This window comes from Gossypium raimondii, chromosome 5 (assembly GCF_025698545.1).
Source record: "Gossypium raimondii isolate GPD5lz chromosome 5, ASM2569854v1, whole genome shotgun sequence".
Classification (NCBI taxonomy): domain Eukaryota; kingdom Viridiplantae; phylum Streptophyta; class Magnoliopsida; order Malvales; family Malvaceae; genus Gossypium; species Gossypium raimondii.
The window spans coordinates 34,842,164-34,913,865 of NC_068569.1; the positions used below are offsets into that span (position 1 = coordinate 34,842,164).

Genomic DNA, 71,702 nt, shown 5'->3' on the forward strand with positions numbered 1-71,702 from the left:
TTCCAAAATACGACTCATGTATTCAAAATGAATTTAACTAAAGGATTCCGCTACAAACAAATGCGTTTTGGAAATATAGGTCTAAACGATACAATTTACGAATTAATTATGAAGGATGTTTTCACTGAAAATAAATTAGAATTGTTTTAATAAAATTTGGCACTGTTCGCAAGTCTAACAAATTTTCTGGGTTTTTCGCAAAGTATCATGTAGCTTCTCCAGATTGGCCATAACGTCTAAGCCGGATTTGGGATGTTATATGGTAGTTCGCATAACAATCAACATGTACTTCATGTTATGTTTTTTGAAATTTTATGAACCTTTAATAATTTTAAAATTTTTTATAATTTTTAAATTATTTATTGGCATGACATATAAGATAAATAGTGTCATGTTAGCATAAAGTACACGTGTACCGCCACACCGACATCGTTAAAAAATAATGTTTTAGTCAGTATTTTCATTAAAAAAAGGCATAATTGCAAAAAAAAACCCTCAACGTTTGGAGGCTTTTGGTTTTGTGCCATTGACCTTTTTATTTTCTGATTGACACCCTCAACATTACAATTTTTTAAGAAATTAGCCCAGTTTTAATGGTCAACTCACGTTGACCGTTAATCAAACTGTAGATCAATATAATAGCCCATGTGGCATGCCACATAAGCGCACGGCATCATAGATGATGCCATTTATTTAACAAAATTTTTTCTCTCATTTTCTCTCTTGCCAAACACCATTTTTCTTCTTCAAAACATATGGTTAGCTCATTTCATCTACAAGAATCTCCATTACCATGATTATAATCATGTTTTTGTGCAATTTTTATAAACCCACACCACACTTTCAACTTAAAACATTGTTTTTTTCCCCACTGTCGACTGTCATTTTTTTCTCTCATTTTCTCTCTTGTCAAAGATTGTTTTTTGTGGGTATTCATGGGCTAACTGTTTCTTATTTTTTATTATTGGAACTACTGTAAAAACAAAAAGAAGTGATGCTTAAGTTTCAGACTAGCTAAGATGAAAAATAATTCTACCACCTAAACATGGTCAGTAGAAACTTCAGGATTACAGACGAAGCCTCGAATAACAATTTCTATTAGCCTTCCAAAATGACAGCAATTGTATTTATAAGCATATATACAGTATTAAAAGGGACATTGCCCTTTTTCCACTTGAAACAAAACTTAGCTTTGACTACAAAGTTGACAACCTAGACACCACAGCTGGCTATGCTGACCAACCGAAAATTATTAAGGGAATTATTAATGTTGATATTGGTTGGCTGTGAATCCAAGAGTATATGTAGGGAAGTGGAAGTTTCGTGGACAGTGTTCGTAGCTGGTTTCAACGTCGCCATTTGATTCCTTCTTCTTCGAATCAACAAAATAATAACATTATCATCGATCATCATGATACTTCTTCTTCATCCTCTACTACTGATAGAGGATTGCGCGCGGACCAAGATCGAGTTGCCAAGTCACGGAAAACTCCTCTGAAAACTTTAGACGCTTAAGGTCCGTTTGATTGCCAGTAAAATGTTTTCCGTAAAATGATTTCTGGAAAATGTTTTACTTTTCTGTAAAATGATTTACTGGAAAATATTTTCGGTGTTTGATTAAATCATGTAAAATATTTTCTCATTGTTTATGATTTCTTGAAAATATTTTCCGGAAAAGTTGTTTTACATATATTAAATATATATTAATAAATTTTATATTTTAAATTGTTTTTACATATATTGCAATGATTTATTTATAATAATACTCAATTATTAAGCTACAATATTAATCGTTATAAATTGAAAAAACTAATATCAAATAAATTATTTGTAATTGTGTTAAAAAACAAGTATTGAATAATTTTTGAGAAATTAAACTACTTTCTTTGTACCAATACTTTAACAAATATTAATATATTTATAATTGGAAGAAAAAGAATCACATTATAAGTTATAATTTGAAGAAAAAGAATAATCGGATATTAATGTTCTAAAAAACTAAAGGAATCACATTATAAGTTATAATTTTCAATATCAAAATTTATAGAGACCAATTTAAAATCTTGATTATAGAGACCAATTTAATATCTAGATTATAGTTTGAGGATGTACGAATCGAATTTTTCGTAAAAGATTTTGATATCGATTACTTGTAAATAAAGAAAACGAATAAATTCACAAAAAAAAGATAAAGAAAATGAATAATCCATATTTCATTATGTTAAGTATCTTAATTAAATTATTATCCACTTCGAGTAGAAATAATTAACATTTATGAGATAGCAATTATTATCAAAGAAGATTGACTGTTAAATCATAAGAGTTGAATTCATTATGATTTGCCATAAAAGTATAATGTTCCATACATATTTGATGCATTTTGTATCACATGAGTTGCTAATAGAATTTTCATTTCTTAAGATTTGACATAATAATCAATGCCATTAACATTGAAATCGGAATCTGGATTTTGAAACTTCTAAAATTAACCCTAAATGAAAATGTATCCTATAAGAAACAACACAAGCTAATTATATATATATATATATATATGAAAAAACTCAAAGAAGAGACCAAAGTAATAAACAAAGCTAAGAAGAGGCTCAAACTGTTGAGGAAGAAGCTTGAGTCCTTCAAGTTAGTGCCTAGTTAGGAAGATTCAGGGCACTCTGCAGCAGTTTCTTGTATTTCATCCACAAGTAGTTCAGGTACCAAAAACCCAGAAAGAACAGCTTCCAAGTCTCAAAATGCAGTTCCAGGAATTTCAAAAAATATGGAGGAAAATGCATCAGGCACCACTACATCTATACCAAGCTTTAAAATTTCTTTCAGCAGAGAAAATTGTTTTTCTTCACGTGCAAACTCCAGTTCTAAATCGAGTCCATAAAGATCCAAAAGTTGATGACACAAGGACAAGGTAATAGAACACAAAGTGACAGAATTTCTCTCGCGCATTGAAACATAAATGGGGGAATGCAGGTAATAGAACTATGATGCAGCTATGATGTAGTAAAATCCTTATTAAAAATTCAAAGTCTAATAATTCCATGGGAACCTTTACCAAATATAGATTTCAGATTTCAGCATATACAGATTTCAGAAGCTCACTCTTCAGCAAATAAATCATATAGGACTTTAATTAAGGACTTCATATAGGACTTCAGCAAATAAAAAATTTATGAAAAAATTAAGTAATTATAAATGTAATTAATTACTATTAATATGTTTTTCCACTCGTCTTCTTTTGTAACAACTATTTCTTCATTTTCTAATAGTTCCGGTGTATCTCCTGTGTCAACTTCTTTACCTGAACTTTCTAGTTCCTTACCTACAGTTTCTATGTTTGTTCCAATTGTGTCATCACTTAACAATTCTACTCCTAGTTCGTCTCAACCTCATTTACCTCCCTTACCCAAGTTCATATTCCATGATCATTTAAAGTAAAGCTGGTATCTTTAAACCCAAGGTTAACCTCACCAAGGTAGTTTGTTTGTCAGATTCTACTCATACTGATATTTATGAGGCTATGACTCATTTTCATTTGCAGGCTCTTATTGCAGCACATGGTCTATAGGACTACCAGTATCAAAGGAAGCCATTTTCTCTAGCATCAAATACTAACAAATTTATTAACTTCTAACTAGATAAGTAATAAACTGCGACCAACGACAAAACCATGGATTAAACTACATTTGACTACATTTGATGCTGTTAGAACATCAAAAGCATGGATTAAAATCTAAGCTGCGACCAACGATACAGTGGTAACCAGAGAAGACTGTAGGCACAAATCAGTGAGGGCAGAGGTGACATTTAGCATAAACAGGGGCCAAAATCTTTCTAACTATGGACAAGAAACCGATTCACAAAACTATAGACAAGAAACCAATAACATAAAGGAACTAACCCAGAAACCGATTCACAAAAATATGGACAAGAAAATATACCATTCTAAAGCAAGTCTGTGAAGAAAGTTTGCCCAAGACAAGCCAAACACCATAGCCAAACTAGCAGAAAACCCAAACAAGAGATCTCAGACAAAAACAAGCAGAAAATCCCCAAATTAATTTATAAAAAGAAGAAATCAAGGGGGAAAAGGAGCCCGAAACCAGATCAAGGGAGAACGAAAGGGAGAAAGGAGAACGAAAGGGAGAACGAAACCAGATCGGTGTAGAGAGGAGAAGGGAGAACGAAAGGGAGAACGAGAGTGTAGAGAAGGGAGAACGCTGGAAATTTCGAAAAATGTCTTACTGATTCCTAATCGGTAAGACGTTTTCCATAAATTGGGGCCTTTTTTACCCGTGTTTGTAAAATATTTTCCCTTAGGATTTCATTTTACACCAACCAAACGGTGGAAAATCCAGAAAATATTTTTCAAAAAATATTTTCCACCAATCAAACTGAGCCTTAGATCTGAAACAAAACAGAAAAAATTAAATCTTAGAATCCTAGATCTGAAACAAAACCCAAAACAATAAAGAATCAGCCAAGAACCGAAACACTTATTAATAGGGGATTCTTGAAGCCAAGAACACGAAATTGAACTTCAAGAAAGAATCCAATCAGTCGAATCTGACAATTGAACACAAAACAACAAGTTAATTCAAAAACTCAGCAAACCGAATTGAATCAGAGATAGGATAATTGGGCAGTAAGATCAATTGCAAATTATGAATAGAAAACATTTTCTTGCTGCCAAGAAGGGTGTCAATCAGCTTCTTGAAGATTGAAAAGGGCTGGAAACGCAACAAGAACGAATAAAACAAGTTAATCAATGAATCGGCACAAGCAGAAAAATCTAAAGAAAAATAAACAGCAATAAAGATAAGGAAAAGTCCTAAGAAGCCTTGAAATTGAAAAAAGATTTCACAACTCCCTTCAAATGACTCTAATCTCCCCTCCGATGTAAGCACACGGCAAGAAGAAGGCTGAAGATGGCTCCCACAATCAAAAAGATTGTTAAAACTACTTCTAAAGAAAACTCAAGAGAGAATTCTTGGAGAAACTCTAAGAGAATTTTAACTCAACAAAAATCTGAAATTTTAATGTAATAATCAATGTGTTTTTCATAAGGGTGGTCGGCCAAGCCTTAATATAAGCCTCCTAACTATTTTCCTAACCCTATTAGGAAATCTAAAAAAAAAAACCTAATTGTTAATTTCAAGGGGAAATTCGGCCGAGGCTTTTAATGGGCTGCTTGGGCTGAATTTTTTTATATAGGAATTAAATCATAAAGTCTAAAAATTAAAACTAGGTATTTAAAATTTTACAAATTGGGCCACTTTGACAATTTGCCCTGATTTTCAACTAAGTCTAATTTAAATTTCTTGATTGGGGTTGGAACGTCTTATTGGGCCTTACCTTCAAGAACTTGGGCTTGTAATCCGTTTTCTACCAAAATTGGTTCGTTGATGCCCGTAACTGAGATCCAATGCGCCTTAGCTACAAGATTCGGTTTCTTGGGCCAAGATTTCCAAGATTTGAAATCTTGATTTTCTTGATTCTTGAAATCGCTCAAAACAGCAAGATTGGACCAAGATTCGGTTTCTTGATTTCCTTGAAAACAAGAAAGTGAATCTTGATTTTCTTTTTCCTTTGTATACGCATCTAAGGCTTTGCTAATGAAGTCTTGAATGATTCCATTTAGTTTCGTACGCATTTGCCTGGCCTTTGACCTCGTTATTGGGCCTTATGGTAATTTGAGCCCATCACGTTCTTGAGCTTGAATTGGGCCTTTGTGACTCGTATCAACTACTCTAACCCTCACTCAAAAACAATCACAAGAATCAACGGCTGATATTGTCGTTCAGGATTTTGATTTTTCTTCCTTGAGGCTTGTTAAAGTTCCTAAGCGTCATTACTTTCTTGTTTCTTTCATGGATTCTCACAAAAAGGTACTTTTACTTATTTTTTTCAGATCTCATCTGCTTTTTTTGCAAACGTTATTTTTAAAAGATTCAAAATTTTGAACTATGATTGTTGTTTTTTTTAATGTAAAACTAAATAATTAAGGAGACATTTTTCATTTAAGAAGCTAAATCATGGATTTGTGTGGTTTATATCTGTTGTTCAACAGCTTCGAAAGAGTGACCTAGATCCAGATCCACAAACTCAGCATCGTCGGTGAAGCAAATGGATTCCAGGTTCGGGTTTTTTGTTGATACTGGGTTGCATTCATCTCCAGTTACTCCAACCATATGTTTTGAAGAAGAAAAATGGTGTTTGGCAAGTGAGAAAATGAGAGAAAAAAAATGGCAGCAACCATGTGTCTTGAAGAAAAAAAAGTGGTGTTTGGCAAGAGAGAATATTAGGGAAAAATTTTTTGTTAAATAGATGACGTCATCTATGACGTCGTACGCTTATGTGGCATGCCACATGGGCCATTATGTTGACCTACAGTTTGATTAACTGTCAACTCACGTTGACCGTTAAAATTGGGCTAATTTCTTAAAAAATCGTAATGTTGAAGGTGTTAATCAAAAAATAAAAAGGTCAATGGCACAAAACCAAAAACCCCCAAACGTTGAGGGTTTTTTTTACAATTATGCCTAAAAAATGATTTGATTCTTTTTAAAAGGTTGAGGGTCATTTAAGTCAAAAAAAAAAGAATAGAGCCAAATTGACAAAAGATATAAACATTGAAAGTTAAATTTAGGATTATGTCAAACTAAAATTAATTCTAAAAAAGGAAAAATATTTTAAAAATAAATTAGTTTCCGAATAGAAAACCCAGATAAATCTTTGTACTAAAATTAATTATAAAAGGAAAAGTAAAAGAAATTAAAATCATAAAATAAATTTTCTTTTGTAAAATTGAAGTTATACCCGTAGAAATGGAAGTGAGTGATTAAAATAAAAATTTATTAAAATTGAGTGAATAAAATAAGTATATAATAAGATTAATTAACGAGGAGTGATTAAAAATAAAAATTATTAAAATTTAGTGATTAAAATAAAAATAATTATTAGCAATAGTGCCCAATCTACAAAGTTTTTATTGGAAAAAAATATAAACACGCAGGAATTCATTACTTAAAAACAGTGCGGGCGGTACGTTGACATTTGGACAAGTCAACAGAGGTGTACTAAGAATTGGAAAAAAAAAAAAACATACTTAATACAACAGCCAATTAAAACGTGCCACGTCATGGAAGGCAAAACTCCGCGTTTCATACGAGCAGTAGCAACTTTGTGGTTCCAGTGATTTATTAAGCTTAATTACCTCGTAGCTCCGGTAAACAGCTACGGTTCAAATGACAAGGATCGTGGGTGTTTTGAATTTCTTATAGAAAATTGATGATGGCGCAATCAGGTGAAGCTATGATTTTTGTTTGTTCTTTGAGTTTCTTCGTTTACTGCTTTAGTTGGATTAAATCTCAGATTTAGGGTTTTAACTATATTAGAAATCACTTAAACACAGTTTTCTTTCTTTCTTTTTAACATGATCTCAGGGTATGATATTAATAATCTGTTTCGGGAAGCTCAATCTCGGTGGTTGAAGCCAGCTGAAGTACTGTTTATACTACAAAACCATGAGAAGTATCAGCTTCAGCAAGAGCCTCCTCGCAAGCCAACAAGTAAATTTTCTAATTTGAACTTTAATTTGAACTTGAACTTTCGTTAATCATAGCTTTAATGCTGTTATTTACATATTTGGATGTCCGTATTATTAACTGGAATTATATGTATAGGTGGCTCATTGTTTCTTTTCAACAAGAGGGTTCTTCGGTTCTTTCGTAAAGATGGCCATAGTTGGCGTAAGAAGAAGGATGGAAGAACTGTCGGGGAAGCCCACGAAAGGCTTAAGGTTTTGTCAAACACCATTTGCATTTTGGTTTTCTTTTATTAGATGGAAATTATGTAAAATTTGTGCTTTTGTTATTTAGAAAATGAAGGAACCACTTGAATTGTGCGAAATAATCATAAATGTGAAACATTGGCCAATTGTTTGATTTAAAGTGAACCCTTGGTGCATAGGGAACATCTGTATACATGAATACTTGAAAATTGAGGGATATGTATTTCTTTGTTAGTATTAACCGTTTAATACATTTGACTGTTCTAATGTCAATGGAGTTTTATATTGATATCTTCAATCTGAGAGGTGATGTTATTGCATGCATGGCCAGGTTGGTAATGTTGAAACCTTGAATTGTTACTATGCTCATGGAGAGCAAAACCCCAGTTTTCAGAGACGTAGCTACTGGATGCTGGACCCGTAAGTCTACTTGCTAGTATATTTATTTACATCGTTTCATGTTGTGATACGGAATATTTAGTTAGTCATTTTGACCGCTGGGGAAGCATATTTACTAATGGGTTAGTACTTTTGCAGGGCGTACGAGCATATTGTTCTTGTTCATTATAGAGAGATAAATGAGGCTAAGCCCAGTTCTGCATCCACTGTGCACTCTCCATTATCCAATTCTGCTAGTACTCCAAGTCCAATCTCATATACTTCTCAAAATCCTGGATTTAACTCTCTATCTAGTGATGTACATGAATCATATCAGAACTTACCTAGTCCTGGGTCTGCTGAAGTTAGCTCTGATATAGTCATTAAGAACAATGGAATAGATAATACAGTAGAGTATCCCAGTCCAGATGATCTTCAGGTTGTTCAAGCTTTAAAGAGGCTTGAGGAGCAGCTAAGTTTGAATGAAGACAGCGTGAAAGAAATGAGTCAATTCTACGGCATGGATGGGGATACAAATGATTCGGAGTTTCAGGAATATGGAAGGGAGATCACCAAGCAGGAGCAACAGGCAGATCTACTGTATGAACCTGATAATATCTTTCAAGATCACCTTTATTCCCAACCGGCTAGAGTGGAAAATTATTCAAATAGTTCCATGCTGCTTCCCGATGGAGGTTTGTTAGTTCACCATTTTTTTGATGCTCAAAATTGTCAAATTATACATGCTTTATATCATATTCTCCACCACACTTAGGAAACTTGTAAATTTTGAATTTGCCCCCACATCCCCTCTCTAGTCTTAGAGAAATGCAAAAGAGTAATGAAAGGAAGGAACAGAAAAACAGACGAAAGACAATTTGAAAACATTGTTTCTGTTTGAAACTGCATTTCCTTTTTTGGCTTTCAAAATTTGTGGCGAACATGAACATCCAACAGATTGACTGCTGTCAAATTTAATGGCTAGCCTCTCTTTCTTTACTGTTCCTGTATTTCTTGGTTGACTCTTGAATATGATGAATGAGTAAAGAAGCTGAAAAGAACAGCTAACTTTTGTAGGTAAAAATGGAGGACATAGTCAAGTCTATGGCAATGATAATTCAGATGGAATCCATGAATCTCAATATTGGAAAAGCGTATTTGACTCATGCAATACTCAATCAGCTGTTAACTCCAAGGTAAAGACATTTCCCCATTGAACAGAAATGTCAAAGCATGGAAACTATTCTAGTATCTGCAATAAACTGTTAAATATCGTTTTTGTAATTATTTTGATAGTAGGTTTTCTTTTAACTAAGGTTATGGAGGATATCTCCCAATTTTTAGGTATGGGATTTGGCCCCCTGACCTATGGTAACTCCCATTCTTAACCGTGCATACCTGACCCAGTTAACCACAGCTCTGTCTTATGGTTAATTTTTGAACTAAATATAAGATCAGGATTTTTTTCCCCCAGCTGTAAGGAGAGTTTTTTTGTCCTTCAAACAGGGAGAACCACTATCTTCTTTGAGGATGAGAGCCACTGAGCAACAGGAACAGTCTCATTTGCTGAATTTTAATGGATCGAGCATTGAAGCCTGTATGATCTCCTTCTATCTTGATAAGCATTTGATTCTAGAAATATTATTCTCTAGTTTATTTTCTTACATTCTTAAGACTATCTTTTTCCCTACCAGCTCCCATACTGCTGCATCAAGAAGTCGGAAATGTTGACATTCCTGCATATTCTTCTGCAATAGAATCTTTTGACACCAAGTTTGATAATTATAGAATGTTTTTCAACCAAGAAGAAATAGGAATTCCTCTTGCGACAGATTCAAGCTTGACTATCGCACAGAAGCAGAAGTTCACAATTCGAGAAATTTCTCCAGAATGGGGTTACTCCAGTGAGCCTACAAGGGTGCGTATGAGGGAATTCTATTTCTTCTTTTTTCTTTGTCACTGATTCTTGAAGTTCTTTATCTTTACTCCTGCAGTCAATGCTTAAAGTTTAAAGAACGGTTCCCATATGCAGGTCATCGTTGTTGGATCTTTTCTCTGTGATCCATCAGAATCTGTCTGGGCATGTATGTTTGGGGAGACTGAAGTTCCTATTGAGATCATTCAGGAAGGTGTTATTTGTTGTAAAGCTCCTCCTCACCTTCCCGGGAAGGTCGCACTCTGCATCACTAGTGCTAATCGTGAGTCCTGCAGTGAAATCAGAGAGTTCGAGTATAGAGTTAGTAGTAGTAGTAGTAGTTGCATTCGGTATAATTTATCCCACGCAGAAGCTCCTAAAAGTCTTGAAGAGCTATTGTTACTTGTAAGATTTGTAAAGATGCTTCTGACTGATTCATCATCACAAAAAGATAGCATAGATTCTGGAGAAAAATTTTCGGAAAAGCTTAAAGCTGATGATGAATCATGGAGTCATGTCATAGAGGCTCTTTTAATTGGCAGTGGGACTTCCTCTGGTACTATTGATTGGCTTCTGCAAGAGCTTCTAAAAGACAAACTGCAACAATGGTTATCTTCTAGATCCAAGGAATCAGGAGATCAGCCAGGCATCACCATGTCCAAGAAAGAGCAAGGAATAATACACATGGCTGCTGGATTGGGCTTTGAGTGGGCCTTAAATCCAATTCTAAACCATGGAGTCAGTATAAATTTCCGAGACATTAACGGATGGACTGCTCTTCACTGGGCTGCAAGATTCGGAAGGTAAAAGAGAATTGATTTACTTTCTCTAACTTTATTCACTCTGTCTCTCTCACAATTAAGATTTTAACAGAATCATTAAGGATTATTACTTTCACAAAACATAACAATAGCACTGGCATCCCCTAATTCAGCACATGCTCTTTGGAATTTTTTAACCAAAGAAAAAAAGGGGAGGGGTGAGGTCGAATGGCAAGTTTAAGGGGTCTAGCTGTTAGATTTCATATGGACTGCTAATACGATGCATCGAACTTGCTGAATGATGTGAACTTTCTGTTCTTAGCAGAGAAAAAATGGTTGCTGCACTTATAGCCTCTGGTGCTTCAGCTTGGGCAGTGACAGATCCAACCTCACAAGATCCTAGTGGTGAGACCCCAGCATCTATTGCTGACTCAAGTGGTCATAAGGGACTCGCTGGTTATCTTTCAGAGGTAGCTCTTATGAGCCACCTTTCATCCCTTACACTGGAAGAAAGTGAGCTTTCCAAAGGCTCGGCTGCAGTTCAGGCTGAAATTGCTGTTAATAGTGTCTCACAGGGGAGCCTTGCCACCAATGAGGATCAACTTTCACTTAAAGATACATTGGCTGCTGTCAGGAATGCAGCTCAGGCCGCTGCACGTATACAAAATGCTTTCCGTGCACATTCTTTCAGGAAGCGACAACAGAAAGAAGATGCTGTTATTGCAGCTAGCGTAGATGAGTATGGTATCAGTTTGGGTGAAATCCAAAATCTTTCTACCATGTCAAAGCTAGCTTTTGGAAATGCCCGTGATTACAACTCTGCGGCTTTATCTATTCAGAAGAAATTTCGAGGCTGGAAAGGTCGGAAAGACTTTCTGGCACTTCGCCAGAAAGTTGTGAAGATACAGGTATCTTTACTATTTATCAGAATTTACAGGTTGTAAAGATTTTCTTCCCTTTCTTCTCTCTATGTGAGTGTCAGATTTCAGCATGTGCCCAACACAGATATGTTCAATTTTATTTTAAGTTTTCCATGTATTGGAGGATCTTTGGAGGATTATAGCCCCATACCTATATGTTTGAATATACTTGAACCAAAGTAGTCTTCCCATCTCTACCCTGTCCTGTCCTTATTCACCATGGTGTGTATGAGATGTGGAATTATACACAGATATGTTCAGTTTCCTCCAAGTTTATCATATATTGGGATCTTTGGAGAGGGTTATATCCCACGTGTTTGGATTGCATGGGACACGGATTCTGTAAAAGAAAATAAAGAGTTGAAACAACATAGTCTCCTCTTGCTCCCCTGTCACATATTTATTTACCGTGTTCGTGTAGGAGATGTGTAATGTTTTAAAATCTTTTGGCATTTGGTATCAGGCCCATGTGAGAGGTTACCAGGTGAGGAAAAACTACAAGGTTATCTGTTGGGCTGTTGGTGTTCTAGACAAGGTTGTACTTCGATGGCGCCGGAAAGGTGTAGGCTTGCGAGGTTTTCGCAGTGAGTCAGATTGCATTGATGATGAAGAAGAGGACATTCTCAAAGTGTTCCGCAAACAGAAAGTGGATGTAGCAATCGATGAGGCAGTCTCACGTGTGTTGTCTATGGTTGATTCTCCAGATGCACGTCAACAATATCGCCGGATGCTTGAAAAGTATCGCCAAGCTAAGGTAAGTTAACCTAATTTATCACCTAATCACCTGCTTCTGGAATTTTTTATATTAGTAATTAGGAGTAGTCACAAAAGGTTTAAAACCAGTTTGAAAGTCGATTTTCGATTCCTAATTTAATCGGTTGGTTCACTTAAATGAGATTTAAGCTTCTAAATATATTAAAAAGTATATGATTTGATACTGATACACTTTTAGTGGAGTCTTTAAAATCTAAAGTCCAAATCATTCAAGTTGGGAGTGTTACTGTTTAGCAGCTTTAATTTTTGGAAGGGATTATAATACAATGCAATCATTGTTTGCAGGCTAAACTTGTTAATACAAATGAACCAACAACATCAACTTCTATATCTGATGGTTATGATATGGAAAGCGACGATCTTTCCTATTTCCCATAGTATCCCCCCCCCTCACCCTCTTTAAACCTAATTTCATAGTTTCCTGAATTTGTTGTATAAATAGCCAGCATCTTGACATAGTTTGTAACTTTGATTTGCCCATTTACCCTGTAGTTGTGCTGTATGTGCTTCTTGTAATTAGTAACATCTGTAATTTGATTTCTTATGGGGTTGATTTATCTTTTAGGACCTGATAATCCCATCAAGGGATCGCACTCACAATATGCATACAAATTTCATATATGGAAAATGTGCAACCCTAAGCTAAAAAAGATACTTTCAATCAAACATCCAATTCATAAATATTGTCTTTCACTAACTCCGCCAATCATGCAACAAAGAAAGCTCTGAAATTTTTGAAGACACATGGAAATCATGATTAAAACATAAAAAGAATTTTCCGTTTTCACATTTAAGAACGCCTAAAACTGAACAGGGAGATGAGAGCCAAAACATTGTTTGTTTTGTATCCTTGGATTGCATCTTTATGCATAGTTCAACCTGAATATGTCATTCAACACGTAGAAGCTTCCCTGCGGTGTTGGCATCAAATGAAACATCTAAAAAGAGCAAAGAGACCTCGGTTAGTAGAAGCAATAAAAATACGGTGCCAAAATATCGGAACCAATGGCACTGAATTTTTTCCAAGTTAATCCTTGACATGATAATTGTTATCATATTGCGACTTGAACTAAACACTGTTTCCCATATTAGAACTTGACTTGAACTAGACAATTCATTTGACCAACAACTTGACAATTGTTCCCGTTGGAGGCTAAGCTTTAAAGTTTTCAAGGAAATATGGTCAAATAACTCAGACAAAAAAAAAAAAGAATTCAGCTCAATTTGGGAGCAATTGCCATGGATGTGGGAACAATTGCCAAGTTCAAGACTAACTTGAACCAAAAAAAAGTTAAGGCCTTGGAAGTAGTTGCCAAGTTCGGATTTCAAAAATGATGATTTAACCCTTGACATTATATAGATGAAACTTGTATGCTAATACGAAAGCAAGACAATTTAACCACAAGGTGATGAGGAGAAGAGATGTCATAATGGGTTTCTTTTATATCATGCAGAGTCCCAAGAAACAACATTGAGATATATGCCCGGATAATGGTTCATAGAGTACAACGAATTAATCATGTTCAAGAAAACATATGCAGGCCAGCAGAAAACTTATACTAGCAAAGAAAGAATCAGTCGAACCTATCCTCCAATTGCGGATAGGAATATCCAGGAAGTCACGAAGTTCAAATACTGACATCTTTTTGAAAGGTAGTCATGACAATTTTCGACGTCCAATTTGATTATATTACATTTATTTAACCTTCTCGAGTTTAATTCCAGAAAATGCATGCACGAAGTTCAATTTGAATATCCAGGAAGTCACGAAGTTCAAAATGAATGCAGAATATGCAATTCCAGAAAATGTAATGAGCAGTAAGTATCATAAACAACAAAATCACACTTAATTGAATTGTTAAGATCCCGAATCCACTGATTCAATCCTGAGCCCCAATTTTTACCAAATGAAAAACTCAGTTCTCTAGCAAATCGCATAGTGAAATTAAGACCATAAATTAAGTCATAGATCGATCACCTAACTACGCATAAAAACCCTAGAACTTCTTTTAAAAAAACACGAATAATAGAGATGAACAAAGACGTAAGAGAAAATATAATTACCTGGCTGAACTTGAGAGCATGCTGTTCGCCGGCGAGTTGGAGGGTACCACTGACGAAAACCAGCATGCCGCCAGCGCCGGAGGGCTGACAATCGACGGTGGTGATGCTGTGCTGACACTGCTGGAAAGGAAGGCTGGTGAGCTTAGCGACGATGCTCTGAGAGCCTTGGATCTTTTGACCCTCGAAGGTCAACATTGAACCGTCCTGGTAGAGATTGGCTAGACCGGCCCGGTTCGCATCGAACGTCGTGTAGTAGTGCTCGACGAACGCCTTGGCTACTGCGTCCGGATCCATCCAACTAATTTTTCTCAATATAAAAATTATTATTTATTTGTAAGTGATCTGAGTTTGAGCGGTCGCTTCAAATTCACGCAAGTGGAATAGAGAGAAAGATGGCTTTGACTATATATAGAGAGAGAGGGGAATGATCTAACGGCTGACTGTGAAGCATAAAATAAAAATCCTAACAACTGGCTTGCATTTCTATCGTTGATTTTATTTGAATTTTTGCAAGGGGTCGTCGCTCTTGCGTCGCGTCAAAGCAACGCAGCCACCCCCACCTCTTCCCCAATAAAATTTTTTTTTTTAGGCTGTTATTGCTAATTGGATTACTGGTAAGGTAAAAACGCGTATAGTAGGTTTTGAGAAGTGATTTTTACAAAACACGCTTTTTGAGTTTGAGTTGTATTTTCTGTTAATTTCGAAAGTAAATAATTAAAAATAATTAATTACATCGTTAATATTTTTATTAGATTGTTTGTAATTTTGATTGGTATAATAATAAATTTAATTTTTAAAAAGATTTTATTGTACTCATTGGAGCCAATAACCTAAAATAGAGTACACGTGGCCTTTACATTGAGTTGTGCCATCTTGATCCCATTCATCTTCATCCTTTGGTACAATGATGGAATCGCTTTCTCTTTTAATTGGATTATTTTGCCCATTGATGACCACCCTCCAAACTTTATAATCATTGGCTTGGATGAACAATTTCATTCTTGTCTTCCAATAAAAGTAGTTGTCACCATTGAATAGTAGAGGTCTCGTGGTGGAGTGACATTCTCCCAACATTGTTGTATTTTGCTCAAAAGTCATCAAACACACTTCTTCCATGGTGGATACCTTGTGATTTTTTGTCTCCATTGTTGTATAACTTGAGCTTCTCTTAAATATTTTCTCTTTATGGTTAAATCGTCTCTAGAATTCTAGCTCTGATACTAATTATTAAACTCAGTAAACATAAAGAAGGGATGGGATGAATTGGTGTTTAAAAATAGAAATCGAAAGATTAAAAATTGACATAACAATTTATAATGGTTCAGCCTTAATTATTTACTTTTACTACGTTAACTTTTCTCAACTAAGGATTTTCTTCAATTCGTTAATTGATATATTTCAAGGACAAGGTATAACATACAGAATATTTCCCTAGACTTTCAAGGCTTAACTAGAAACTCTTTTCCTTTTACAAAGGTAAAAAAGATGTAAACAGTAAAGACCTCTCTAAGGTAGGTATTTACAAAATTAAGTTCTCTCAACAAGTGTTTATGTATAAAGACTGAACATGAGAAGTAAGTAAGAATAAATATTGAAATTTAAGCTCTTGAATCTTTAAATCTTATTTTTTTTCTACTTCCTAGAGTGTATTGAGGCTCTATTTATACCCCTCATTGATTTCTAGCCATTTAGACTAGTTAGAAGGAAGTTAAAGCCGTTAGAGCTATAAATTCATCAATTAAAGATAATATGTAACAGTCCGTTTTCCAGTAGTGTTACAAACTGTGGTTTTGGGACCACAATTCTAACGTGTCAGTCCGTAAATATTAAGTATTTAATATTTACGAAGTTATTATGCCATATTAAATTTTGATTAAGAAATTTTATCATTTAGTTAATTAATTAAAGAAAAGAATTAAATTGTAAAAGTTGGAAAAGAGGTTTGTTATTAATTTCTTTTAATTAAATGGCCTAATTAATTAAGGTTGAAGGACTTATATTGCAAATAAGCCAAAATTTAATATAGTGGTCGGTTGATGCAATAATGATTGTCAATTTTATAAGTTATTATATGTTAAAGGTTATTAAAATAATAATATTTAAAAGTAAAAAAAGAAAATATTAATAATAATAGGAAAAGATGATGGTTTCTTCTTCATTTTGACTTGGTTCTTCACCGAAACCCCATTGTTGATACTTGATAGTTAGAAGCTTCGGTCACTTATACCTCTTGCATGTAAGTGATATATTGATGTTTTCTTCATGAATTTCATGTTTTTGTGTTAGTTGAGTTGAAATCTATCTTGTTTAGGGTTAATTTGTAAGATTAGTTAAGTTTAGAAAGTATACTCTAATGTTTTTGAAGCCATTTACTTGAAAGAATTTTGTTTAGGTGCTTGAGGTTGACTTTGTGTTATTTTATAGAGTAGTTTGGTATAAATTTGGAAATTAAGGATTTAATTGAGTAATTTGTAAAATGAGAAGGATTTCATTATAAATTTAAGGATATTTGAGTTGTATATTAAGGGTTAAGTGTTCGGCAATACAAGGTTTATGTATTAATTGTGGATTTTACTTGTTTAATATTAGGATTAAATTGTATGGAATGTAAATGTTTGGGGCAAATGTATAAATATTGTAAATAAGAAATTAGATGTATTAAATTGAATAGAGTGTGAAATTGAGGCTAATAAATAAAATAAATTATATTATAGATCAAGATCAAATTGATAATCGTGGAAAAGGGAAGGTTGTGGAGTAGTCCATGAACTTTTGTTGTTTTTGCAGTTTGGCCCTGGTAAGTTTGTACGCTTAAATTTTAGTATAATTTAAATATTAAATTGCTTGTGGATTGAAAATTATTAATTGACTTGAAAATATTGAATTGTGGTATGTGAATTAAGTTGGGAAACAAATTGTATTAAATGTTGTTAAATGATAAATATGTGAGCCGATGAACGTAAGATAGGATACGATTAGCATGCCAATAGGTTATATCGTGTGCTGTACGGGATTGGTTGATGTTGAGATGATGATTCTGAATTCATTCAAGTTTACTGAATATACCGAAGTTCAGCATTTGTTGCGAATTATTGCGTTATATTATAGTGTTTCAGGTGTGTTTCAGGAGCGGATGTAAAGCCTACAGGCTTGGCACTTGGTGTTTAGGTGTGTTCTTGATTGGTTAGTTCATTTGAGCGATTTGGTGTATTTGGTTGGTTAACTGCGTATTTGAATCCATTACAACGTTCATCGAGTATAGTTAATGATATAACATATTTGATTGAATTAATTCACTCGTATATAAGTTTATGACTCACCTGTGATTTCGTTATGAATGATGTAATAACCAATTTTTTGCCCGGCCCAGTAGCAATAAATAAAGCCCAAATCAGATCAAATAAACCCAAAACAAAATATAGCCCAGTCCCATGTAGCCCAAATATTAGCCCATAACAAAAAACCAAAATGTCAGAAACCCTAAGTGGCTAACAGCAGATTGGCGCCGCACGTCCCACGTCGCAGCAACCGCCCACGTTCAGCAACCCCGCACGTTGTGCACATCCCGTAAGTACCCACCTGCAACAGAAACACGAACCATGAACAGTGAGAGGGGTCGAAAATATAGGAAAATTGTAAAAAGATTTTTATTTTCTCTATAAGGATTTGGCTATAAAAAGCTAAATGGTTTTTGTAAAAAGGGTTACACAATCGGATCCGAAAACATAGAAACAAGGAATAAAAAGAAACATTTTTTGAAAGTGATCCATTGGTTCTGCTTTTTTCCCTTTTCTTTTTACTGTCTTTTATTTTCATTTTTCTCTTGGTTTTTAAAACAAATAAACGAGGGAAGGAGAGAAGATTCTTACCAGTGGTGGCGCGCCGTCGGTGCCCTTGTTGCACTTCAGTCGGAGTTGAAAAGGGGGGAGAGTACCGGCGTGAGGGATAAAGGAGAGGATAGAGCAGTTTTTTTCCTCTCTTTTCCCTTCTTTTTGCGACTGCTGTGGCTAATAATGGATTAGAATGTGATTAGGGTTAGAAGTAGGCCTTGCTTAATGGCCTATTTACATTTTTAATCCTTTTCATTTTCCCATTATTTCAAAACCATGGTTTTTTTTGTTTTTAAATTTTTCTATGCGATATTGAAATTGTTTTATTTTAATCCTTATTGAAACGTTGCGTTTTGGGAGAATGGATTAATTTCTCTTTGGGTCTTCCTCCTGTTGCGGGTGTTCTGATTTGGTCCATTTTCACGTTTTCTATCTTTAAATTCGGCCTTTAAACTTCATTCATTTTTCAATTTAATCCTTAATCTGTCATTTTAGTTTTTTTTTAGATTTTTTTAATATTATTGATATTGATTGTATCCTTATTATTATATTATTTATTATTTTTATCATTATTATTATTTTATACATATACACACGCATTTTTTAATAATATATATGCATATATTTTTATAAATACATGTGCATATTTTATATATATATTTTATTATTATTTTATTCTCATAGTTTTTATATACATTTATATTTTATAATACATATACATTTTCCTTATTTTATAATCCATGCACATATACATGTATTTTTTTATAATATGTATATACATACTTTTATTTTAGAAATTATTATAAGTTTTTTGTTTTTTTTTTGTTTTATATATTTCATTCATTTTCTTATATATATATGTATATCTATATATATGTATTTTAATGTATGCATATACATATTCTCAACATTTACATATATATTATACTTATATATATATATATATTGCAAATACATATACATTTATAATTCTTATTAAAGTATTTGTTTCAGTGTTGTATTAACATTTTTTAAAGAAAAATATGTTTGATTTTGTTAAAGCATTAAAATCATTTTTGTTCAAAGGCTTTCAAGATATTGTAATATTCGATATTTGGGATTTTTGAGAAGATTGAGCCCTAAAGTATTGGGTTCCAATTTTCCTAATTAACCCTAAGTAATCGAGAATATTTTTTTCAAAACACATAAATAAAAATCATTTTCGGGAATTCAACATGTTGTGTCCTAATGTATTGGGTATGACATTGTTTTCTTGAGAAGAAATTTTTCCTATAAAAAGGGTAATATTCAAAGTTTGAGAATTTTGAGAAATTGTACTCTAACGTATTGAGTCTCGATTTCTTCATCTAACTTAAACAATCGAATATTCCCTAAATAAGAGGATTTTAATGCGTAATTTGATTTATACAAGTTTTTAAATACAATGATCGTATTTTAAAATCTTTTCAAACTTTTGACAATAAGACATTAAACAATCGATTCGGTACCAATTTTGGGCGTTACGAGGGTGTTAACCCTTCCTCGTGCGTAACCAACTCCCGAACTTATTTTCTCAAAATTCGTAGACCTAAAATTATTTTTAAGGTGAACCAATCACACCTCAATAAAAGGTTAGTGGCGACTCCAATTTTCGTTTTTAAGTCGACAACTAATTTTTTTTTTGTTTTATCAAAAAATGGTGTTGACAGCTTGGCGACTCCACTGGGGACTTCTAGAGAGTCAAGCCGTAAAATTGATTGTTTTTTTGTCTTATTGTTGAAAATTGAAAATTTGATTTGAAAAATTACGATCCTCTCATTGCATTTATTTGTGGTATGATTACTATAAATTGAGTTTTATATCTTAGCATCATATTGCATAAAAACTGTTTAGTCTCACCTTTTTAAGTGGGAGTGAGAAACTATTCCTTCGTAAGGTCTTCACCTTCGTATAGGATAGTGGACCACTTTCGGGATACATCCGTACTTATGTCTTCGTGAGATCTTCATCTCCATATAGTCATAAGGAAATGTATTCCCCTGAACCGAACTTGGTCCATATAAGCCTATAATGGGTGAGGATCGAGGAATCTGCTGGTTCAGGTACATGTGCTCTAGAATTCAAACCACATATAGTGAACCTTAGGAACTCACCCTAGGTAGAAATACTATTAACCTTAGTAGATACCTAATTAGGAGTTTTTACTATTTCTTGGTTGTATTATATTTAATTGATACCGACTTTTTGTATTTTACTCTGATTGCATGGCATTACAATTACATGGTATTTCATTATAAAAAGGCGTTGGTTTGTATTCGGTTGCTAGATAGAAAGCTTATCATGGAAAAAGGGTTTCTTGATAGAGTGGAGGATAATGCGGCTGTCCGAACTTGGGCTAAGATAACATAGCGTGAAAGAGGTGATAGTTTGGCCGAGGGGTACGTATCAAAATTATCAGACTTTACCCGTGTTAGCTTAACCCAGAACAACTTGCAGGAGTTGAAAGAGATTTGGGATCAGTGGAATAATAAGGTTAGACAGTTATTCTATTTAAATTATGGGGATTTACCATATTTACTTGATATGAAGGTAGACAAGTGTCTGTTTCGAGCTCTTGCCCAGTTTTGGAACCCGGACTACAGTTGCTTCACATTTTGGAATGTCGATTTGGTGCCTACAATAGAAGAATACATGGCTTTATTTCGGTGTTCAAAGATTCTAGTGGACAAGGTCTACTCGAAAGCTGTAAACGTACTGACCTTTTTGAAGAGGTTGATAAATATAACGGGGATGAGTGGGCAGTGGGTTACAGCTCGGATCAAGCAAAAGGGGGATAGCAAGTGCATTACCTGGAAAAATTTGAAGGACCTCATTCTAGGGCACCCAAATGCGAGGAAGAAGGTAGATGTCTTTGCTTTAAGTATATATGGTTTGGTTGTGTTCCGTAAGGGTTTGGGACATGTTGACGAGGCAATCACTGACTTATTTGATTGGCTTGAAAAGAGAGTTACACCAGTCTCGGCAATTTTGGCAGAAACATTCAGGTCACTAAATGCATGCCGGAGAGCGGGAGAGGGAAGATTCATTGGATGTGCGCAGCTCCTACTTGCATGATTCCATAGTCACTTTTGAAAGGTTAATAAAGTTTCATATCGGGTCTTCTCTGAAAGTTATTCACCATTAAAGGAGATAGTGGCTACACCAAGGAGGGATGATATATCGGAAGAGAAATGGATGGCAATTTTTTAGAATTTGCAAGAGTAGGATATCGAGTGTAGAGCTCCGTGGTTGCTTCCAGATAAGATCCTATATCGGTGTGGGGATTTTGACTGGGTTCCTTTGCTTGGAATTCGGAGAGCTGTTGGTTATGCGCCATTACTAGTGCTAAGGCAATACAGGTCAAGGCAGTTTGTGCCCGCAACTTAGGGATTGGCTGAGTGTGAATTCTCGTATAGAGGCGATGGTTACAAAAAGAGAGTTCGTGAGATGGTCAGTGCATGGAGTCTGACTCGCCGAATGAAGAGATTGGTTGTGGGTCCAATGATAACTCCCGAGTATAGCGAATGGTGGGTTAAGAGGATCAACGATAACGTCTCTGGGTCAAGTCAGAAAAATAGTCAGTCGATAAAGGAGCATTTGCGTGTTATCCCTTATGAACTGGAGATCATAAAGTAGGACTTTGAAAGAAGAAACGCAGAATTAGAGAAAAAAATAGAGCAAACGGAGGAAGAAAAGGTGAATTTAAGACTGCATGTGGATGTTCAGAAGCTCGAGGCTGATAAACTAAGGAATGGGAAGAATAAGACCGAAGAAAAGCTAGATAGCTTTAAGACGGATTACAAGAAGCTCCGTCTGTCAATGAGAACTTTCAGGCTTGGAAAAACTTCAGAGCAGTGGCGTGAAGAGATTCGAGAAGAAAGAAACAAGTTAGACCTATGGGAAAGAAAATTTCAAGAGCTTCAAGCACGAAATAAAGCAGAAAAGAACTTGTCAGAGAGCCAAAAGGAAAAGGGCGAACTAAAAGACAGGGTGGTTGAGTTAGAAGGGTCTCTTCGTCAACACAGAGTTCAAAATTCTGTAGTTGAGCTAAAGGTAAGTCTAAGCAATATTGAAGAGATGAAGGGTAAAATAAAAGGGTTAGAAGCAGCATTGTGAAATTGTGAGGTTCGGATTGAGCATCTAGAGGCAAAGGAAGATCGTCAGAATGAGCAACTTCATTATTTCCAAAATCAAGTTAGAGACAAGGATCATGTTATGGGAGAAGCTGTGGTTCAGATTCGAGAGGTAGCAGATCACTTACAAGCTCTAACAGTACAGGCTGACACATTGAGCGTGAAGTATGAATTGGAATCGGACTGGGGATAAGAGTTGACCTCGTTACTTAAAAAGATTAAGGTCTTGAGTATTATGGCAAAGCCTTATTTGTAGCCCATTCTATTTAAAGAGATTTATTTTCTAATAAAGTTTTCTGAAAGTAATTGAAATTAGAATTAACGCATTTTTGCATTCATTTTCTTACATCGCATCATATGCATTAAAAACTATTAAAGGGTTCTGATTAATCAAAATCATTCCTCAGTTAACCTGGAAACTAACCAGCCAACCCAACACCATTACGGTACAAGAGCAAAATAAAAAAGTATGGACCAAAGATTAGAAAAGCTTGAACAGTTCTAAAAAGAAATGCAGGATCAACTTCAGCAGCAAATGCAAGAGCAGCTCGAGAAGATCCAGCAGAAAATGATGGACAAAATGGTAAAATCTGAAGGGAGCATGATGACGCAGTTAACGCGACTGTTTACTGAGGGAAAGGATAAAGGAAAGAGCCCTATGGCCAATGTTGAAGATGAAGGTGATGACAGACCCCTGTATCCTCCAGTCTTCACCCCTCCACATGCGCAGCCCCAAGCTGAGGTATACCCTCGCAAATCTTCTGTTACCATTAGGCCTCAGCAGTTCCAAGCCGACGCTTCAAGGTCGATGAATTACCAGGCTGGATTAGGCTCTAGCCCTAAGAATAATCCTGTCAATCCTGTTATCCCAGACTTCGATGAAGCAGTCGAAAAGAAAAATGAAAAAGAAGAATTGCCAAGGCAATTTGAAGAAAGATGGAAGTGGGTTGAAGAGAAATTCAGGGCGATAGAAAGCACTGAGAGATATGGTGGGATTGATGCTAAGGATTTGAGTTTGGTTCCAGACTTGGTGCTCCCTTACAAATTCAAGATGCTAGAGTTCGAGAAGTATAATGGACCCAGTTGCCTGGAAGCCCACATCACTATGTTTTGTAGGAGAATGACTGGATATGTCAATAATGACCAACTTTTGATACACTGCTTTCAGGATAGCCTCGCAGGAGCAGCATCTAAATGGTATAATCAATTGAGCCTGCTAAGATTAGTTCCTGGAGGGATTTGGCACAAGCTTTTATGAAGTAATACAGTCATGTGGCAGAAGTGGTTCCTGACAGAATTACTTTACAAAATATGGAGAAGAAGTCGAATGAAGGTTTCAAGCAGTATGCTCAGAGATGGAGGGAGGTTGCAGTTTAGGTCCAACCACCGCTCCTTGAAAGAGAAATGACAATGCTCTTTATAAATACGCTGAAAGCCCCATTCATCACACATATGTTAGGAAGTGTCACAAAAAGCCTTTCTGACATAGTCATAAGTGGTAAGATGATTGAAAGTGCTATAAGGAGCGGGAAGATTGATGTTGGAGAGAATAACAGAAGGGAAGCCTCAAAGAAAAAAGAAAGTGAGGTGAAAAATGTGAATGTATACAACAAATCGGTTACGGTGAATCAGCCCAGAAAGATAGTGGCTAATCAACAGGGTTCATCAAAACAGGAATCTGGTGCGAGGCCAAGTACTGAGAGACCTTAGTTCACACTAATTCCAATGTCGTATAAGGAGTTGTATCAGAATTTATTCAACGTACACGTTGTTGCCCCTTTTTACTTGACCCCTTTACAGCCTCTGTATCCCAAATGGCATGACGCTAATGCACAATGCGATTACCATGCAGGAATAACGGGGCATTTCATAGAACATTGTACAACTTTTAAAAAGCTTGTTGAAAAGCTCATCAGTATGGGCGTTGTCAAGGTAGATGATGTATCTGGTACAGAAAATCCGTTACCCAATCACACTGATAGTGGGGTAAACATGATGAGTGAAAATGTGGGGAGAAGGATGAAGGAGAGCGTTGCTGAAGTAAAAATCCCTTTGAGGTGGGTTTGGAAAAAAATGGCAGGAAGAGGGTTAATCATCTCGGATACAAAGGGAGGTGGTGAGACCCAAAATTATTGTGAGTTCCACCAGGAGGTGGGACTCGAAATTCAGAGATGTGAAGAATTCAAAACTCTGGTCTAGAGCATGATGGATAATAGAGAAATAGAGTTTTTCGAAGAAGTGGAGGAAAAAGAAAGTATATGCGCATCAGAGTCAATGACGAAGATTCCGAAGGTTAATCATCCTGTGATTATCATCTCGCGCCCTAAGGTTAACGAGGCTAGGGCACAGGTGATACCAAAGATTGTAATTCATAAGCCGATAAATTTTTCGTATAAGGATAGTAAAAAGGTCCCCTGGAATTATGAGTGCAATGTGTCAATTTCGGGGAAGGAAGCTTTGGTTAGTATTGTAAAATAAAACCAAGTGACAGGTTCTTATACGCGTAGTGAGAAGCACTGCGATGGGATAAATGCCCAAGCAGAGCCAGCAGAAGGGAATTTTTTTGTGGCAGAACAAAAGAAAGAGAAGACAGTTGAATCTAGGCCATTGATTAATGAGCCAATAAGTGAGGAAGAAGCCACTGAATTCTTGAAATTTTTGAAACACAGTGAGTGTAGTGTCGTAGAGCAGCTGCATAAGCAACCAACACGTATCTCTGTGTTAGCTTTACTCATAAGTTCAGATGTGCATCGAAATGCGCTGATGAGGGTGTTGAACGAAACATATGTGGCTAATGATATTTCTGTCAACAAATTGGATCGTTTGGTCAACAATATAAGCACTGATAATTTTATCTTCTTCAATGATGATGAAATACCGTCTGGAGGTATGGGGTCCACTAAGGCTCTGCACATTACTACTCGATGCAAAGCGTACATGCTGCCGGAGTTTTGATTGATAATGGATCCGAATTAAATGTATTGCCCTTATCTACTCTCAATAGGCTACCTGTGGATAGCTCACATATGAAAACGCGTTAAAATGTAGTAAGGGCATTTAATGGAACAGAAAGGAAGGTTATGGGGAGATTTGAGATACCATTGCTGATTGGCCCAAATACTTATGAAGTGGATTTCATTGTAATGGATATCAAACCTTACTATAACTGTTTGTTGGGGAGACCTTGGATACACTCGGCAGGGGCCATGCTTTCATCGCTGCATCAGAAGTTGAAGTTAGTGTCAGAGGGACGGTTGGTGATAATAAATGCCGAAGAGGGTATTTTCGCGTCAATAACTAGTAATGCACCATACGTGGAGACTGATGAGGAGACGGTGGAATGTTCTTTCCGGTCCCTAGAGTTTGTGAATGCAACATTTATTGCTGAGGGGAATAGAATCCCAGTGCCAAAGATATTTAAGACTACAAAAATGGGTCTTCAATTAATAGTGGGAAGAGGAGCTATATCAGGAAGAGGATTGGGAAGACATTTGCAGGGAGAAGTTGAGGCACCAGTGATGAAATATAAGTTTGATTGTTTTGGTCTAGGCTATAGACCAGACATAAAATAAAAGAGAAGGGAAATAGAAAAAAGATGTGAGATGGGAAGGGCACGCCTGAGCGGAGATGAAGTTAAGTGGGAGCCTATGGTTTTTCCTCACATATCCAAGACCTTTGTATCTGGGGGGTTTATTTATCCTGAACAAAGAATGCTTAAAGAGGAAGGTCTTGAAGAAATGTTGGGAGAGGTTCACATCAATGCCATAGACACAATTGAAAGAAAGGCCTTGTTAGAGATTCGCCCTTACGAACCTGGAAGTGAGCTGAACAATTGGACTGCGGAAGAGATTCCTGTAGTTTTTAGAGCTTGTTCAGAGTAAATGCTCAGAACATCCTTGTTGTTTTTTATTTAAAAAATAGGAATTTCTTTATGGAACATGCACATGTTTAATGTTATGATTCTAATAAATACACTTTTCGTATTCATTTTTGAGCCAGTAGTCTTTTCATTCTTTTTCCACATCATTCTTTTATACATTCATAATCATATTTGTTCATAAATTCAAAACATGTGTTTAGAGGGATCACATGATTTTGAAGATAACTTAGACTGTGGTGTATCTCCAGACTTATTAAGAATGGTAGAACAAGAGGATAATCAGATCCTACCTCACAAGGAATCATTAGAGATTGTGAGCCTAGAGGAGGGAAATGAGGTAAAGATAGGAACTGACATTACTGGCAAGAGAAGGTGAGACCTCACTGAATTACTCCGTAAATTCAAAGATGTCTTTGCATAATCATACCAGGATATGCTTGGGTTAAGCACTGATATTGTGGTGCACTGTCTTCCTATAAAAGAAGATTGCAAGCCAGTTCAGTAGAAGCTCAGGAGAATGAAGCCCAATATTGTCCTAAAGATAAAAGAAGAAGTCAAAAAGTAGTTTGATACTGGGTTCTTCCAAGAAGTAAAATATTTATAATGGGTAGCCAACGTTGTCCCTGTCCCTAAAAAAGATGGGAAGGTGCGAATGTGTGTGGATTATAGGGATTTGAACAGGGCCAGTCCAAAAGATAATTTTTCGTTGCCTCACATTGATACTTTGGTGGATAATATGGCAGACTATTTGTTGTTTTCTTTCATGGACGACTTCTTTGGATAGAATCAAATAAAAATGCATCCGGAAGACATGAGAAAGACCACATTTTTCACTTTATGGGGAACGTTCTGCTATAAAGTGATGCCCTTTGGATTAAAGAATTAAGAAATTTCTAGCTCAAGCTTAATCCAACAAAATGCACCTTTGGAGCTAGATCAGAGAAGTTGCTAGGCTTCATAGTCAGTGGAAAAGGAATTGAGGTTGACCCAGACAAAGTCAGGACAATACGAGATTTTCCTCCACTGCACACTCAGAAAGAAGTACGAGGTTTTCTTGGAAGATTGATTTACATTGCTCGGTTTACTTTCCAACTAACTGAGAAAAGTGATCCCATATTCCGTCTTCTGAAGAAGCATAATCCGGGTGTCTGGGATGAGGAATGTCAGAAGGCTTTTGACAAAATAAAACAGTACTTGTCCAATACTCCAGTGCTGTCACCACCTAGTCCGGATAGGCTATTAATACTGTATTTAGCAGTGTTTGACAATTCAATGGGGTGCGTGTTAGGCCAACATGATGAGACAGGAAGAAAAGAAAGGGCAATATACTATCTCAGCAAGAAATTCACTAATTGTGAAGCGAGGTACTCGTCTATCGAGAAGTTATGTTGTGTTCTGGTTTGGACAACTCGAAGATTACGACAATATATGTTGTATTATACGACATGGCTAATTTCAAAGTTAAACCCCTTAAAGTATATGATGGAGTCAATTGCTTTGAATGGAAGGATGGCCAGATGACAGATCTTGCTTTTTGAATTTGATATAATTTATTTGAGTCAGAAGGCCGTGAAAGGGAGCGCAATAGCTGACTTTTTTAGCTAGCAGAGCCCTGGAGGATTATGAGCCTTTAAATTTTGATTTTCCAAATGAGGATTTGATGTATGTGGCAGCCAATGAAGAAAATTTTCAAATGGATCATGTGTGGAAGCTAAATTTTGACGGAGCCTCAAATGTTATGGGTAACAGAATTAGGGCAGTTCTGGTATCTCCAAGCGAAGATCATTATCCTATTGCTAGCAGACTGGATCTTGATTGTACAAACAATATGAAAGAATATGAAGCATGTATTATGGGCATTTGTGCAGCTATCAAACGTAAAATCAAAGTGTTAAAAGTGTATGGGAATTCCGCATTGGTGATATATCAACTCAAAGGTGAATGGGAGGCAAGAGACCCTAAACTGATCTGTCGAAACCATTTTTTATTTGAAAACAACGGGGATCGACTTTTAAAAAAAGAAAATGGGGAGTCGCCACCGATCTTTTATTGTGGTGTGATCGGATCACCTTAAAAATAATTTTAGGTCTGCGAATTTTTTAGAAAACAGGTTTGGGAGTCGATTACGCACGAGGAAGGGTTAGCACCCTCGTAACGCCCAAGATTGGTACCGAATCGATTGTTTAATGGCTTAGTGTCAAAAATTTGAAAAGATTTTAAAATACAATCCCATGACATGAAAACTTAAACAATTGAGTTGATAGAATAGACGGACCCATCCCAAAGAAATAAACCACTACACTCAATGAGTTAGAGCGCAACGATCTCATCTTTGAGATTAGATTCGTCCCTTTTTTAAAATATATTTTGAGGAGGATATTCGGTCATTTAAGTCAATCGAGGAATTGGAATCCAGTAAGTTAGGGTTCAATTTCTCAAAATTCTTAAACTACAAATATTGCCTTTATTTAAAATCGAGATAACAAAATGTCGTATCCAGTAAGTTAGGATCTGACATTTGAAATCTTAAGAATTTTATTTTAACGATTAGTATGATTTTAATAAAATGAGCACTTGATTATCCAAATTCATTGAGAAGAATTGAAGCTCAATAAGTTAAGGCACAATTCTCTCGAGAACTTGTGAACACCAAGCCCTTTTTTTTGGATTGTGAAATAAAACAATTATGATGCTTTAATGAAATGCAACTCCCACAAACAATATAATTGAATAACAATATATAAAGCACATGATGAATAGCCAACTAAAATTTACAATATAGAGCAACCAAACACATAATGCATCAATATTAATAATAAAATAAACTAATAATCAATCTTACAAATAGCCAAAATAAATATAAAAATAATTTAATCACAAGTAAATCAATTGAAATAATCAAAATGAATAAAATTTTAAAAATGAAACAAAATTTTATAAATTTCAAATTATAACACATTTTATAAATATGGATATATATTAAAATAATTCCGTATAAATTATGCATTTAGTAACTGTGTAATATTATTGTAAAAAATCAAAATTAAAATAAAAGGTTAAATATATATAAAAATTGATTTACTAAAGAGTTTTGAAATCAAAATTGAATATGAAACGTATTTTTATTTTTGAAAATACTAATCAACCAATTTTAAATCGAGGCTTAAATAAAATTAAAACAATAAGAGGAAACAAAATTAAATAAAATACGATAGCTTAGTATTAATGTATAACTAATTCAAAATATAAAATACGGACTAAAATAATAATTTATTACATTTTAAACTATCATAATAATAAATTTAAACATTATATAAATATTACAAATAATATTAAATATTATAATATATGAAAGTAGGATTTAATTAATTAAAATGTGTGGAAATTCTTTTAAAAGAAAGTGAATTTGTATTAAATCAAATCATTTCAAGATTGAAGGACCAAACTAGCAATTAAACAGAAACATCATAACAATCCAAGTAAATCACAGAAACGACGCCGCTTACATTCGGATCTAAATGAATACAGAATTAAATTCGAGGTATAAATTAGAAATCAAAAACAGAAACCCAATCATAATTTCATTAAACACGGAAGGACTTGCTAAATAAATAAACCAAACAACCCATAGTGCGCGGATCCTTCCCGGGTCGGGTCACCGCTCGGATCGGGTCTTCAAAACGACGCCGTTTCAGAGCCATCGCATTGACTCCAAACGGCCGCGTTTCATCTCCGTATTTAAAGACCAAAACCCTAAAAGATTATTTCATTTCTGGAAACTTAAGGAGAACAGACACCCTCTGCGCCGTTCTGCGCACTAAGGGCGCTCAAGCGTTCTCCAATCCAAGCCTGATCTCCGATGACGACGGAGAAGGCCCGGATCTCGCACCAGGTAACTTCTAACCCTTTTTATTGCTGTTTCTCCCCTTAACAAACACTCAATAGTGTGCAAAAATAAAAAAATGAAGAGAAAGAAAATAAAAAAAAACAATCTGCGAATGCCCAAGAAAAAGAATCCTCAAATCACCTTTTAGTATTTCGATCTTTGTATTCTGAATGTGTAAAAAAATCCATTACAGTATTCGAATTGGTCTTCTTATAGCCCGATTTACAGAAAAATAATGAGAATAAAAATATCAAAAAAAGGTTGCCCTATTCTGTTCTTTTCCTATTTGTTGCTGCTTCCGTGTATTGTTTTTTTTGTAGGTATTCGGCCAGCCTGGCAGTACGGAGGTGGACGTACGGAGGCGCGCATGGCTGAGAGGCGTGGTGGTGCACGTACGAGAGCAACTGCTGCGGCGCTGGATGCTGCGTTGCTGCCCTAGGGTTTTTTATTTTCTTTGGTGTTGGGTTGGGCCGAGTCAGGTTTTGGGTTAGGTATCGGGCCACTGTAACTGGGCCAATCAGGTTTAGTATTCTGATTATAGGTATTTGGGCTAATTGGGACAGGGTTAGCGGATTAGGCTTAGTGGGTTAGGTTTGTATTGGGCTTGGGTAGGAAATGATTTGGGTCTGGGTAATAGGTTTAAGCTACTATTGTAATTGGGTTAAAATAATTTCGTTTTGGTTTGAATTTGTAAAGAAACTGGACATTTATTATTATTTATTTTTATATTTTATATTTGGATTTTAATTTTGGGCTCGGGCCGGGCAAAATTTAGGTATTACAGCTGCCCTTCTTTGCTCGTTGTCGTGTAACAAGGACGAAGCAAAGACTCCAAAAATGGCCAATTTTTCCCGGTCATGCTAGACCTTGGTGCACTTCTTCTTCAAGTAGCTTCATTTCATCCCACTGCATCTTCAGAGGTATAGGAATTGGTGCCTCGATCCACTCCGCGGTAATATCAGTGAGATAGGATTTGTAATTCTTCGGTCTGTTTCACTGTAATCTCAGGGAGATAAGACCTGATGCGATCTACTCAACTGTAACTTCAGAAAGATAAGATTCTTTACTTTAATTCGCTCCACTGTAATCTCAGAGAGATAGGATTACTGCTTCAATCTGCTCCGCTGTAATCTCAAGGAGGTAAGATTTCTGGCTTCAATCTGATGCGATCTACTCTACTGTAACTTCAGAGAGATAAGATCCTTTATTTTAATCCGCTCCACTGTAATCTCAGGGAGATAGGATTACTAGCTTCAATCTGCTCCGTAGTAATCTCAGGGAGATAAGATTTCTGGCTTCAATCTGATGCGATCTACACTACTGTAACTTCAGAAAGATAAGATCTTTTATTTTAATCCGCTCCACTGTAATCTCAGAGAGATAGGATTACTAGCTTCAATCTACTCCGTTGTAATCTCAGGGAGATAAGATTTGATGTGATCTACTCCACTGTAACTTCAGAGAGATAAGATCCCTTATTTTAATCTGCTCCACTGTAATCTCGGGGAGATAGGATTACTAGCTTTAATCTACTCCACTGTAATCTCAAGGAGATAAGATTTCTGACTTCAGTTTGTTCCACTACTGCCAGAGAGCTAGAACTAGTGGCTTAAATATGTTTCCCTACTCCTGGGATAGATGTGATTCACCGTCTTCGATCTGCTCCGCTACCGCAGTAAGGCAAGATCTACTATATTCGCTGATCTGTTCTCTGGGGAACATGACCTATATAATGAACCTAATTATGCCTAATTATTAGGATGACATGATCAAAATGAGTCAAATGCTCCTAACTAGACATGTGTGAATGGTGTTTGCATGAATGCAGAATTTTATTCTTCCGAGAATGATCCCGCTTAGGTTGTCATTACTCAAAGTTTATTATGCCTTTAACACTGATGTGCTACAACGCCTTCTTGCTCGGCTGGCGTCTCCAAAGAAACACTTGACCAGATTGCCCCCACTGTAAACCTTTAAGTTTGACCCACTAGGATGCAATAATTTGTACCATCATTCTCCCACTGTAATCCAAGGGTAGAAATATGTGGCTTTTCCTCAATCCTTTCCTATCACAATTCGAGGATATAGGATCTAAATCTCTATGGTTCCTTACACCATTTCTAGGGTGTAGTACCAAAGACTCATGCGCAAACAGAGGCTCTCTTCTCCGAGGTAACCTCTTCCTATTGCCTGATGATCATCGCTTGCTTGTTTATTTATGCATTTGACAACAAAATCCAAAAAGAAAATCTAAATTTAGACTCTTCCTTCTCAAATCTCCAACCTTTAAATCTGGTGCGTTCTAAACAATAGTCCTGTTTCAGGCTCCTATATTATTTAGAAACTTTTCAAAGTAATATGCAAAACTTCCTTTGTGAAAGTTTTATTAGTCCATTAATCATTATTCCAATGCAACACACTTGCAAAAATGGTCATAGCAATGGATAAGGATAAAGTTAGTTTTGGGCATAACTCAGAATGAATAAATTATCACAAATAGTAAAGAAGGATAATAAAGAAGTTGATTGGGAATATATATCTTGGAAAAGAAAAGAAGTATTCCAAGAACAACAAATTCAATATAAATAATAGAAGAATTGGGTGCCCCAGATATCGCAGCTTGAACTTCTCTGTACAAGCTTTCTAAAGGTCATTCTGAGTTTGATATGTGTTTAGGAGATCTACAGTGCTTTGTCGATGCCCCAAAATGTCGCCTATCCCTTTCCTGTTGATTCAGGCATATCAAGATTGCCACACGCCTCGATCTGATCAAGATACAAGCTGCTCTAAACACTTCATGCCCCATTCTGATCAATATTTGAGCCGCCCTTTTTGGGTTTTCAACTCAAATCCCCTTTGGCCTAAGGTGCCCTTTGTGGGTTTTCCCCTTAGCCTCTCCGTTTTTACTTTTTCATCATCATTTTCTTTAGGAATCAAAGCGCCCTTTGTGGGTTTTCACTTTGATCCCTTTCCTTCAAGTGAAGTATTTCTTGATTGAGTCTGAGTTTATAGGATTTGGCAAGTTTTTTCCATCCATCTCACTTAGAATCAAAGCTCCACCAGAAAAGGCCTTCTTTACGACATAATGACCCTCCCAATTTGGCATCCATTTTTCTTTAAAGTCTTTTTGTATAGGGAGAATTTTCTTCAACACCAGATCCCTTCGTGGAATTCTCTGGGACGAACCTTTTTGTTATAGGCTCGCATCATCCGTTTTTGATACATATGACCATGTTGGATGACTCTCAACCTTTTCCCTTCTATTAAGTTCAACTGGTCGTATCGAGACTGAACCCATTCTGCCTCATCCAATTTCAATTCATCTAATACCCGAAGAGAAGGAATCTCCACTTCAATGGGTAAAACAGCTTCCATCCCATAAACTAGAGAAAAAGGGTGTTGCCTCAGTAGAGGTCCTAACAGATGTTCGGTAAGCTAAGAGAGCGAATGATAGCTTTTCATGACAATTCTTGTAGGTTTCAGTCATTTTTCCCACAATTCTCTTAATATTCTTATTGGCCGCCTCCACTGCACCATTCATTTTTGGGCGATATGGGGACGAGTTATGGTATTGATCTTGAACTGACTACAAACCTCCGCTATTGTGTTATTATTCAAATTCAATGCATTGTCGGATATGATTCTTTCAGGCATTCCATATCGACAAATGATCTCCTTTTTCAAAAATTTACTAACCGCCAGTTTCGTGACATTTGTATATGAAGCAGCTTCCACCCATTTGGTAAAGTAATTGATGACCACAAAGATGAAACGATGCACATTCGAAGCCTTCGGTGATATTGGCCCAATGACATCCATGCCCCACATGGAGAACGGCCATAAAGCAGTCATAACGTGTAGAGGTGAGGGAGGTACACATATCTTATCTCCATAAATTTGACATTTATGACACTTCTTGGCATAGCGAATGCAATCCCCTTCCATAGTAGACCAATAGTATCCAAATCTCATGATCTATCTGGCCATTGTAAAACCATTTGCATGGGTTCCGCAAATTCCCTCATGGACTTCTTCCAGAATCTTTCTAGCCTCCATGGCATCTACACATCTTAACAGCACTTGGTCTTTCCCTCTCTTGTACAACACTTCCCCATCTAAGACATATTCAATGGCTATTCTTCTCAGCGTTCTCTTGTCATTTTTCGTCGCCTGATCAGGGTATTTTCAGTTTTTCACATATTGTAGTATACTCTGATACCAAGGGTAATCATCTTTTCCCTCCTCTTCTATATTGTAGCAATGAGCCGGAACTTCATATATGCTCATCTGAATAGGCTTCATGATCTCTAACTTTTTCACCTTAATCATCGAGGCTAGAGTAGCCAGTGCGTCAGCCATCTGATTTTTCCTCTCGTGGGAGATAACAGAAAGTGATGTCATCAAACTCGTCAATCAATTCAAGAACTAGTTCTTTATAATTGATCAACTTAGGGTCTCTGGTTTCTCATTCTCCTTTGAGTTGGTATATCACCAACGCAGAATCTCCATACACTTTTAGCACTTTGATTTTACGTTCAATGGCCGCACGAATACCCATAATACATGCTTCATATTCTGCCATATTATTTGTGCAATCGAAGTCCAACTTGCTAGCGACAGGGTAATGATCTCCACTTGGGGATACCAAGATTGCCCCAATTCCATTACCTATAACATTTGAAGCTCCATCGAAATATAACTTCCAGACGTGGTCTATTCGAGGGTTTTCTTCAGTATTTGCCACATACAATAAGTCCTCATTTGGAAAATCAAAGTTCAAAGGCTCATAGTCTTCCAAGGCTCTGCTGGCTAGAAAATCAGATATTGCACTTCCTTTTATAGCCTTCTGACTTACATATACTATGTCAAATTCAGAGAGCAGAACTTGCCATCTAGCCATTCTCCCATTTAAAGCAGTTGATTTCATCATGTACTTTAAAGGATCCAACTTTAAAATCAGCCAAGTCGTATGATACAACATGTATTGCCTTAGTCTTCAAGTTGTCAAAATTAAAGCACAACACAATTTTTCAATGGACAAGTACCTCATTTCACAATCAGTGAATTTCTTGCTGAGATAGTATATTGCTCTTCTTTCTTTCCTGTTTCGTCATGTTGGCCCAAGACGCATCCGATGGAATTGTCAAACACCACTAGATACAATATCAATGGCCTATCTGGACTAGGCGGTGATAGTATTGGAGAATTAGCCAAGTATTATTTTATGTTGTCAAAAGCTTTCTGACATTTCTCATCCCATTCTCCCGGATTATGTTTCTTCAAAAGGCGAAACACTGGATCGTATTTCTTAGTCAATTGCGAAATGAACCGGGCAATGTAGTTCAACCTTCCTAGGAAACCTCGGACCTCTTTCTGAGTGCTTGGAGAATGCAGATCTCGTATTGCTTTAACTTTATCCGGGTCAATCTCAATCCCCTTCTTACTGACTATGAAGCCCAACAACTTTCCTGATCTGGCTCCAAATATGCATTTTGTTGGGTTGAGCTTCAGCTGAAACTTTCTCAATCTTAAGAACAATTTCCTCAAAACTCAGAGATGATCTTCTTCAGTTCTAGATTTTGCAATCATATCATCAACATAGATCTCCATTTCTTTTTGCATCATGTCATGAAACAGGGTGACCATTGCCCTTTGATACGTTGCTCCTGCATTCTTCAATCCAAAGGGCATTACTTTGTAACAAAATGTTCCTCATAGGGTAATGAATGTAGTTTTCCTCATGTCCTCAAGATGCATCCTTATTTGATTGTATCCAGAAAAGCCGTCCATGAAAGAAAATAATGAGTAGCCAGCCGTGTTATCTACCAATGTGTCAATGTGCGGCAGCGGAAAATTGTCTTTTGGACTAGCCTTATTCAAGTCCCTATAATCCACGCACATTCGTACCTTTCCATCCTTTTTGGGAACAGGGACGATGTTTGCTACCCATTCTGATTACTTAACCTCCTATAAGAACCCAGCATCGAACTGATTTTTGACCTCCTCTTTTATTTTCAACACAATATCAGGTCTCATTCTTCTGAGTTTCTGCTGAACTCTCGGAGTAACTCAATGAGGTCATATTTTGTCTTTGCGGTGATATCAGTTTCGATTTTCACCTCATTTCCTCCTCTAGGCTCACAATTTCTAATGATTCTTTATGAGGTAGGATTTGTTTATCCTCTTGTTCCACAATTCTCAACAATTCCAGAGATACACCACAGTCTTCGTCATTTTCAAAGTTATGAAACCCTTCCAAACACATGTCTTGCTCAAAAAGAGACTCCGTGTTTGAAACAACATCACTCATGTCATTGATATTTGAGAACCTATGGGGTATACACCAAAGAAATATACAAAGTATAAATTTATGAATAATTATTGGTACGATCAACTTATAAATGAAAAAATATTTGGAAGACAATTAATCAAATGGAAAACATTTACTCGCTTGGAAAGAATAAAAGAATAATTGCTCGTAATGAATGTAAATATGTGTTTTATTAGGATAAAGATATTCAGACTTAAGCCTATTTCACAAAGGATTTCTGATCATTATTAGGCTAAAAACAACAACAATGTTTTGAACATTACTCTGAATAAGCTCTAAAGACTACAGGTATTTCTTCCGCAGTCTAATTGTTTAACTCACTCCCAGGTTCATAAGGGCAAATCTCCAGCAAGGACCTTCTTTCAGCTGTCTCTATAGCATTGATATGAACTTTTTCCAACATCTCTTCGATGCCTTCCCTTCTGGACACCCATCGCTCAGGGTAAATAAACCCACCCGACACAAAGGATTTAAATATGTGAAGGAAGGTCAAAGGCTCCCACTTGACTTCTTTTCCACTTAAACATGCCCTTCTTCTCTCCTGCCTTTTCTCCACTTCTTTTCTCCTTCGTTTCATATCTGGCTTGTAACCTAAGCCAAAACGATCAAACTTTCCCCTCAGCATGGGTGCTTCAACCCTTCCTTAAAGGTATTTTCCCAACCCTTTCCCTGGCGAAGTTCCTCTTCCTACCATCAACTGCAAACCCATCTCAGTAGTCTTAGATATCTTTGGTACCGGGATCCTGTTTCCTTCAGTAATAAACGTTGCGTTCACAAATTCCAAGGACCGAAAAAAACATTCCACTACCTCATCATTGGTCTCTACATAAGGTGCATCACCCGTTACCATGGCGATAATATCCTCCTCCGTACTTATTGTTACCAATCGACCCTCTCATATTAGCTTCACCTTCTGATGTAATGATGAAGGTACTGCCCCTACCGAGTGTATCCACGGTCTCCCCAGTAAACAATTGTAGGAAGGCTTAATATCCATTACTAAAAAGTCCACCTCATAAGTAATTGGGCTAATTCTTAATGGTATTTCAATTCTTCCTATAACCCTTCTTTCTGTTCCATCAAATGCCCTTACTGTATTCTGGCAGGGTTTCATATGTGAACTATCCACAGGTAATCGATTAAGAGTGGATAAAGGCAATACATTCAATGCGGATCTATTATCGATCAAAACCCCCACTAATGTGTCCCCTTGACATCGTGTAGTAATGTGTAGAGCCTTAGTAGAACCCCTACCTCCAGACGGTATTTCATCATCGTTGAAGAAGATAAAATTGTCAGCACTTATATTATTGACGAAGCGATCCAATTTATTGATTGAGATGTCCTCGGCCACGTATGTTTTGTTTAGTACTTTCATCAGCGCATTTCGATGTACTTCTGAACTTAGGAGCAAAGCTAATACAGAAATACAGGCCAGTTGTTTGTGCAGTTGCTCCACAACACTGTATTCACTGTGTTTTAAAAACTTCAAAAACTCATTTGCTTCCTCTTCTTTTATTGGTTCATTAACCAATGGCTCAGATTCCACCGCCTTCCCTTTCCTTTGTTCCACCGTCGGAGTCATTTCTCCTGGCAATTCTGCTCGGGTGTCATAACGTTTCCCATTACGTGTATAAGAACCCCTTTCCTGGTATTCTTTTACAATATTGCCCTCAACTTCTTTTCCTGGGATTGTCACATTGCATCCGTAATTCCATAAGACCATTTTGTCATCCTTATATGTGAAACTTGACGGTTTCATGATTACAATTTTTGGTGTTACCTGAGCCCTAGCCTTGTTACTCTTAGGGCGTGAGATAATGACTACAGGATGATTTATTTTCGGGGTCCCTGTTCTCGACTCTGTCGCGCATATGCTCCTCATTTCTTCCGCATCTTCATAGAATCTCATCTCCTTGTTATCCATCATGCTTTGAACCAAAGCCCTGAATCCTTCACATTCTTGGATTTCGTGCCCTGTCTTATGGTGGAATTCACAATAATTTCTCATATCATACCCTTCCTCCAAATCTAAAATAACTAACCCTCTTTTTGCCATCTCTTTCCAAACCCGCTTCAATGGAGTTCTTACTTCAGTGATGTCAGTCTTGACTTCTTCCCCCATACCTTCGCTCAACATATTTACTCCCTTATCATCATGATTGAGCAATGGACCTTCTGTGCTGGGTGAGTCATCAAATTTGACAACACCTAATTTTATAAGTCCTTCTACAACCTTCTTGAAAGTGGCACAATTTTCTATTGAGTGTCCTGAAATCCCCGCATAGTAGTCACATTGCGCGTTCGTGTCATACCATTTTGGATACGGGGGTTGTAGATGACTCAGGTAACGAGGTGCAACAACATGTGCATCAAATTTATCTACTGTATTCGTGTCATTAGAATGGGAGTGAACTGGCGCTTCTCAGTATTTTGCCTCATTCCCGATTCTTGTTTCGATGAGCCTTGTTGATTAGCGACCATCTTCCTTGGTTGATTCACTGTAATTTATCTACTGTATACGTTCACATTGTTTACTTCACCGTCTCTTTTCTTTGAAGCTGACCTTCGATTATTCTCCCCACCATCTATTTTTCCACTTTTAATAGCATGTTCAATTATTTCGCCATTCATGATTATATCTGCGAAACTCTTTGAGGCACTTCCTAAAATGTGCGTGATAAACGGCGCCTTCAACATGTTGATGAAAAGCACCGTCATTTCTTTTTCCAAAAGTGGTGGCTGAACTTGAACTGCAATCTCTCTCCACCTCTGTGCATACTGTCTAAAACTTTCGTTTGATTTCTTTTCCAAGTTCTGCAAAGTAATTCTATCAGGCATTATTTCAGATACATGACTGTATTGTCTCATAAAAGCCTGCGCCAAATCCCTCCAAGTGTTGATTTTGGCCCGGCTTAACTGGTTATACCATTTAGACGCCACCCCCAATGAGGCTATCTTAAAAACAATGTATTAACAGCTGATCATTGTTAATGTACCCAGTCATTCTCCTACAGAACATTGTAATATGGGCTTCAGGGCAACTGGTCCCAATATATTTCTCAAATTTTGGCATCTTAAACTTGTAATGAAGTACCAAATCCAGAACCAGACTCAGATCTTTTGCATCTATTCCACGATAACTTTCAATGTTTTTTATCGCCTTAAACTTCTCTTCAATCCATTTCCATTTCTCCTCACACTATTTTGGTAATTCTTCTTTTTCTTTATCCTTCTCAGCTACTTCATCGAAGTCCGGGACAGCAAGATTAACTGGGTTTTCACCAGGGTTAAAACCTGATCCAGCTTGAGAGTTCATCGGTAATGGAGTATCGGCTTGAAACCGCTGAGGCCTTATTGAAACAGAGGATCTACGCGGCTGCACCTCAGTCAGAACCTGCGCATGCGGAGGTGTAAAGCCTAGAGGATAGGTGGGTCCAGTCTTGTCTTCTTCTTCATCATTGATCATAGGGCATTTCCCCTTATTTAATCCTTTTAATAATTGTGTCAGCTCAGTCATCATGTCCTTTTGAGACTCTGGCATCTTTTCTGTCATGTTCTGTTGAATTTTTTCCAATTGTTCTTTCATTTGTATCTGTAACTGATCTTACATTTCTTTTTGAAGTCGCTCTAACTTTTCCAATCGTTGATCCATAATTTTTGATTTTGCACGGGTACCGTAGCGGTGTTTGGTTGATGAGTTTTTGTCCGTTTCCAAATTAACTGAAGCACAATTTTAACCAATTAAAACCCCTTTTTAATAATCTTAAATACATATGATAACATGTAATGCAGATGCATGAAATGAATGCAAAAAGGAGCGTCAATTCTGATTCAATTTCTTTTTCGAAAACTTTATTGATAAACAAAATTATTTACATAAAATGGATTACAGATATCGCTTTGCCCTAATGCTCAGAGCTCTAACTTCATTCAACAATGAAGCTAACTCCTGACCCCGATCCAATTCTAGTTCATACTTTACACTTAAAACATCAGCCTGAATCGACATTGTTTGCAAATGATCAACTACCTCCCGAACCTGAGCAATAGCTCTGCCCATAATGTAATCCCTGTTCTAAATTTAATTCTGCGAATGATGAAGTTGCTCCCTCCAACGCTCTTTGTTTCCTTCCAAGGATTCGATCTGTTGTCTACAGCCTTGTAATGTGTACTCCAATTCTTCTATCCTCTTTTTCAATTCTCCAATCTTGCACAAACTTGTCATTAATTCCACTACAGAATTACGACTTCTATACGCAGCAAGTGATCTCTCGAGTTCCACTATTCTAGCCTTCAAGTCCGCTTGATAATTTTGAGTTTCTAACACCTGCCGCTCTAAGGTCTCTTTCTGCACTTGAGTCTCCCGGGACTTTCTTTCCCATCGATCGACTTTACTTCTTTCTTCCTGGATCTCATGTTGCCACTGTTCTGAAGTCTTTCCCAGCCCGACAGTTCTCATTGATACTCGTAACCTCTTGTAGTCCGTCTTTAAGCTATCGAGATCCTCCTCTACTTCATTCTTCCCCTTCTTTAATTTTTCAGCTTCTAATTTTTGGACGTTGAAGTCTAGCCTCAAATGCATCTTCTCTTCTTCCAACCGCTCTATTTTCTTTTCAAGTTCTAAATTCCTCTTTTCAAAATCTTGTTTTATAATCTCTAACTCTGATGGGATCACTTGTAGAAACTCTTCCATTGGTTGAACACTCTCCAAGTTTAACTCCGAGATGTTATCATTAAACCTTTTACGTCGCCACTCACCGTACTCTGGAGTTGTCATCGAACTTACAGCTAGCCTTTTCATCCTGTGAACTTGATTCCAAGCCTGAGAAATTTCCTTCACCTCTTTCTTGTAATTATCTCCTCGGTACGAGAACTCACATTGAGCTAAACCATACGTTGCCGGAACAAACTGTCGTGAATTGTATTGCCTTAGGACCAACAAATGTGCATATCCGACGGCTCCCCAAATCCCAAGCAACGGAACCCAGTCAAAGCTTCCACAACAGTAGAGAATTCCATCAGGAATCAACCAATGAGCTCTCCATTCCACATCATCCTCTTGAAGATTTTACAGAATTGCTATCCGATTCTCTTCTGATATATCGTCCCTTCTAGGGGTAGCCACTATCTCCTTTAACGGGGAGTAATGCTCAGAGAAAACCCGATACGAAACTTTGTCAACCTTCCAGAAATGACTATGGAACCAAGCTATCAACAGTTGCGCACAACCTATAAATCTGCCTTCACCAGCTCACCTACACGTATTCAAAGATCTAAATGTTTCAGCCAAAATCGCAGGAACAGGTGTGACCCTTTTACCCAACCGATCAAAAAGATCTGAAACAGGTTCATCAACATGCCCCAGTGCCCTAGAGAAAATCACTAACCCGTAGATACTCAAAGCAAACACATCAACCTTCTTTTTTTCATCAGAATGTGCTAGGATCAAGTCTCACAAAGTCCTCCATGGGATAAATTTACACTCGCCCTTCTGTTTAATCCTGGTCGTGATCCATTGTTCGCTCATTCCCGTAATACTCATTAATTTCTTCCAAAATGCTGGGACATACGCGGCTTTAGAATATGCTTCATCCACCTGAAGCCTTGGACAATATAGTAAAGTCGTATATTCCTCCATCGTAGGCACCAGATCTACCTTGCCAAAAGTAAAACAGCTATATGAAGGATTCCAATATTGAGTGAGAGCGCGAAACAGTCATTCATCCACCTTGATGTTAAGTAAATACAGCATGTCCCCATAATTAGAGTAGAACAACTGCTTGGTTTCATCATCCCACCTATCCCAAATCTCACTTAACTCCTGAAGGTTATTTTGCGTCACATTAATACGAGTGTAGTCCCAAAGCTAGACTGTCTCCCTTTTCCAATTGCACTTTCTCTGACCATATACGGACAATGGCATTGTCTTCCACTTTATCAAGAAAATCGTTTACCATGACAATTTTATAATTTGGTAACTGAACTTGAATCGACACTCCTTGAAATATGCAATGACATGCAACATATCAACAAAACACAAACAAGTCAGTATAACACCACAATAATTCAAAGCATGTATAAGAAAATCAAGCACCTATCAGGGTAATTGTTAGAGGTTGGAATAATTCTAACCAGGTTGGTCTCCTAAGTCAGCTATATGAGGTTTGGTTCTAGAGTCAAGGTACCTGAACCAGCAGATTCCTCGATCTTCACCCATTATAGGCTCATATAGACCGAGTTTGGTTCAGGGGAATACATTTCCCTATGGCTGCACGGAGATAAAGATCTCACGAAGACATAGGTACGGATGTATCCTGAAAGTGATCCACTATCCTGCATGGAGGTGAAAACCTCACGAAGGAGTAGCATCTCACTCCCACTTAGTGGGGTAAGACAAAGATAGCCTTCATGCAATATGATGACAAAATATAAAATTCAATTTACAGTAATCATGTAAACAAATGCAAAGAGAAGATCGTAGTTTTTCAAATCAAACTTTTGATTTTCGACAATAAGATAAAAACAATCAATTTTACGGCCTGACTCTCTTATTCTGGTATCCCCAGTGGAGTCGCCAAGCTGTCGAAACCATTTTTTTATTTGAAAAAAATGAGGATCGACTTTTAAAAAGAGGAAATAGGGAGTCGCCACCGATCTTTTATTGTGGTGTGATCGGATCACCTTGAAAATAATTTTAGGTCTGCGAATTTTTGAGAAAACAGGTTCGGGAGTCGATTATGCACGAGGAAGGGTTAGCACCCTCGTAACGCCCAAGATTGGTACCGAATCGATTGTTTAATGGCTTAGTGTCGAAACTTTGAAAAGATTTTAAAATACAATCCCATGACATGAAAACTTAAACAATTGAGTTGATAGAATAAACGGACCCATCTCAAAGAAATAAACCGCTACACTCAATGAGTTAGAGCGCAACGATCTCATCTTTGAGATTAGATTCGTCCCTTTTTTAAAATATATTTTGAGGAGGATATTCGGTCATTTAAGTCAATCGAGGAATTGGAATCCAGTAAGTTAGGGTTCAATTTCTCGAAATTCTTAAACTACAAATATTGCCTTTATTTAAAATCGAGATAACAAAATGTCGTATCCAGTAAGTTAGGATCTGACATTTGAAATCTTAAGAATTTTATTTTAACGATTAGTATGATTTTAATAAAGTGAGCACTTGATTATCCAAATTCATCGAGAAAAATTGAAGCTCAGTAAGTTAAGGCACAATTCTCTCGAGAACTTGTGAACACCAAGCCTTTTTTTTTATTGTGAAATAAAACAATTATGATGCTTTAATGAAATGCAATTCCCACAAACAATATAATTGAATAACAATATATAAAGCACATGATGAATAGCCAACTAAAATTTACAATATAGAGCAACCAAACACATAATGCATCAATATTAATAATAAAATAAACTAATAATCAATCTTACAAATAGCCAAAATAAATATAAAAATAATTTAATCACAAGTAAACCAATTGAAATAATAAAAATGAATAAAATTTTAAAACATAAAACAAAATTTTATAAATTTCAAATTATAACACATTTTATAAATATGGATATATATTAAAATAATTCCAGTATAAATTATGCATTTAGTAATCGGTAATATTATTGTAAAAATCAAAATTAAAATAAAAAGGTTAAATATATATAAAAATTGATTTATTAAAGAGTTTTGAAAAATTAAAATTGAATATGAAACGTATTTTTTATTTTTGAAAATAATAATCAACCAATTTTAAATCGAGGCTTAAATAAAATTAAAACAATAAGAGGAAACAAAATTAAATAAAATACGATAGCTTAGTATTAATGCATAACAAATTCAAAATATAAAATATGGACTAAAATAATAATTTATTACATTTTAAACTATCATAATAATAAATTTAAACATTATATAAATATTACAAATAATATTAAATATTATAATATATGAAAGTAGGATTTAATTAATTAAAAATGTGTGGAAATTCTTTTAAAAGAAAGTTGAATTTGTATTAAATCGAAATCTGTTTCAAGATTGAAGGACCAAACTAGCAATTAAACAGAAACATCATAACAATCCAAGTAAATCACAGAAACGACGCCGCTTACATTCGGATCTAAATGAATACAGAATTAAATTCGAGGTATAAATTATAAATCAAAAACAGAAACCCAATCATAATTTCATTAAACACGGAAGGACTTGCTAAATAAATAAACCAAACGACCCATAGTGCGCGGATCCTTCCCGGGTCGGGTCACCGCTCAAATCGGGTCTTCAAAACGACGCCGTTTCAGAGCCATTGCATTGACTCCAAACGGTCGTGTTTCATCTCCGTATTTAAAGACCAAAACCCTAAAAGATTATTTCATTTCTAGAAACTTAAGGAGAACAGACACCCTCTGCGTCGTTCTGCGCACTAAGAGCGCTCAAGCGTTCTCCGATCCAAGCCTAATCTCCGATGACGATGGAGAAGGCCCGGATCTCACCACCAAGTAACTTCTAACCCTTTTTATTGTTGTTTCTCCCCTTAACAAACACTCAGTAGTGTGCAAAAATAAAAAAATGAAGAGAAAGAGAAAAAAAACAATCTGTGAATGCCCAAGAAAAAGAATCCTCAAATCACCTTTTAGTATTTCGATTTTTGTATTCTGAATGCGTAAAAAAATTTGTTACAGTATTCGAATAGGTCTTCTTATAGCCCGATTTACAGAAAAATAATGAGAATAAAAATATCAAAAAAAGGTTGCCCTATTCTGTTCTTTTCCTATTTGTTGCTGCTTCCGTGTATTATTTTTTTATAGGTATTCGGCCAGCCTGGCTGTACGGAGGTGGCCGTACAGAGGCGCGCGTGGCTTAGAGGCGTGGTGGTGCACGTTCGAGAGAAACTGCTGCGGCGCTGGATGCTGCGTTGCTACCCTAGGGTTTCTAATTTTCTTTGGTGTTGGGTTGGGCCGAGTCAGGTTTTGGGTTAGGTATCGGGCCACTGTAACTGGGCCAATCAGGTTTAGTGTTCTGGTTATAAGCATTTGGGCTAATTGGTACAGGGTTAGCTGATTAGGCTTAGTGGGTTAGGTTTGTATTGGGCTTGGGTAGGAAATGATTTGGGTCTGGGTAATGGGTTTAAGCTACTATTGTAATTGGGTTAAAATAATTTTGTTTTGGTTTGAATTTGTAAAGAAGCTGGACATTTATTATTATTTATTTTTATATTTTATATTTGGGTTTTAATTTTGGGCTCGGGCCAGGTAAAATTTGGGTATTACATGATCAGTTATCGAAAGATGGTTTTTAAATTGATGGACGAGTTTGATGACATCACTTTTTGTTACCTTCCACGAGATGAGAACCAGATGGCTGATACGTTGGCCATCCAAACCTCTATGATCCGAGTGAGTAAGTTAGAGGACATAAAGCCTATTTCGATGAGTATTTCTGAAACCCCAGCTCATTGCTATAATATTGAGGAAGAAGAGAAAGATGACCACCCCTGGTATCTGAATATATTGTAATATGTGAAAAATCATGAGTATCTAGATCAGGCAACGGAGAATGATAAGAGAGCATTAAGAAGAACGGCCATTGACTATGTCCTAGATGGAGAGATCCTATACAAAAAAGGGAAGGATCAGGTATTGCTAAGATGTGTGGATGCAGTGGAAGCTAAAAAAATTCTAGAAGAGGTCTATGAGGGTATTTGCAGAACACATGCAAATGGTTTCACAATGGCCATGCAGATCATGATATTTGGGTACTATTGGTCCAATATGGAAAGATATTGCATCAATTATGCTAAGAAATGTTATAAATGCCAAATTTATGGCGATAAAATGCATGTACCTCATTCACCTCTTCATGTTATGACTTCTCCATTACCTTTTTCTATATGGGGTATGGACATTATTGGGCCAATATCGCCAAAGGCTTCTAATGGACATCGCTTCATCTTTGTGGTTATTGACTACTTTACCAAGTGGGTGGAAGCTTCTTCATATGCAAATGTCACGAAGTCAGCAGTCAGTAGATTCTTGAAAAGGAGATCATATGTCGATATGGAATGTTTGAGAGGATCATATCAGATAATGCACTGAATTTGAACAATAGTGCGATAGAGGAGGTTTGCAGTCAATTCAAGATCAGACATCATAACTCGTCGCCATATCACCCAAAGATGAATGGTGCAGTAGAAGCAGCCAATAAGAATATCAAGAAAATTATTGGAAAGATGACTGAGAATTACAAAGACTGACATGAGAAATTACCATTCTCCCTCTTTGCTTATAGAACATCTGTCAGGACTTCGACTGGGGCAACACATTTCTCTCTGGTTTATGGGATGGAAGCAGTTTTACCTACAGATGTGGAAATTCCTTCTCTCTGGGTATTAGCTGAGTTGAAACTGGATGAGGCAGAATGAGTTCAATCTCGTTATGATCAGTTGAACTTAATAGAAGGAAAAAGGCTAAAGGCTATTTAGCACGGTCAGATGTATCAAAGGCGAATGATGCGAGCCTACAATAAAAAGATTCATCCTAGAGAATTCCACGAGGGGGAGCTAGTGTTGAAAAAGATATTTCCTATACAAAGGGATTTTAGAGGAAAATGGATGCCAAATTGGGAGGTCCATATGTAGTAAAGAAAGCCTTTTCAGGGGGAGCTTTGATCTTGAGTGAGATGGATGGCAAGGATTTTCCAAACCCTGTAAACTCAGATTCAGTTAAGAAGTACTTTTCTTAAAAAAAAGTAAAAATAGAGAGGCTAAGGTGAAAACCCGCAAAGGGCACCTTAGACCAAAAGGGATTTGAGTTGAAAACCCGAAAAGGGTGGCTCAAATTTTGATCAAAATTAGGGCATGAGGTGATTAGAGCAGCTCAAATATTGATTAGAATGAAGGATGCGGTGATCTTGCTATACTTGAATCATCAAGAAAGGGTACGCAACATCTTGGGGCATCGACAGAGTACTGTAGATCTCCTAAGCACATGTCAAACTCAAAATGGTCTTCAGAAAGTTTGTACAGAGAAGTTCAAGCTGTGATATCTGGGGCACCTAGTCTTCATACTATTTTTTTTGAATTTGTTATTCTTGGAATACTTTATTCTTCTTCAAGATACGTGTTCCCAATCAATTTCTCTTTTATTCTTAATATCCTTGATAATTTATTCATTTCAAGATATGCTCTCAAATCAATTCTATTTTATCCATCACTGTGATCTTTTTGCAAGCATGTTGCATTAGAATAATGATTAATTGACTAATAAAACTTTCACAATGAAAGTTTTGCATATTACTCTAGAAGTTTCTAAATAATACAGGAATCTAAAATAGGACTATTGTTTAGAACGCACCAAGTTTAAAGGTTGAAATATCTAGGAAGGAAAAGTCTAAATTGTGACTATTCCCTTAGATTTGTTGTCAAAGCATTTATTGAACAAAATGACAAGATGTCATGTCGGTGATAAGGCTTCAATGAACAGACAAGCGATGTTCACCAAGCAATAAAAAGAGGTTTCCTTGGAGAAGAAAATTCTTCATTCGTGCATAAGCATTTGGTATAACACCTTGAGATTGGTATAAAAGACCAAAGAGCTTCATATTCTGCATCCTTGAATTGTGATAGGAGAGGATTGAGAAAATGCCAGATTTTTCTACCCTTGGGTTGCAGCGGGAGAAAGATGGTACAAATGTTGAATCTCAGTGGATTGAACTTTGAAGTTCACAGTGGGGGTAATTTGATTAAGTGTTTTTTAGAGATGCTAGCCGAGCAAAAAGACGTTGTAGTGCGTCAGTGATACGGCTTTAATAAACTTTGAGTAATGACTGCCTAGGTGATAAAGAAGGATCATTCTCGAAAAATGACATCTGCATTCATTCAAATGTCATTCATACATGTCTAGTTAGGAGTATTTGATTCATTCTGATCATGTCATCCTAATCACTAGGCATAATTAGGTTCATAAATTGAATTATACAGGTTATGTTCCCCAGAGAACAAGCTGGTGAAACTCCAGCCTTGTCTCCCTGAGCAGCAGTGGAGTAGGCTGAAAATGGCAGATCTTGCCTTCCTGTACTGGCAGCGAAGCAGATCAAATACACCAGTCTTATCGCCTTGACGTTGCAATGGAATAGATTGAAGCCACAGCGGCGAATCTTACTTCCCTGGCGTTGCAGTGGAGTAGATTGAAGCCACAACGGCAAATCTTATCTCCCTGGCGTTAAGACTTAAATTAACTGAAGTGGAGCGAATTAAAGCTGTGGGCAGCGAATCCTATCTCTTTGGCATTACAGTGGAACGGATTGAAGCCACAACGGTGAATCTTGCTTCCCTGGTGGTGTAGTGGAACAGATTAAAGTTACGACGGTGAATCTGATTTCCCCGACATTGCAATTAAAAATATTGAAGCCACAACGGTGAATCTTACTTCTCTGACGGTGTAGTGGAATAGATTGAAGCTGTGGCGGCGGATCTGATTTCCCCGACATTGCAATTAAAAAGATTGAAGCCACAACTGTGAATCTTACTTTCCTGGCGGTGTAGTGGAATAGATTGAAGCTACGACGGTGAATATTGTTTCCTCGACATTGCAGTTAAACAGATTGAAAATGGCGAATCTTATCTCCCTGAAGATGCAGCGGAGCAGATTGAGGCCAATAATCCTATCTCCCTAAAGTTGTAGTGGAGCGGATTGAAGATAGCAAGTCTTATCTCCCTGAGGTTGCAGCGGAGTAGACTGAAGATAGCAAATCCTATCTCCCTGAAGTTACAGTAGAGCGGATAAAAATGATGGATCTCATCTCTCTGAAGTTGTAGTAAAGCAGATCGCATCAAACTTGTTTTTAAAGTTACAGCAGATCAAGTTAAGGCTACAAGTCTTATCTACCTGAAGTTACAGTGGAGCAGACTAAAGATAGCAAATATTGTTCTTTTAAGAAGCTACAGGGTACAAATCTTATCTCTTTGACATTGCAGTGTAGTGGATCGAAGCATCAATTCCTATACCTCTGAAGAGGCAGTGGACTGGAATGAAATTACTTGAAGGAAAAAGAAATACCAAAACAGGTCAAAGAATCTGCGAGGCCAGGCAAAATTAGTTTTTCTTAGTCTTTGCTCCCTTCTCGTTACACGACAACAAGCAAAGAGGGGCAGCTGTAATAACCAATTTTTTGCCCGGCCCAGTAGCAATAAATAAAGCCCAAATCAGATCAAATAAACCCAAAACAAAATACAGCCCAGTCCCATGTAGCCCAAATATTAGCCTATAACAAAAAACCAAAATGTCAGAAACCCTAAGTGGCAACAGCAAATTGGCATCGCACATCCCACGTCGCAGCAACCGCCCATGGTGCAGCAACCGCCCACGTTTAGCAGCCCCGCACGTTGTGCACATCCCGCAAGTACCCACCTGCAACAGAAACACGAACCATGAACAGTGAGAGGGGCCGAAAATATAGGAAAGTTGTAAAAAGATTTTTATTTTCTCTGTAAGGATTTGGCTATAAAAAGATAAATGTTTTTTTAAAAGTTACACAATCGGATCCGAAAACACAGAAACAAGGAATAAAAAGAAACATTTTTTGAAGGTGATCCATCGGTTCTGTTTTTTTCCCTTTTCTTTTTACTGTCTTTTATTTTCATTTTGCTCTTGGTTTTTAAAACAAATAAACGAGGGAAGGAGAGAAGATTCTTACCAGTGGTGGTGCACCGTCGGTGCCCTTGTTGCGCTTCAGTCGAAGTTGAAAAGGGAGAGAGTACCGGCGTGAGGAATAAAGGAGAGGATAGAGCATTTTTTTCCCTCTCTTTTCCCTTCTTTTTGCGGCTGTTGTGGCTAATAATGGATTAGAATGGGATTAGGGTTAGAATGGGATATTTACATTTTTAATCCTTTTCATTTTCCCATTATTTGAAAACCATGGTTTTTTTGTTTTTAAATTTTTCTATGCAATATTGAAATTGTTTTATTTTAATCCTTATTGAAAAGCTGCGTTTTGGGAAAATGGATTAATTTCTCTTTGGGTCCTCCTCCTGTTGCACGTGTTCTGATTTGGTCCATTTTCACGTTTTCTATCTTTAAATTTGGCCTTTAAACTTCATTTATTTTTCAATTTAATCCTTAATCAGTCATTTTAGTTTTTTTAGATTTTTTTAATATTATTGATATTGATTGTATCCTTATTATTATATTATTTATTATTTTTATCATTATTATTATTATTATTTTATACATATACACGCATTTTTTATAATATATATGCATATATTTTTATAAATACATGTGCATATTATATATATATATATATATATTATTATTTTATTCTCATAGTTTTTATATACATTTATATTTTATAATACATATACATTTTCCTTATTTTATAATCCATGCACATATACATGTATTTTTTATAATATGTATATACATACTTTTATTTTAGAAATTATTATAAGTTTTTTGTTTTTTTTGTTTTATTTATTTCATTCATTTTCTTATATATATATTATATATATATATATATGTATTTTAATGTATGCATATACATATTCTCAAGATTTACTTATATATTATACTTATATATATATATTGCAAATACATATACATTTATAATTCTTATTAAAGTATTTGTTTCAGTGTTGTATTAACATTTTTTAAAGAAAAATATGTTTGATTTTGTTAAAGCATTAAAACCATTTTTGTTCAAAGACTTTCAAGATATTGTAATATTCGATATTTGGGATTTTCGAGAAGATTGAGCCCTAACGTATTGGGTTCCAATTTTCCTAATTAACCCTAAATAATCGAAAATATTTTTTTCAAAATGCATAAATAAAAATCATTTTCGGGAATTCAACATGTTGTGTCCTAATGTATTGGGTATGACATATTGTTTTCTTGAGATGAAATTTTTCCTATAAAAAGGGTAATATTCAAAGTTCGAGAATTTTGAGAAATTGTACTCTAACGTATTAAGTCTCGATTTCTTCATCTAACTTAAACAATTGAATATTCCCTAAATAAGAGGATTTTAATGCGTAATTTGATTTATACAAGTTTTTAAATACAATGATTGTATTTTAAAATCTTTTCAAGCTTTTGACACTAAGACATTAAACAATCGATTCGGTACCAATTTTGGGCGTTACGAGGATGTTAACCCTTCCTCGTGCGTAACCGACTCCCGAACTTATTTTCTCAAAATTTGTAGACCTAAAATTATTTTCAAGGTGAACCGATCACACCTCAATAAAAGATTTGTGGCGACTCCAATTTTCATTTTTAAGTCGACAACTAATTCTTTTTTTTGTTTTATCAAAAAATTGTTTTGACAAGTGACATGACTATGATTTATGACATTTATATATTATGTATTGATTAAGTTTATTCGGTAAGTTAATTGTTTAATCCGTGGAACTTACTAAGCTTAAGTAAGCTTACGTTTGTTCTTTTTATTGTTTTATTGTAGATTTGTTTTTGAGGCTTTGGGCGATCAGATTGACTTCAAGATTCACACTATCCGAAAATCTATCGATAGTTTTTGAATGCTCGTATTAGGTTATATGACATGTAATAGGTTAAATAAATTTATGAGGTTATTTTGTGAAGTAGTTAAACTTGAATGGTGCTTGTCTTTATATATATTTTGGTACATGTGAATATGTTGTTGGTTTGATATATATTTATGTTTGGAATTTATTTGGTATATCTGGTATAAGTTTAATGAAAGTGTGCGAATATGACAATTTGATTTATGCATTGAAAGGGGTGGTATTTTGGTACGTATCGATATTAAAGATGTTTGAGTACTTTAAATGCAATTATTCTGGTTTGAAATGTTGTTTTAGTTTGGATATCGAATTGTGGTGTCAATGAGGACACATTGGTTAGTCTTTTAGATGTTTGAATAGGTTATTTTATTTATCTATTGTAAAATAGGTGAATTTTGACATGAGTTGAACTTTTAAAGATGAGGTTTTACCATTTTAAAAACAAGTATTGATACTTTGGCATTTAGTATCGATATTTGACCATTTGAACAGTTTTCTAATTAAATGAATGCTAATTTGGTATCGATTTTTTATTTAAGTATCAACATTTTTTATAAAATATCGATACCTAAAATAAGTATCGATATCATTGTTTTGCAAAGAAAACAATATTCGATTTTGGTATCGTTTTTCAAAAAGGTATCGATACCAACTACAAATTATCATTTTAAACTTTAAACTTTAAACTTTAAATTTCCTTTAAGCAAGTCCTATTCGAGCTTGAATTTTATCACTAAGTAATTTTAGAATATTTTTTCATATTAAAATTTAATATGTTTGCTTATATAGAATATCAATTATCTTTAAATATGTATTGTTTAATAATGTGATTGTTAATTGTTGAATGTTAATGTAGCATCTCTTTACTTGGATCCGGCGACCGGGGCGGGTGAGGGGTGTTACATAATATAATTATTGTTTAATTATTAATTATTGTTTTTAATATATTACTATGATTTTATCTAAAATATTACTTTTTAAATTTTCAATAAAGTAATATTTTATTATGATTTTATTTAAAATTTATTATTTAAGTGTCAAATTAGTAATATAATGAATAAAAATAATTTATTTCATCCGTGGTCAATGTCTTCTTTTAATGGGTTTATGGAACATAGAAGATTAGTCATTAAACTCACTCTAATAGATACCTTAAGAAACAAATAATAAAAATTTCTCTTGTGCTATTATATATATATATATATATATAGATTATAGATACAAATTATAAATGATAAAATGATATAGATTATAGATTAAAAAGATTAGAAGTGTCTAGAAATTGCATTCGAAACGTAATTTCAACCATACTTCATTTTTACTAAGTACACAAAACAAAGCATTGAAACAACACATATATGTGTGTATATCATTATATTTAATTGATTGATTAATCTAATATATATATTAATTTAGTAAAATATAACTAAAAGATTAATTCTTTTTAGAAATTGATAAATATTATTAGAAAAGTGTTTTTATTTTTTATATTTTATATAAAATCAATAAAAAGTAATTTAAATCCATTATAAACTAGGAAAAAAACACTCATGTGATATTTGGATTTAAGGGATTATAGTCTTTCAAAACCTCATTTTACCCACTTCTGAATTGTTTTTTATTTCACTAGCGCTGCATGGAATAGCCAAACAAAAATATTAAATAAAGGTTAAATACGCCACAAGTTTTTGTACTCTTTATAAATTTAGAATTTAGTCTCAGTACTTTTATTTTTAGGAATTTAGTGCTTATATTTTTATATTTGAATTCAGATCCAACTGTTAATGCGATTAAGATTATTTTGTTAAATTCGAGTTCATTTCAATGTAATTTTTAGTTATACTATTACCAAGTGAGTATTTCTTTTATTTCAAAATGTCACACTAACAAATTTAACAAAAGGTTAACAATGTTAATAATTGAACCTTAATTTTGAAATCTGAAAAGTAGAGGACTAAATTCCTGAAAATAAAATTATAGAAACTAAATTCTAAATTTGTGAAGAGTACAGGGATCTATGGCATATTTTAACCTTAAATAAAATAGCCAAACAAAAATAAATATGAAAAACAAAAAAAGGAAATAAAATACGTCGACAGCAGGGTTCGAACCTGCGATAGCGTACCCAACAGTTTTCAAGTCTGTCTTCTTAGACGCTTTAAATCTATGCTTGAACAATAATAAGGAAATTACCATCACAATAGAATTAAAACTGTTACCAAATAAAAACTGTAACCAGCTTAGTGGATTTTGAGGCAAGTCGTGCTTACAAATTATCAGGAGAAGGTTATGCTACTGTAATTAATTTGATTTGGGTGTCTCATTTTGAACCTAATTGAGCTAAAAAAATAGGCCCATCCGACCTAACAACAAACCCCATGGCTCATTAGTAAAGCTTAACTGACCTGAGCTTCACTTTTCTGTTATTTTTCGGTTGCCTTCCCTACTTGCCGTCCCTGCTGCTGGGAAACCACTGCCGGTGTTTTCACTTCAAAGGTACCAGTTTTTCAATTTTCCCCTTTTTCTAAATAATCTACTTTTTTTTTAGTCTAAGCACAATCCAATTTCTTTCAATTTATTTATTTTTTAGGAATTTTCTTTTCTTTATATATATATATATATATATATATATATATGAAATGTGAATTTTCTGCAATAGTTTTCTATTATTTTGATTTTGAGAACATTGATTTTTACGGGTTTTTTTCTTCTTCTGAACAATCAGAAACGAAGAAGGTTGAAGAAATAAAAATGGAGGCGAATCGGACGAACACGGTAGAAGAGGAAGCAAATTGTTCAATCCCAAAGGGTGGCCCCATTTATATTTCCAATCTCATTAGTCCTCTCACCAGCGTGCCTGAGTTTCAAAACTCAGTTCTTCGACAACTCCAGGTTGTATATTCTTTTATTATCACAATATCCCTTTTAATATCATATCTTTCTCAGTACTCTGCAATGGTTTTTTTTTGGTCTTTGATATTCTGTTTTTGCCATGATTTCTTGTGTTATTTATAGGAATTAGAGGCTGAATTGGATTCACCTCAACTTGCTGAGTCTGAGGATATTTGGTTAGTATCACCCCATCTTCATGTCTACTTTTTTTGTTTAGTCTCTTTCAAAACAATGTATTCTCATTGCATCTCTCCTATTTTAAAGTTATTCGGACTCGGGTTCGAGTGTCAGGCACATAAGTGTATATTCAAGTTTTTGTCATGTATTTGAAGGGTTCTTGGAGGTTGATATCCCATACCAATACCTAGATATGTGTTGGACACAAGTACCTTAAGAAAAATGAAGAGTCAGTAGCACAGGCATATCGTATGATTTTGATTCATTTTTACTATTAATTCTACGGTTTACAGTGTTGACGACCTTAAAATTCTCAAGGAGGAAGAGTTAGTAGAAATGGCTCTCAAGGAAGCTTTTAAGGTATTTGCTGATATTATCATAAAGGATAGTATCAAGCTATTAATAAAGTTAGAATTGCTCTAGTTTTTAGTTTGTTTATTTAATTTATTTATGGATTATATTGTAGGAGGATGAGCATGTTGAAAATGCTTCTGAAGGTTTAGAAAACGGCTCCAATTCAGGGTGAGCTATATGCATATTTCTTGCTTGTTATCTTGTCCTTTTCGGTTGATCTAAAATACAACTTATATTTGAAAATGCTTTTAGATTTGTTCTAATATATTTTCCGGATTTTGGGATTTATTTTCACTTCTTTATCCTTGAGTAAGCACAATTACCTTTTTGGCTGGTAGTTGATGTTATGTCTTAATTTCTTCGCTTTAGATAGGGATCTTCAAGTTTTTCAGAGCAATACCAATTCATTTTCAGCTTTTGTTTCACTCACTTGTACCATTTGTACTGCAGTTATCATACAAGATCCAGAAAGGAACATGCAGTAGAGACTGCTTCAACTTCAATCGAGCCCTCAAATGGGTGTCCTAGTACTGATTTAGATGGAGCTGCGACAGATAGGAAGAATGGCTCAAAGAAGCAAAAGAGAAGGAGAATGAATGACCGTCATGTTGAAGTATGGTACTGGTTGTATTGAATTTCTTTTACTTTTAAGTACTATAATCTAATCTTAGTGAGTATAATAGTTTAGTAATCTAGCCTTATTTTGTTCAAACATGACGATTTTTCCTTTTAAACTGTTTGTTTTCCTGCAAAAGTTTTAGTGTTTTCTTGGCAAGTATATTCGTTTAATCGGATTGCCTATTTTATTTAATGGTCAAAAACAAAAATCACACCTCACAAACATATCTCGTAATCTTGTTATATTCCTTCTTAACAAAGTTTTCACCATTGCATTTCTAGGATGCATATATCAAAAAGGTTGACGAACTTGCAAAGATTAAACAAAAGCAGGATGAAGACAAAGCAACAGCAAAGCTACATGCTTTGAAGTTTGTATTAAGATCTGTCTGTGGTATTCTCTAACTGATAAACCTTTTCCTGATCATTGCTGACTTTTGTCTATAAACTTGGTGCAGTGCCATCTCCAAGATCTCTGAAGGTTCCATTCCATCGTCTGATAAAATTGAAAGGATGAAATCTCTCCGGTTTACGAGTTCTAGTGGAAAGGTTTGCCAAAGGTTCCTTTGTCTATTTATTGTAGATGATCTTTTCAAATTCATTTTGCTAAAACCTGAAGTCTCTGATTAAACAAATTTGTGGATGAACTTATAAATGTGGTATTCAAATTTGGTGCATTTATATTATTATATCCTATATTGCTCAGATTCTTCACTTTCCTTGAAATACATAGCTCAAATAAATATTTGTACAATGGTGTGGGGTATGACCTTCCAAGAATCCTCCAAATGCATGGAGAAACTTGGAAAAATTGAACATACCCTGCTGGACACATTCTCGTATCCAATGTTTACACCCAAGCTTGAGTAATATAGCTTATAAACTTTGTTGGTCAAAATATGTCGTCAATCCCTGAACTTTGGAAAAGTTTGAGATTTAATCCCTCTACTTAAAAAGTTAAAAGTTAAGACTTCTTACTTTTTCGAGTTAAAAATTGTAGTCCAATCATTGACACCATTAGTATTTTATTTTGGGTCAAAATTTGCATACTATCAGATATGCTTACTTAGTTCATAATGATGCTTCTAAATAATGATGCTTCTAAAATTGGTATGATAGCATGGATATATTGATGGTAAATTTTGATAGAAAATATTAATGATATCAATGATTGGACTAGGGTTTTTAAATTGAAAAAGTAAAGATTTAATTTTTAACTTTTTAAATGCATGGACTAAATCTCAAATTTCATTCGAGTATAGGGGCTGGCAGCATAATTTGACATACTTTGTTACATAAAGCAATGAATTTGAATTGATAATAAATTCATCTGGTGTCCTAATTCAAGCCTTTGGATGCCTTCCCGTACAGTTTGAATTAAATTTATTTCTATCTGATCCTTAAAAGATAAGACTAGAATGGCAACCTGTAAGAGGTTCCAAGGCAGTCAAATTTAGGACTGAAGTGTTCATTCTTCCATTTCTTTCTATGAATGACAGGCAAAGTCGGCAGATGTCAAGGAGCACATACCAGTGTTATACCCTGAAACTATTCTATGTGTTGAGGTCTACCATAACATACGAAAATGGTCAAAGGTATGGTGCACTCAGTTCTAAATCACATAGCAGTTCATATTCGATTTTTGTTTTTCTTTTATGTTTGTTACAAGTTATGATCAATCAGATCATAAACTTCTACTGGTTTGTTTCTGATGGTAATGGTAACTCGCTTAGTTCATATAATATCACTGACACTTGACTTTCATGATATTATTTCACCATTCATTCCTTTGTCTGATCCTTCTGCTTGTATTGACATCTTGAATTGTTGTAGGTCCAAGAGTTCTTGGTTCTTGGCCGTCAAACCTTAACCGAAATTAAGGACAAGATATGTTGCTTGACTGACCAGGTGATGCAGAAGGCTGGCCGTTATGATCCTTCTGGATATTTCCTTATAGAAGTAAGAAACCCAATTTTCTCACCACTTCATCTGTGTGCTGAAACCTTTTTTGTTAATCTATATTGCTCCGACACTCAATCCCTTTTTATCCATGTCCGGCACATATCCGGGCATGCCTATGTGGGTATGACCGTCCACATACATGAAAAAATTTGGAATAAGTTGAAGATACCCCCATCAAGTGCACCTAAATTTGGCAGTCACACCCAAGCCCAAGTAATATAGATATCAACTATAGCATCCGATTGATTGTTATGTTTCTGCAGGACATATTTTTTAATGACTTGAGAGATCCCTGTGCTGTAGATTACAGTGAGCCTATTTTTGATTGGCTTAGAAACTCTCCAGATGATGCTATGAAAAAATGGGAAAGCATCATAACTGGTGAGTTGCAACAAAAGCAAAGATCAGTTTTAGGCAGTGTGACACCTTCAAGATTGCCTCACTTCAAAGCCGCGGACATGCACAAGACTCGGTTTTGTGACTTTAGGTTTCAACTTGGTGCCAGATATCTCTATTGTCATCAGGTGCGGCATTTTTTCCCATTCCCTACTTCCATTAACTCATGAAGTGTATGCATTCATCTTGTGAATTCAAAACTCTAACTTGGATTATCGCGTACCCAATGATTTGTTGGGACTTGAAATTTATATGTTATAATCAATCTTTAGCCTATTTTTGTTCGATGAAGGGTGACTGCAAGCACACAATCGTGATTAGGGACATGAGGTCGATTCATCCAGATGATGTACAAAACCGAGCAGCTTATCCAATAATGATCTTTCAACTAAAACCCCGAGTTCAGAAATGCAGTGTTTGTAAAATTACGAGAGCCTCGAAGGTGACCTTAGATGATAAGTGGGCAAGGGAGAACCCTTGTTATTTCTGTGATTATTGCTATTCTCTTCTTCATTCAAAGGACGAGTCCCCTCTATATGGTGAATTTTCTGTATTTGATTACTTACATGAGTAGATGCTAAATGTTCATTCTAAGGATTCTTCTATTAATTCATTGGTGGAATGAATACCCAGAACCAAGTAAATTCGCTTCGCGTCTTTAGGTTCAAATTTGATAATTCGTGTATGCATGAACATGATATATATAAACCATTAAACATGGCAAAATGTTCCCCCATTATTTGAAAGGAATATCGAAATAGAGAAAACATCCAATCTCGTAACAGAAAAGACCATAACCTGGAGAAATCCGGACATGAACAATTCTGTCTGATATAGGGTTTCAACTGAGTTTATCAAAATTTATTTACATAGAAATAAGTATTACGATACGAGAAAATGTACAAACACCATACCACTCCTTCCTTACTACATTCCATTATCAGCAGTCAACTCAACTCCAATAGTTTTGTGATCCAAGCTCCAACAATATCAATCTGCTGTTGATGCAAGGAAAGCTCGGATCCGTTGTAACAGTTCAGCCTTCATGGAATTGGGAACGGATGCTGCAGAACAAAAACGGCAACAGAAGTGATGCTCCCAAGTCAGAGAAAAATTAAGCATGACAGGCAATCATAAGAGAAAAACATGATAATTGAAATGTAGTAAAATCCATCACACCTATCATAAATAAATGGGAAATGGATTAGGGTGTATGCTTTTTCTCGTATACTATTATTGTCCATGAATTTGTCCGCCTTCTTCTCCCTCATATTGAATTACAAACCAACTTGAATGCCTGATCAAAAGCATCTTCCCACCCTATGTTACTTGGAAACATGTATTTTTAATTTTTTTCAAGCTTTTCTATGTATTCGGAAGGACCTTCTTGGCAGGGCATAACTGTATACTCATGCCTGGATATGCATTTGACTCGTATCAGACAAGGATTCAATAAAAATAAAACCTCAGATTTACTTAGGTCACACCCATCCTAAACTCTTTTACTCTCCATTCTCAATATTATTGACTTCAGCATGACCAAAATCGAAACCTTAAGCTTAGTTTGCAAATGCAATGCACCATTTTCCAAAATGAAAAACAAATACAACATTGTAAGTAGCAGATTCCTTTAATATCTATGTTGATACAAGCATCAAAAAGAGAGGAGATAAGGAGTAGAAGGCAAAAAGGGCCGGTTCACCTAAATAGGTGGAGAGCCATAAAAAAAAGGAGGAGGTAAGGTAAGGAGGAAGGTAGGGAAGCAAAAATTGCAGAGTGTTCGTAAGTGTTTAGGGTTGCTAAAAGGCTCAAAGGATTGATCCCTTCTTCCTCGCTCTACAGGGTGTATATAAGGAAAGAGGTCTCATGCTCAATGAGGCCACATCACTGGCAAATACGGACATGGTGATTGTGCTGTCGGCCAGGTGGTGAGGCCATTATACATATGTAGGTTGTCGTCGAGTGTGGTCTGGCTTTGACACAGTACAAGTTGTTATGCCTAGTGGTCCCTTGGTGGTCCCCCCCTGGAGATGAGCACATACCCACCAAAAGCGAGTGGCTTGGAGGATAAGGTGCCTAGGTCGGTGACCAGTCGGGCAGTAGAGGATTGTCCGAACACTCAAGTGGAGAATATGCCAAGTGTTGTAGGCTCAGAGGTAAGCGGAGGGCAGTCCATGGATATCCCTTAGGTGTCTTCTCATGGTGCCACATGTCGCGTCGGGTAGGGGTATAACAATCTACTCTCTCAAAGCTTTTTAAGGTGAGATTGAGAACAAACAGAAAGGGTGAAATGAAAACAAATCAAAATTGTTTGGATTCAAGATGTGATTGTCAAGACACGGATATGTGTACTTTTTTCTAAGCTTGAGTATACCAAATCTTAACCAACACTCAGGGCACATAATCATATCCAACATAAATATACTCAAAATTTGTTCTTCTCATGTATGTGTGTCAAAGAGAGGGATAGGATAGAGAAAGTGAAGGTTGTAGTTATACTCACCTCTGCCTTTTGGGCTGATTACATGAACTAGATCATCCACTGTAACATTGTTCCTTCCTTTCTTCCTTGTAAATGCCCTTGAACCAAATATTATATATACATCAACTATGTTAAAATAGGGAGTTTTTAGAGTACCTAAGAACAAAAACAAATAGTGGAATGCAAACAAATATATGTTACTCAGATTTAAGTGTGACCGAATTACTCAGACTTGAGTACAGGTATCGGACATGGATGTGTTCAAATTTTTTCAAGTATTTTCATTTATTTTGGAGAGTCTTAAGAAGGTCATAGGCCAATACTGCTATGGGTTGGACTTCGATACTTCGAAAAGGAAAAAGGATTCAGAGTAACATCGGATATGATTACAGGATATGAGAATGTATCTAGTACGGATGTGTTAAATATTTGAGTGTAACCATGTATGACTATATTCAACATTACAAGATGGAGTGAAAATATTTTTGCAAAAATATATATTTAAAATAACAAAATAACAAAATATTGAAGGTTAAATTTGTTGAATTTTCTAAATGTAGGATTAAAATAACAAAATAAGTTAACTTAAATTTATTATTATATTAATAAAAGAATCAAATCAATATTCTGTTAGACAATAGAGTGAGGAAATTAATAAAAAAATTAGATGACCAAAATAGAAATGCATTAATAATTAAGTGACTATTCGAATAGTTTACCCATAACATTATCCCAATAGCAGCAATGATAATAATTCATAAAAGTAATTATAAATAAATAAAAGGAAAAACCTGCAAAGAGCTTTCATCTCGTCAATCCAACCACATTCAAGAAGCCTTTCCCTCAAAAGCTCCTTCAGCCGTTCTTTTTCTCCGCTCTGAATCAACTGCATTGCAGATTTCTTTCTGATTCTTATTTTACAATTTATTTTTAAAATTCATAAAAATGCAGCATCAATTACAGAAATAATATGTACATAAAAAAAAAAAGCAACCCGAAAACCTTGATATTGATTTCTTGAAGAGAAGGATTTTGATGCTGTTGATCCTTGTTTGTAGTTGGTGGTGGTGGTGGTGGACGACTCATCGAAGACCTCCTTTTTTATTTCAAAAGGAAATTAAATTACTAATTAAAATGCAAGTATTTATAGTCAATGAAGTTAAAATTTGAAAGAAAAGAAAAAATGGAAAAATGGAGGATTAAGTAATACTTGATCACCAATTTGTGAGAGTGAGACATTTCCTCGCCGGGAGATTACAATTCTGAGATTGAGTCGACGAGAAGAATGCGGTGGCGTGCTTACGCTTGGCTTCTTCAACAGCCAGCTGAGTCGGGCGAAGCGAGCTACTGAGTGAAGTACTACAATTAGAGTTGGCAACTGAGTTCTCCTTTCCCAGGTTTTCAACTACATTTGGATACGGATTCTAATGGCTTAACTATTTTTTTTATTTATTGAAAAAATATCTAAAGGATTTAGAAAAACTCTTTAAAGGGTTAATATATTATTTGGTATCTAAATTTAACTTTAATATTCAATTTGGTACCTAAATTAACTGCATCATATAGCTTAATGAATATTTAACCCGTGTGTTTTAATAAAAAATATAACTACTTAATTAGGACAAAAAACTTAAATACTAAAATATTGAAGTCAAACTAAAATACTTAAATAGGATAAAAGAACTTAAATATCATTTTTTTTTAAAAACCTCAAAAAGTGAACATTGAAACCAAACTAAGGTACCAAATTGAATATTGAAGTTAAATTCAAGTAAACTAAAATTAATTCTTCAAGTTCAAGTACCAAAAACATATTACCCTTCTTTAGAACATGTGAAATTTATTCTTCAAATAAATAAATAAAAAGTAAAAGGTAAAAGGCGAAATACACACAAATAGTGACTAAACTAAAACTACAATTACGTTTTACTCGTTCAATTATCAACAGTTATATTTTAGTCATCCACGTTATTAAACTTGTCCATTAATTTCCATTAGACGAAGTTAGAAATTTTGTTTAGAGGGGTCGAGATAAGATTATAAATTTTGGAAGTGTCAAAACTAAATTTTTTGTATTAAGAATGTTTAAATTAAATTATTAATTCTTCAAAAGGACTAAAATTATAAAATTTTCATTTAATCAAAAGTTAAAAACAACTAAATTAACTCTCTTTTTTTTTATTTTGAGGAAGGGCTATAAACGAAATTTTCCATTAAGCCAGGGCCTTGACCAGTCCCTGCCTGCCCCCTTTTGGCTACGTCATTTTCTTCAAGATTTTAAGAGTTTCAGCTTATTTTTGCTTTTTTAAGATTCTGTTTGTTAGCTTTAACTATTTTTTTTATTTTTTATTGAAAATTTATCTCAAGTTTTTTAGATAAATTCTTTAAAGGTTAACATATCATTTGATACCTGCACGTTTAGTTTTAATGTTTAATTTTGTACTTAAATTCTTTTTGTCCCAATTTGACACTTTATTTCAATTCCGTAGCTAAATTCAGTTTCAATGTTCAATTTGGTACCTAAATTAAAATAAATACTTAACAAGTGTGCTCTAGTAAAAAATGTAGGGATTTAATTGGGAAAAAAGCTTAAGTATCAAATTAAACATTGAAGCTAAACTCAAGTACTTAACTAAGACAAAAAAATTTTAAGCCTCAAATTGAAAAGTTCGAGTACCAAAATAAATATTGAAGCCAAACTAAGGTACCAAATAGAATATTGAAACCTAATTTAAGTATCAAATAATATACCAACACTTCTTTAGAGCATGAGAAATTTGTTGGGTAAACTACATTATTGGTCACCAAACTATAAATTTTTTCTTTTTTTTTATCACCCAACAATGAAAAATTATAAAATAATCACTTGGGTATTAGAAAATTTCTTTTTAGTCACCAAATTATGAGGAGTCACAAATGGTCACTCAACTATTCAATTTTGTTCTTTTGGTCACCAATTAAATAAAATTAATAGAATTTAGACCTTTGATATGTATGATTTTTATGAAAGGGTTAAATTAAGGTTTAGGGCTTTAATATTTAGGATTTAAAGTTACATAAGGTTTTTACTTTTTAATTGGTGACCAATTAAAAATAATTTAAACTCAGATATAAAACACCTTCATTCTTTCTATTGGCAAAGATTAAAAATAGGATTAGTATTAAGTTTTCACAGGGTATGTGAACTAAGTACGTCACACTTCACCGAATAACACAGTTTTCAGACCCACAGTAAATTGACCTAACTTGAGAACTAGCCTAGATATCGGTTCAGAATTAAAAATTAGACCAATTAACCTACAAACAGTTTAAATTAGACTTAAAACCAGTTAAATTATTTTTTATAATTTTTTAATAATTTATTCAATTAAACCAAATAAACTCATCAAGTTCCAAAAACCTTTTTGAATAACCTTGTACAAGTCTAGAACCTATACGAAACCACCTCTCACATGTATGTTTCTGCACTATGCTGCTTTTTCTTTTTTCCTTTCAAGTATTTGTGTCCAACACAAGAATATGAGATATGACCCTCAAAATATGTGTGAAAAAAACCCTTTTTTTTTCTAAAAAAAAATGAACATATCCGTGTCGGATATATAGTCCTGTTTGATATTCACACTCAAATTCGAAGAACATTGATTTTAGATACCAAAACTCCATGCCGATTCCATCTTTTAAAACAGCTTCTGCACATTAGCTGTTGCCAGGAAATAAGAAAACTGAGAATGATCTTAACTGACTGCCTCTTGCTCTATATAATGCTGGAAAAGAGAGTGGAAATGTTGGAACCAGAACCTTTACCCAGTTAGCTCAGTAAAGCTGGCACCGTGATGTTGGGGTTGCCATTTCCGAGCGCCTTTGCTTCTTGTGTCTGCCATGAGATGTCACTATAAATGAAAAAACCAAAAGAGATCATAAATATACAGTGTCATAAAAAGGTTCCCAGAATCATCTCTTCTGCCGCCACCAATCCGGAACTTTCAGCCTTCTACTTCTATGAACAGCTAGCCGAACCCCAGGAAGCTTGTGCTTCACCTGTCTCCATAACATATTGACCGCATCTTCCTTCTTTGGAGGGTATTGGAATTCATAATGAGGAGAAACATTCTTAAGCCGCATCCACATATTAATCCATCTATCCTTCGGAAATCGACGTAGCTGATCAATCAAATAACCTGGTTCCAAAGCCTCTTTCATAGAGAAGAAAATCGAGAATTCAGTGTAATCGATTTCGTCCTCATAGGGAAGCTCGATTTTGTCACTGACAATGACTGGAACACAGTGGCTCACAATAGCATCAAAGAGCCGGCAAGAGGACGGTGTGTCCCCTGCAGGGTGCAGACAGAACTTCGACAATCGCATCCCTTTCGTAGACTAATGAAAAATAAGAAGAAAAAATGAGAGAATAGTATAGTTACAGCATAAAGCTTATTGTTAAACTAAATGCAAACTTTCCCTACAGCTTGAAGAGGCTATTTCATCTTAGATTTTGAAAATGTTTGAAAGGATCGGCAACCTATGTTATTTAAACTCTTTATTTTTGTTTAAGTAACCGTTCCAAGAACCCTCCAAATACAAGAAAAAACTTGGAAAAAGATTAAGCATGCCCATGTCAGAAACATATTCGTATTCATCACTCACACTCAAGTCCAAGTAACGCAGTCCGTAAACACAATATAGTGAAAAAAGTTTCCATTAATAGATTTTCTTCACAAATTTATTCTTCGAAACTACAAGTATCGCACCATGTTAAACTGTTGAAGACATCCAAATACTGAGTATATGTAGCAGGAAAGGCAGCTAAAATTTGGTGCTCATGGTTGTTGAAAGCCACCACATGTATTGACCTATGTTACTAGAACTTGCTTGTGTCAAACACAGGTATGTGTCCTACATAGGCATGCTCAATCCTTTCCAAGCTTTTTATGTATTTGAAAGATTCTTGAAGGATCACATCCTCATACCCATGTTCATATATGTATTGGACAGGTCTTGGACACAGACACAGTCCTTCAAGAAAAATGAAGTTTTGAAGCAACATGGGTATTGATTGACAAGCAAGTCGCCAAAAATGTTAGTTGGAAAGAAGGATTACCACTTTGTGATTTGAATGTCAAGAAAACATAAACATTGTGCGGCATTGATAAGTAGCATACCATTTTAAAGCTTTTTGGAGTTCGTACACTATTTTCGTAATGAACATCATCGTTACCAGCCAACATATTGGCCAATTTGACTCGAATTTTGCCTTCCTGCAATAGAAAATGATGTTGAATGAGCAATATCAATTGATTAAACTGAAGTTTTATCAAGTCTCTTAAGAACTACCGTACATCTTTCCTGACAGTATTTCCCCGGAAGAAAAGAAGAGTAGTTCGAGACTCATACGGGTCCAGAGGGTCATCATCTGTGAAGGAATCAACAACGTGTACGTACGGGGCAACCACATCTTTACTTAGACTTGACATATTTCTAGGATAGCGACCGAAATCTACAACAATAAGAATAGATGCATTCAACTCCTGTCGAAGAAATCGGAAAGCATTTGGATGTGTCATGGGAATTACATGGTCTCTGCCTCCGGATCTTTGATAATACTTGGATTGTCGCAAGAATTCAAGTAATTCAACCTGAAACAAGAAGCAATTCACATTGGAAAATTGAAATATTGGATAAAAGTGGCAGTACATGGTATAGGAGAACCTCAAAGCATGAACTACAAACTAGAGAAACTCATCCACAGCAATGGAGGAAAATAATTTCTTCACATTACTTGCACTAATTAGTACTTTTAGTATAACAAAATCCCAATGATGGATGCATGATAATATTTCCAGCAAACCGGGTCCTGATCATTGTGCATTGCTTGCTTGGAGATGATAAAAGACAACAAATAAATGTTTAATTTAACAATAGAAAAGAAAGATTGAAAGAAAAATAATCTACACTCTTCAAAAAATATCAAAAAACAAGTAGGTCCTCTTTTCTTTAGTAGTCATTATCATCAATAATGGAACCATTTGGCTAAGGATTGGATGATACATCATAATCAGAAGATTAACTTAAGTTCTTTTATGTGTACGGCTATATGCATGTTTGAAAGCAACATCTCAATATCTCATTAATCAATTCCCAAAGAAACCCAACCTTTTAGCATTCCATAATGCTAATCCTAAAGTCAAAAGCTCCAGCAAAGCATCATTTCCGTTAACATAATCAATTGCTAAATGTACTCAAAATTGAACCAGGGCTTAACTTGGTTGATTCATGTAACCACCCTTAAGAGATAACATTTAGCATACTCCGATTCAAATTTCCAACAAAGCATCTTTTCCATTAATATGATCAATAGCTAAAAGCACCCAAAATTGAACTGAAGCTTATTCATGTAATCACCCTAGATAAATAACAGTCAGCAGATTTGAAGTAAAAACTGAAGAAATCATTTCATTAATATAATCCATTGGAATTAAGCAAGGACCTAACATAATTGATTCATTTAGCCCCACCTTAAGAAATGGCATTCAACATATTTGAAGCTCGAAGCACTTAGTAAACCATTTATCACATACATTACTATTTAAAAAAGAAAAACCTAGAGCTCAACTGCAGTAAAATGGGGGGGGGGGGGGAAGACAAAACAACTGCCAAATATGCATTACGGCAACCAATTAACATAATAAGAACCTGTAACTGGCGATCCGCATCCGCCTCAGCATCCGTCTTAACATGGCCGTGCTTATTGAAACTCAATGACGAAAAAAAAGGCACAAAGAAAGCGTCCGCCATTTCGGGGTCCGAAACCCTAATCGCCTCGCTCCCTTCTTCTTCGTCGTAAAGAAGCGAAGCCATCAGCCAATACTCCACGCTATGTTGCCTCTTTAAACCGGAAGTTTTAGGCCAGGGAGGGAAATTCTCCACTGTGGCCGGAGCCGCCACCTGGGATGTCCCACGGTCCATCATGCCGGCGTTGAATTTCCTAGGGAGATCGTACATGTAAACACGGAGGGGACGGTCGGTTGCACATAGCGAGAGACGAAGCGGCGGCGGTTGCAGTGGGAAGAAGTATGATTTGGCATCAATGGTGCCGACGTAGATGGAACATGAAATCAGAAGGAGAATGGCGAATGTTAAACAAATCGCAACTTTTACGTACATTGCTCTAACAGGGGAGCTGGAGAGATACAGTGAGATACTGAGATTTCCCTTCCGGGTTTGGTTTTGTTTTCCTTTCTTTTTCATATAAACGAACATTTAGTTACTAAATTTAGGGCAAGTTTGGTTCGCTGTATTGGATTAGAGGTGTATTGAATTAGAGGTATAATGGATTAGAGATGTAATAACAAATTAACTATTTGGTTGAATATAATGGAATAGAGGCGTAATAGTAATCTTGTGTTTGGTTGAATGGAATAGAGGTGTAATAGCATAATGGAAAAAACTAAAATAACTAGAATACCCTTAGCATAAATTTGTTCGGATAAATGATTATTGTTATTGTTATTTAAATTTTAATAAGATTATTATTATCAATAATAAATAATTTAATCATATTTTAACATAATTATTATTAAATATATTATAATTAAAATATATAATTTAATAAAATTCTTAATAATCAATATTCTTATATGAATTTACTCAAATCATAATATTTGATACTATAAAATATAATTTGAAATAATTAATATTAAATATATTTTAATTAAAATATATGATTTAATAAAATTTAAAATAATTATAACTAATAAATTTTCTTATATGAATTTGTATAATTTAAAAAATTATTATTAATTATAATTTAATAATAATATATTATTTCATAAAATTCTTGATAATAAATTTTCTTATATGAATTTATATAATTTAAAATAATCAATATTAAATATAATTTAATAATGATATATAATTTCATAAAATTCTTGATAATAATTTTTTTATATGAATTTATATAATTTAAAATAATTAATATTAAATATAATTTAATAATGAACAATCAATGGTGTTGGTATTTTAATCAATAAAAGCCAACATGAACAATGAAAATGGGAATGTGTTAGCTACAAATGCGGTTTAAGAGAATAGTCACTTAAAATATACATGGTTGTAGTAAATCTTGAACATGGCTATGCTTAAATAATATTTTTTTAATTATTTAAAATATTTTTAATTAAGAGAATAGTCACTTAAGTAGTTGCCACCAGTTCAAAAGTCGATATATATGTAATATTATTAAAATAATATTTTTTAATTATTTAAAAATATTTTTAATTAATGCGTGTATATGAATATACACATTTAATTAGTTTTATTTTAATAAAATTTTTCTAATTTATTCATTCAATTTTAACCACCTTACAATTTATTCATTGTATTATATCTCTGATCCAATTTTAATATATTGAATATTTGTTTTTAATTAAGTTCTTTACTTGATTGTATCTAATGTTCCAATTTTAAAAATTCGATTAAAATTTTCGAACTACATCAACTTAAGAAATTCGATCCCAAATTCAAAATTTTCAATACCAATAAAAATCAACTTACTACATCACCACTTGCAAAATATAACTCTCCAAACATTACTATGGAGTAAACCAAAAATATAACTCAAATTTCCACATTTTCAACACTATTAAGGCCATGTTCTGTCATGCCACTAAAAACCAACAAATCAAACACCCTTTTTCTTTTAACTTCAGGCTGGTTGGACAAATGAAGGCCATGTTCCTGTTTTTATTAAGGCCATGTTCCTGTTTTTATTGTGGCTATGTTCCTGAGTTGAACAATATGATTAATAGAAACAACCCAAACATCTTCTATTTGATATGAAGGTTACTAACTCAGAAAAATATATATATGAAGGTTACTGGGCTAGCTACCATAATTAACACTTGTCTCGTGACAATGAACTTTAAAATATAACATAGGATAGAAGCAAATAAGGCCTTTTCATATGGTTCAAAGGAACTTCATCAATTATATGCGATTACTTTAGAATTTGAAGTATTCCATATAAATGCTTTCGATAGAAAAACAACAGATACCTCATCTGCTGCATGGAACTCGGATAAGCTAATTCTTCGTTCCACTAGCTCAAATTTTTCCTTTACAACAAGCTCCATAATCAGCAATCCAAAGCGGCATGAAAGGCATATCGATGCCAATGATACAATATAAAAGTACAAATGAAATAGTTGAAATTCTCATGACAAAATTGTCTGCTTGAGACCAGGAAGTTCTGATATTTACGAGCCTAAATATAAATTACAACTGAAATGAATGTTTAAGAAACTTACAGTTATAAATTACAGCTGAAATGAATGTTTAAGAAACTTACAGTTGCTCGAGTAATCCCAGGAAGACAATAATCAGCATGAGGGGTTAAAACACGGCCTTTCTTGACCAAGAACTGCAACGTAAAACATAAGAATGTTTCAGTTAGAGATTTTCAACTTTCAAAGCATATGCATTAGAAAAAAAAGCTTTTCCTTCTATAACCAACTAAATGCATTTGAACATTCCACACCGTCAATGTTATCAGTTATCGAGATGAATGGCAAACTACGGTATTTTTGCAGTTTTCCATTTTTGGTAAAAACAACGGAAAATAACCAAGAACAAAGATGAAGATTATTGATGCATATCGATACCATACACAGTCTTAATGTTCCCCAAACCCCCAATTCATATATAGATCTAAGCTATTGGGGGGAAATCCTAGTCTTACAATGTTTGTGGCATTTGTTTCAGATACATAACCATCCTTGTCGAGCATGATTGCATCATTGGCATTCGCATTATTCCCTTCTATCTGCATTGGACCACACAAATCATTTTTTCCCAATAGATAGTTTAACAAGAATGCATATCTGGCATTAGTCTGAGAAACATAATCTCCACCATAACACAGGAAAATATACAGGTCATATCATCCATCATGGTTTACACCCTTAACCCAAACAAAACAAAAATAGCCAAACCTAGAGAGAAAGGTCTCTGAAGTTTTCGTAAGAAAATCAAACTAAATACGTTGTTATCTTGCGAAATTTGATTAATCGATTGATGATCTTTCGAAGCATTTAAAGATAGTAAGCCGTCAAATTGAGAACAATACTTGCTCGAATAGCATGAAAGAATGAAAACAACATTCAAATCATAGATCAGATATTAGAACATCATCTACTCTCAGCTTTATCGTAAAATCAAATGAAAGTCCTGCATTGGACAATACCTTTGCCGGTATGTTATTAGAACATATTTTTTTATGCTCCATGATTAAAGATTTTGTGTGATCATTCATACACAACAATCAGTGTTCATTTATCAGTGGGTTTGTAATTTGTTTACTACTCTTTGTTTAACACAACTTGCATGGCAGATAGGTAAGACCAAAGTTTTCCTTAGAGCTGGTCAGATGGCTGAGTTAGATGCTAATAAAACAAACACGAAAAATAGAAAATAAAATTATTCAAAAAGAAGTAGAAAAAACAATAAAAGAATGTAAAATTAAATAGATAATCAATCTCTGCAAATAGCAAGACAATTTCATAGAACAAACAGAGAGCAATTT

At 35.1% G+C, this 71,702-nt stretch overlaps 5 protein-coding genes and 1 long non-coding RNA gene across 9 annotated transcripts; 2 read left to right on the forward strand and 4 right to left on the reverse strand.

Annotated features, from left to right (window-relative positions):
- Positions 1-7,173: 7,173 nt before the first annotated feature.
- LOC105765873 (calmodulin-binding transcription activator 4) lies at positions 7,174-13,115 on the forward strand. 2 transcript variants are annotated; one of them, XM_052631597.1, is made up of 12 exons: positions 7,174-7,312; positions 7,452-7,577; positions 7,692-7,807; positions 8,130-8,218; positions 8,336-8,871; positions 9,254-9,372; positions 9,683-9,773; positions 9,871-10,094; positions 10,209-10,894; positions 11,175-11,760; positions 12,236-12,526; positions 12,832-13,115. In XM_052631597.1, exons 1-12 carry the CDS (start codon positions 7,297-7,299, stop codon positions 12,922-12,924), a joined length of 2,973 nt encoding a protein of 990 aa, XP_052487557.1. In that variant the 5' UTR covers positions 7,174-7,296; the 3' UTR covers positions 12,925-13,115. The 2 variants fall into 2 exon arrangements, with proteins under 2 accessions (XP_052487557.1, XP_052487558.1); XM_052631598.1 differs by having other exon boundaries at positions 11,178-11,760.
- An 86-nt stretch (positions 13,116-13,201) lies between these two features.
- Positions 13,202-15,000, reverse strand: LOC105765874 (nuclear transport factor 2B). The gene is made up of 2 exons (XM_012585137.2): positions 14,611-15,000; positions 13,202-13,484 (listed from the first exon to the last, which is right to left on the reverse strand). Exons 1-2 carry the CDS (start codon positions 14,902-14,904, stop codon positions 13,410-13,412), a joined length of 369 nt encoding a protein of 122 aa, XP_012440591.1. The 5' UTR covers positions 14,905-15,000; the 3' UTR covers positions 13,202-13,409.
- Positions 15,001-17,914: 2,914 nt separating this feature from the next.
- Positions 17,915-18,628, reverse strand: LOC105765972 (uncharacterized). Its single transcript, XR_001124936.2, has 2 exons — positions 18,480-18,628; positions 17,915-18,189 (listed from the first exon to the last, which is right to left on the reverse strand). It is a non-coding gene; the product is annotated as an uncharacterized LOC105765972 (long non-coding RNA).
- Positions 18,629-54,431: 35,803 nt separating this feature from the next.
- On the forward strand, positions 54,432-59,288 carry LOC105765875 (snRNA-activating protein complex subunit). The gene is made up of 12 exons (XM_012585138.2): positions 54,432-54,741; positions 54,971-55,137; positions 55,261-55,313; positions 55,608-55,674; positions 55,781-55,836; positions 56,119-56,281; positions 56,569-56,657; positions 56,745-56,835; positions 57,786-57,881; positions 58,120-58,245; positions 58,512-58,772; positions 58,937-59,288. Exons 2-12 carry the CDS (start codon positions 54,997-54,999, stop codon positions 59,216-59,218), a joined length of 1,425 nt encoding a protein of 474 aa, XP_012440592.1. The 5' UTR covers positions 54,432-54,741; positions 54,971-54,996; the 3' UTR covers positions 59,219-59,288.
- Positions 59,289-59,459: 171 nt separating this feature from the next.
- Positions 59,460-62,503, reverse strand: LOC105765877 (uncharacterized). Of its 3 annotated transcripts, XR_001124916.2 has the most exons (6): positions 62,337-62,503; positions 62,129-62,222; positions 61,918-62,012; positions 61,148-61,224; positions 59,824-60,059; positions 59,460-59,708 (listed from the first exon to the last, which is right to left on the reverse strand). XR_001124916.2 is itself a non-coding variant. In XM_052631599.1 (5 exons), exons 1-5 carry the CDS (start codon positions 62,363-62,365, stop codon positions 59,635-59,637), a joined length of 360 nt encoding a protein of 119 aa, XP_052487559.1. In that variant the 5' UTR covers positions 62,366-62,503; the 3' UTR covers positions 59,460-59,634. The 3 variants fall into 3 exon arrangements, 2 of the variants coding, with proteins under 2 accessions (XP_052487559.1, XP_012440594.1); XM_052631599.1 differs by lacking the exon at positions 59,824-60,059 and having other exon boundaries at positions 61,918-62,003; XM_012585140.2 differs by lacking the exon at positions 59,824-60,059.
- Positions 62,504-64,667: 2,164 nt separating this feature from the next.
- LOC105765879 (probable arabinosyltransferase ARAD1) lies at positions 64,668-68,463 on the reverse strand. Its single transcript, XM_012585144.2, has 4 exons — positions 67,817-68,463; positions 66,463-66,759; positions 66,286-66,381; positions 64,668-65,503 (listed from the first exon to the last, which is right to left on the reverse strand). Exons 1-4 carry the CDS (start codon positions 68,381-68,383, stop codon positions 65,078-65,080), a joined length of 1,386 nt encoding a protein of 461 aa, XP_012440598.1. The 5' UTR covers positions 68,384-68,463; the 3' UTR covers positions 64,668-65,077.
- Positions 68,464-71,702: the final 3,239 nt, after the last annotated feature.

Coding starts and splice junctions, on each gene's coding strand:
- LOC105765873 (XM_052631597.1), top strand. Junction 8,872..9,253: donor CATGCTGCTTCCCGATGGAG/GTTTGTTAGTTC, acceptor TAACTTTTGTAG/GTAAAAATGGAGGACATAGT. Junction 10,095..10,208: donor ACTCCAGTGAGCCTACAAGG/GTGCGTATGAGG, acceptor TCCCATATGCAG/GTCATCGTTGTTGGATCTTT.
- LOC105765874 (XM_012585137.2), bottom strand. CDS start 14,904: ATGGATCCGGACGCAGTAGCCAAGGCGTTCGTCGAGCACTACTACACG. Junction 13,485..14,610: donor ATGCTCTCAAGTTCAGCCAG/GTAATTATATTT, acceptor TGCTCTTTTTAG/ATGTTTCATTTGATGCCAAC.
- LOC105765875 (XM_012585138.2), top strand. CDS start 54,997: ATGGAGGCGAATCGGACGAACACGGTAGAAGAGGAAGCAAATTGTTCA. Junction 56,282..56,568: donor TGAATGACCGTCATGTTGAA/GTATGGTACTGG, acceptor TTGCATTTCTAG/GATGCATATATCAAAAAGGT. Junction 56,836..57,785: donor TTACGAGTTCTAGTGGAAAG/GTTTGCCAAAGG, acceptor TATGAATGACAG/GCAAAGTCGGCAGATGTCAA.
- LOC105765877 (XM_012585140.2), bottom strand. CDS start 62,365: ATGTCTCACTCTCACAAATTGGTGATCAA. Junction 62,223..62,336: donor TCTCACAAATTGGTGATCAA/GTATTACTTAAT, acceptor GAAATAAAAAAG/GAGGTCTTCGATGAGTCGTC. Junction 61,225..61,917: donor GAGATGAAAGCTCTTTGCAG/GTTTTTCCTTTT, acceptor ATTTGGTTCAAG/GGCATTTACAAGGAAGAAAG.
- LOC105765879 (XM_012585144.2), bottom strand. CDS start 68,383: ATGTTCGTTTATATGAAAAAGAAAGGAAAACAAAACCAAACCCGGAAG. Junction 66,760..67,816: donor ATGCGGATCGCCAGTTACAG/GTTCTTATTATG, acceptor TTCTTGTTTCAG/GTTGAATTACTTGAATTCTT. Junction 65,504..66,285: donor CTCCAAAAAGCTTTAAAATG/GTATGCTACTTA, acceptor ATTTTTCATTAG/TCTACGAAAGGGATGCGATT.